General features: G+C 39.1%; 3 protein-coding genes across 3 annotated transcripts; 2 read left to right on the forward strand and 1 right to left on the reverse strand.

Moving 5' to 3' along the window:
• The first annotated feature begins 213 nt into the window (after positions 1-213).
• Positions 214-11,985, forward strand: BTNL2 (butyrophilin like 2). Its single transcript, XM_065913415.1, has 6 exons — positions 214-292; positions 2,142-2,489; positions 4,663-4,944; positions 6,765-6,785; positions 10,258-10,605; positions 11,699-11,985. The coding sequence occupies exons 1-6, from the start codon at positions 214-216 to the stop codon at positions 11,983-11,985; spliced, it is 1,365 nt and encodes a 454-aa protein (XP_065769487.1).
• Positions 11,986-17,568: 5,583 nt separating this feature from the next.
• LOC136151289 (butyrophilin subfamily 1 member A1-like) lies at positions 17,569-25,221 on the reverse strand. The gene is made up of 9 exons (XM_065912276.1): positions 25,143-25,221; positions 24,226-24,573; positions 21,998-22,279; positions 21,474-21,641; positions 21,094-21,114; positions 20,973-20,999; positions 19,910-19,936; positions 19,669-19,695; positions 17,569-18,221 (listed from the first exon to the last, which is right to left on the reverse strand). The coding sequence occupies exons 1-9, from the start codon at positions 25,219-25,221 to the stop codon at positions 17,569-17,571; spliced, it is 1,632 nt and encodes a 543-aa protein (XP_065768348.1).
• Positions 25,222-32,113: 6,892 nt separating this feature from the next.
• Positions 32,114-38,651, forward strand: LOC136151928 (butyrophilin-like protein 1). Its single transcript, XM_065913385.1, has 9 exons — positions 32,114-32,192; positions 32,857-33,207; positions 34,062-34,343; positions 34,485-34,685; positions 35,245-35,265; positions 35,356-35,382; positions 35,565-35,591; positions 37,426-37,452; positions 38,152-38,651. Exons 1-9 carry the CDS (start codon positions 32,114-32,116, stop codon positions 38,649-38,651), a joined length of 1,515 nt encoding a protein of 504 aa, XP_065769457.1.
• The last annotated feature ends 33,438 nt before the right edge of the window (positions 38,652-72,089 follow it).

The following is a 72,089-nucleotide window of genomic DNA, read 5'->3' on the forward strand; positions in this document are numbered from 1 at the left end:
AATAGCATAAAGTACAACAGTGTAAGTAAGAGGTTGGAAATGATCGATAAAAGCAGAGAAGGGGAGCCAAGCCCACTTCATCATTTGATTGTGGAAGATGTTGATGTTGCTCCCTGTTACGTCTCCATAACCACTGGAAACCACAGAAGTGCTTGTGTATTGCAGCCACATTTAGGTACAGTTGTATTTTCTCTTGTGTTTACCCCAGGGAGGATGGTGGAGCTTCCTGGATACAGTCTGTCTGGTGTGTTTGCCTCCTTCTTCTTCATACTTCTCAGCATGAAGCAATCAGGTAGGATGCTCTTCTTCCCTTTATCACATATTCCATTGCTCAGAGGTCCAGTCTGGGTGCTGACTCCCAAATTCAAAGGAGCTAGCATAATATTAAGAGTGAGGATCCAGGGGTCAAAGCACTTGTGTTCCACAAAGACCTCCTTCTCCTCCAGCTGTGTTATGTTTGGAAAGTTACTTGGATACCTTCTGCCTTAGTTTTCTCATCCTTAAGATAAGAATGACAACCTAACTGTATCTCATAGGCTCACATGGGCTTTAAGAGTAAATGAGGCTATACATGAAAAACACTTGAATCAGCACCTGGAACATGGTCAGTCACTCATTCTCCTGCTTCTATTCAGGATAGCTCTTTCACGGCAAGAAAAGGGGTTGCTTCTTACCATCAATTAAACAGTGTAAAAATACATGGAAATAAACTGGAAGGAGATTTCAAGAAATGAGCTTGGAAAGCTCATTAGCTAAATTTTCTTGGTTAAAATATTATATCTTGAAAAGGGATTGTGAAAATTCAAGGCCAGTGGGTAATGTCAGAACCCCCAGTAAAATGCAGGATGACAAGAGGGGAAAAAAGCATGGGCACAGGACATCGGAAATCACAGGGTCCAGACAGAGGCTGCCAGGAGCTACATGATGTGTTGAGGCTGCCCTCCTCTCTAGAGATGTACTTTCCCAAGCTGTAAAATTCACTCAGATGGCACAACTTCAGTTCTAGTGTTATGTTCAGATTTCATCAACACAAGATACCAGCAGATATCTGCCTATGTTCCATAGTGAGCACCATTAACTTGATGCTGAACAACAACTCAACAAGATGAAGTTCCTTCTTAGGAGGTTTGGATCTGCACAGAGAAAGTGCAACTGGCCCTGGAATATTTTAGGATGAGAAAATAAACATAATATACATGACATGAAATTAGGAAGCATAGGAACATATAGACTTATGAAACATCTGTTCAATTTGTAGATAACTGAGAGGTCAAACATGACTTAAAATTTTATTGGAAGGCCTGAACTCTTAATACTAATCACCACCCTTAATCTGCCAAAAATATCCTTGCAAAAGCTGCATTTTACATAGCCCTAGTAATTGGAATCTTGCCTGTTTCAGAGAAAAACAAACAAACAAACAAAAATCCAGTTCATTACTTAGGACAAGACAAGAACAATTCTGAAAAGCTGAAAAGTCTATTGAATAAATCTATTACCTAAAATTTAGGAAAAGTGATTACAATGTCAGTCACTAAAGTGAAATTGTTATCATTCAGTCGCTAAGTCGTGTCTGACTCTTTTCATCCCCATTAACTGCAACATGCCAGGCTTCCCTGTCCTCCACTATCTCCCTGAGTTTGCTCAAACTCATGTCCATTGAGTCAGTGATACCAACCAACTGTCTCATCCTCTGTGAAATTACTAACTATAAAATAAATCACAGTAAAATATAAAATAAGCCACTAATTAATACAGTTTTCAATTAGAAAATCAGTTTAAACTTTAACTTATTTGAGAATAAAAGCAGTGCAGAGATGGTAGTTGTTAATCTTAAAGATGAAGAAATTAAGATTGCAAATCAATTTCTTGAGAATAATGGATTTCTCTCCAAATCACACAGCTGGTAAGTGATAGATTCAGCACTTGTACTCAGGTTTTTGAACTACATGCTATTTTCAGTACACAAGATTATCTCTGTAGCCACCAAACATACATATAGTGCTGAGTTTCTTTAAAACATTGCAGATAGAACCTTCCCTCTTCCAGGGGCCTCCATTTTGATCGAGTAGACATCCCAAAGAAATCGTATTGCTCCTCCAGGTGGCATTTCCCGATTCCTCTGTGTCATTCTTTTGTAGATGACTTTAGAGTGATGGGTTCTGCCCATCCTATCCTGGCCATGGTGGGAGAAGATGCCCAGCTCACCTGTCAGCTCCTTCCTAAGAGGACCGCAATGGACATGGAGGTGAGGTGGTACCGCTCGGAGCCCAGCACTCCTGTGTTTTTGTATCGGGGTGGAGATGAGATAACGGAGATACAGATGGAAGAGTACAGAGGCCGGGTAGAGTGGATAGAAGACGGCATCACTGAGGGAAGCGTGGCTCTGAAGATTCACAGCCTCCGGCCATCCGATCACGGGCAATACTGGTGCAGTTTCAAAGACAACAACTACCTTGCAGAAACAAGCCTGCTGCTCCAAGTAGCCAGTGAGTATCTGGGGAAAGACATAGGCTCTCAGAAGGGGAAGTATATTAACCTGCATTAAGTTCATTTCCAGGTGAACAATTCTCTTTTAATCATGGAGGCAAGTGCTGATGTCCAGTCTGATTTATTTGGAGGCAAGTGGTTCTGCAGGCTTTAAAGTGAGCTCACTTATAAACAATTTCCCCAAGTTTAACTTACACAGTTTTGGCTATTCTTGAGGGTTATTTAAAATTGATGACACGTAGTCATTAGCAATTTTGCTGAGGCAAGAATTTATGCCATACGGGTTAGTGTGCAAAGGCAAGTCAGCTGCTGTGTGAGTGAGTCTAGTTGACAAGCCCTGCATCTCTGCTTTCTGCTACTGCTAAGTCACTTCAGTCGTGTCCGACTCTGTGCGACCCCATCCCTGGGATTCTCCAGGCAAGAACACTGGAGTGGGTTGCCATTTCCTTCTCCAATGCATAAAAGTGAAAAGTGAAAGTGAAGTCACTCAGCCATATCCGACTCTTCTCACCCATGGACTGCAGCCTACCAGGTTCCTCCGTCCATGGGATTTTCCAGGCAAGAGTACTGGAGTGGGGTGCCATTGCCTTCTCCTCTCTGTTCTCTACTCAGCCTCAAATACACAGTCACTGAGATGTGAACTCACTATTTGAGTAATGCCGCCTTCAGTTAAAAAGCTAATGATGAGACTGCAGAGGTTAAGAGAATTGTGCTTTTATGGAGATTATGGATACTAGTGTTCAGTGAATTTGGGGCTCACAGATGATTTGGGGACATACCCATTGTGAGTGGCAAGGACCTGCATGATGCTTTTGTGTTAGTAAAGCAGGAAGGGGTTGGAAGAAAGGTTGGAAGAAAGGATAGCTCTGTGGAAAAACAAATATCTGAAAGTAATCTATCGTATGGTCCCTGGCAGGAGTAACTACTTCACGTGCTAAAGAGAAAATTGCTCTTGTCATTTAGTCACTAAGTCATGTCTGACTCTTTGTGACCCCCATGGACTGTAGCCTGCCAGGTTCCTCTGTCCATGGGATTTCCCAGACAAGAATATTGGAGTGCGTTGCCATTTCCTTCTCCAGGGGATCTTCCCAACCTACGGACTGAACCCACATCTCCTGTATTGGCAGGCAGATTTACCTTTACCACTGAGCTGCCAGGGAAGCCCAGAAGAAAAAATTAGGCAAATCCATTTACCTTATCAGGAAAATTGTTCTGAGGAGAATTTAACCTCCCTAGCTGATGCAGCTCTCTTCTTTGCTCCCCTAGGAGGTTGATCTCCAACACCTTCTTTTTCTCAACACCTATGAGTGATTATTACTGTTATTAAGTTCAAGTTGATTCAAGATGGATGAAAACAATCCACAAACTTCTGAGATATGGAGTGGGGAGGGCCCGTACTAAGGCATTTCACTTTCAGGGACATCTGAAAAGAAGCCATGCATTTTCTAAGGCTCTGGGTGAAGAAAATCGGTCTCTGTTCTCAACAAGTGGTGGGGACAAAATTATCATCTATGGAAAACAGAATCCCCTTTGTTTGGGTTTGAGAGTTGTGTTGAATAGAGAAAGAATTTCGTGATTATATAAAACTAGGATTCTCAAAAACATTTTCCATGGAATGGAATACTTAGATACAGAAAGTCCTCATGCGACTTCGCATTTTGCATACCCCAGGTTATCTGTTTTCTCCCCCGGGTCACAACCACCAACAAAAGGAATGGGAAGAATATTCTCTCTGGAGAAGAGATCTCACTTTACAGTAAATATTCTGTTTAAATTGGAGTCAAGATATCATGCAACATGTCCAAGTGCCTGACACAATAATATTAAGATGAAAAAGGGAAAGTCTGTGGCACAAGGGGGTTCATGAGTAAATTGTAACAAATCTTAGTTTGCAGTGCTAGAGACAGAAGCAAAATGTCATTATGTAACTCTTATTTTCCTGTCTGAGTCTGAATGAAAATGCTGCTCATATGCTAGAATTTAAAGATCCACACTAGGGTATAAAGGGTATGTGAGCTCCAGTTTGAATGGGAGGAGGACTTTGGGCCACCTTTTGCTCCCCAGAGCCTTAAACTCCTGCTCTCTCCCGATGAGCAAGGTCACTGGACCCCCAGTTCTGTGATTTGTGCCTCCATGGGCTCCGGGACCCAGGGCTGTGTCTTTCTACCACAGGTCTGGGGTCTGACCCTTACATCCACATGGGCGGATCTGTGGAAAGTGGATTCCAGCTTGTATGCACTGCAAAGGGCTGGTTCCCGGAGCCTCAGGTTTCCTGGCAAGACATCAAGGGAGAAAAATTGCTGACTTTCTCTAATCATAACTTCCAAGATGAAGATGGCTTGTTCTATGTAGAAAGCACTCTTGTGGTCAGGGATGCCTCTACAGAGACTGTGTCCTGCTTCATCCACAACCCCTCACTCGCCGAGGAGAAGGGCTCAGATGTCTCCATCCCAGGTCAGTGCTCTACCTCTAGGACCAAGATGCTTCCATTAGTGGGGAAGGTTGAAGGGACTGTTTTGTAGCACATAATATTTTTTAATCAAGAAGAATATCTAATATTTAGTAATATGCATTGTGTGTGTGTGTTAGTTGCTCAGTCATGTCTGACTCTTTGTTACCCCATGGACTGCAGCCCGCCAAGCTCCTCTGTCCATGGAATTCTCCAGACCAGAATACTGGAGTGGGTTGCCATTTTCCTTCTCCAGCAGATCTTCCTAAACCAGAGTCTCCTTCATTGCAGGTGAATTCTTTACCATCTGAGCCACCAGGGAAGCACCAATATGCATTAAAAACTATAAAATATTTATGGCTGGAGATATACATAGCCTATATAGCTATATTGTTAATGGCATTCCATTTATTTTTGGATTCTGCCTTTTCTTTTTTATTAATTTTCTTTTCTCACAAATATGTGTTAAACTGTGAAGGAAACACAACTATTCATTCAACTGAAATGTTTTCTCGTGCTGTATTTTTGCCAGTTACATCTAGGAACTTATCACCTGAAGATAATCAGAGATGGAGACAACTATTTAGTAATGCATCTTTATTATAGCCTCATTTATAAATAGCAGCAAAAATAGCAGCCAGAAACCCAATATAACAGTGGAGTGTTAAGGGTCTTATGTTACTATACATTATAGCATTGATGAAAAACAGTATTTCAAATAATTTTAATGGTTGGAAATAACCCCAATGGACATTTAAATGATAAAGATTATATCTATCTATCTATAAATAGACATTTCCAATCATTTAAAGATTATTGGCTCTAAATAACTTAAAATTGCACTAAGACTTTTGGGACACCCTCTACATTTAGACATTTAAAGATGTAAGTACTTAGCTATTTATATAAATGGTTATAGGGAAAAAGTTAAATGCTATATGTTGCTGTTAAAAGGAGTCAAATTTATAAATACATATGTATATATAATTGCAAAGCATGTATTAATATACCTCTCAGTTTGTAATTTGGAGAAGGCAATGGCAACCCACTCCAGCACTCTTGTCTGGAACATCCCATGGACGGAGGAGCCTGGTAGGCTGCAATCCAAGGGGTCGCTGAGTCGAACACGACTGAGCGACTTCAATTTCACTTTTCACTTTCATGCATTGGAGAAGGAGATGGCAACCCACTCCAGTGTTCTTGCCTAGAGAATCCCAGGGACAGAGGAGCCCGGTGGGCTGCTGTCTATGGGATCGCACGGAGTCAGATACGACTGAAGTGACTTCGCAGCAGCAGCAGTTTGTAATTATGGGTGATAATTGTCTTTGTCCACATATCATAAAGGTATAAAAATATACTTTTCATATATGTGGAGAGGGAGTGTCTAGGGGAAGGCACAGGACAGCCATTGTGAGTTTCTAGTGTGAGTAAGCAGCGCCATCGTGGTAACTGGCCTTACCCACCAGCTGCACCCTGTTACCCTGCTATGGTTTCTGCACCTGCTCTTCATCCCAAGGGGCCTGCATTTATAAAAAGAATATTACTGTTTCAATAAAGTAGTTAAATACATTAAAGATAAGCAGAAACAAGCAGAATTATGGGGTGGTAGAATTGAGAACATTCTTGTGCAGAGAAAGGGAAAAATAGTTGGACCACCAGGTGATGGATGGAGAAAAATCATTATTTTTCTACATTTTATTTCTTTCTTAAGAATCACCTGTTTGAGAAAATGTAGACCTTACGTTTTGGGGGAGGGGAAGGAAATATTTTCTCTCCTTTCTCTTAGAACAAATTCCTTGATATGTTATTCTCATTCTTTTTCCAGAAAAACTCCAAACAGAGATGGGTAAGCAGAGATGGCTGGTGTGCACGAGTGTACACGAGCCTCTGCCCTCCCTCCACCCCTGAGGAAGGCGATGCTCCCTGGACAAAGCTCACACAGCGAAGGCGACACATCGTGACCCAGATGAGAAACTGGGGCATGATCTTCCCAGTCTCACCTTAGTACCGGAGGGACCAGCCAAGCTCAGCCTCAGGCAGGCACCTTTACACTGCATGACCTGCCACTTTCCGTGTCCGTGGGGACCCCCGTGAGCCCCAGACGGATGCCTAAAATGGGTGTAGATGGAAGCTTTGTCCCACCAGGTGGGCGGAAAGAGAGAGTGTAGGGGACGGCACGGGACAGCTGCTGTGAGTTTCTGGTGTGAGTAAGCAGCGCCGTCGTGATAACTGGAGGTCCTCACCCACCCGCAGCCTGTACCCTCTTGCCTTGCTATGGTTTCTGCACCTGCTCTTCACCCCAGTGGACCTGACCTCATCACTGTTGGGAGGAAGCTGTGACTTCCCTAGATGCAGCCTGGGACCCTGTGCTCAGGGTGGTCATTTTCCTCTTTTTCTTTACTTATTAGTCGGATTGCAGGTATTATTTTATGGTACCTAAGATAAGTGGTTTACACAATAACCAACTGATTTTTGAGCTTCTTTCAGTTTCTCATCTGTTACCTTTTATCTTCCCTGCTTTCCTCCTTCCTGTGACCTCTTCTCTGAGCCCATAAAAACCAGTCTGTTACCTACCTGCTCATTTTCTCCTTCCGTCCATACCCCGCTCTCCTTTAAGTCACCTGCTACAGGAATATGTGTGAAGGTGTGTGTGGGTGCCTGTGTGCACTTTAGGTGAGTTTAAGCACATTTTTCAGCGCATACAGGAGCTTTCAAGGAAAATTAAGGTGGAGAGCACACCCCAATTTCTGCCAGAGTCTAGTGTGATACTTTGGACATCTTTGGGCCATAAAGATAAAGAGAAAGGCCTTGGGACAGTCAAAGGTAACTCCATAAACTGAGCAGATAAGATAACTCTGTAGACTGTGCCCCGATAAGCCTTACCTTCCAAGTCAAATCCCTTCCCTCCTCGGGTGGACAGAAAACTTGGCTGGCAGAACTTGTCAGTAACAGCTCAGAAAATCAAGCCAGTGTTGGGCAGGCTGACCCACATCTCTGTCCCGTAGGAAGGTCCTCTCATTTCTCTGGGTTATTTGAATCAAAGTGACATGCTTCTTGGAGACCCAGCACACAAAGTAGAGTCTGACGTCCTATTGTTTCTAAGTGGTGCATGCCTTCTGGGACCAAAGGTAAATAAGATGAAAAGACCAGAACTGCCCTTGGCTCTGCCCTCAGGAGCCTTGAGGACAGGCTGGTAATAGAGAGGAGATCAGGGAGTTCAAAGCTGCCACTGTGTTGTTAGAGCTTGTAACTTAGAGCTCAGAGGCTGCTGGCAAACCAAGATGTCTATAGAAGTGCTGAAAATGAAATCCTAGTTCCTACTCTGGCAAATGTTATTGGTTATAAAAATAATAACTAATTTTTTGAAATGATAATCACATGCCCAGTATGATGCTAAATGATTTTCGGGAATTATTTTTCTTTTCTTCCAATAATTTAAAAGGTGAATAGATTTATCATCATTTTACAGTTGGCAAATAATCAATTTTAGCTCTTAATTACCAGTCTCTGGTAGGGCAATCTAGTTTGAGACTTGATATGTACCACAGCGCATGGATAGGAGAAAAAGAAGAAAACCTCATATAGATAACAGAGATGAGGAAATAGTCTGCTTTAATAGTCTAAGAAGCATGGATGGAGAAATAGCAGCAAACTAACTCCTAGGTATTTTTTTCCTGACTCCTACTTTTGTGTTTAGATTTTAACATGTACATATAAAGTAGAAATAATATGTTTTAGGTAAAATTGCAAAACAAAGCAAACAACATGCTGGAAATAACTGGGAGACAAATTGTATCAAGAATAGAACAGAATAATCTGAAAATTAGAATTATGTTTCTAGAGAAGTACCTAGAAGATTACCTATGAAATACATAATGAGGACATTTTGCCTTTGATCTTTGATTCTTCACCCAAACAAGTTACAAATTTATGTCTGGATTTCTTTTATAAATTATCATTTTGTTGTTTAGTTGCTAAGCAGTGTCCAACTCTTTGCAGCCCCATGGACCATGGCCCACCAGGCTCCTCTGTCCATGGGATCTTCCAGGCAAGAATACTGGGCAAAATTCTAGGCAAGAATAACATTATAAGATCATTATAACATTTTTCAAGATCACCCGAGAGCACTGACTATAGTGTGTTTAGAGCCTCACATATGTGGGACCTTGGGGCACTGAAATATGATGACTGGATCTGACTTATAAGTAAGTAAGGTCGCTCAGTCGTGTCCAACTCTTTGCGGCCCCATGGACTGTAGCCTACCAGGGTCATCTTTCCATGGGATTTTCCATGCAAGAGTACTGGAGTGGCTTGCCATTTCCTTCTCCAGGGGATCTTCCCGACCCAGGGAACGAACCTGGGTCTCCAGCATTGAAGACACATGCTTTACCATCTGAGCCACCAAGCTAGGGGGGGTTTCTTCATATTTCATTACTAAAAACTCACCCCATTTTCATTTCGTTGCCATTATCAAGGTCTATTATGGGATTGGCTCCAATAACCTCAGGTCTTGAATCTCTTGCCTCACTCACACTGCATTGCTATCATTGTAATCCTTTTTATATGGATTATTTTGTTTGAAAGTGAAAGTTGCTCAGTCATGTCTGACTCTTTGCAACCTCATGAACTATACAGTCCATGGAATTCTCTAGGTCAGAATACTGGAGTGGGTAGTCATTGCCTTCTCCAGTGGATCTTCCCAACCCAGGGATCAAACCCAGGTCTCACAAATTGCAGGTGAATTCTTTACCAGCTGAGCCACAAGGGATGTCCAAGAATACTGGAGTGGGTAGCCTATTCCTTCTCCAGGGGATCTTCCTAACCCAGGAATTGAACCAGGGTCTCCTGCACTGCAGGAGGATTCTTTACCAACTGAGCTATCAGGGAAGGTTTAACTCCAGGAAACCTTTTTATTTTGATAGTGACATATTTGTCTTGTAGTATAAGAAGCTGAGACATACACAGATTAAGAAGTAGTTTAAGGTCATGCAAATTTGAAATGATAAAATGTTAATTTGATTTTAATTGCAAAATTATTTTCTTATGGGTCTATAAACTGAATAAGATTATAGGAAAGGGATGCAGGTGTGGGTCTAATTAGTGATAATCTTCAGATGGAACCAATGGATGGTTCTGCCTTGCACAGGGGCAACATTTATCCTGATTCCACCAAATCTCTACCTCTAAAGGATAACTCTGAACCTCAGGTGCCCCTGGGATGCCCCTGGGTCCTGAACACTACTCTAGATATTCTTGCAGATGACACTCTTTGCTCCAGTTTGAATCTTCCATTGTGTTTTTTCTGCTGTATTTAACAGCTTCCTTAAAAGTGATTGGACCTTCCCAGCCCATCCTTGTCAGAGTGGGAGAAGACATACAATTAACCTGCTCCTTGGCTCCAAAGACTGATGCACAGAGGATGGAGGTGCGGTGGGTCCGATCCCACCGTCATCCTGCTGTTTACGTCTATTTGGATGGGGCCCATGTGGCTGCAGAGCAGATGGCAGAGTATCAGGGGAGGACTGCACTGCTGAGTGATGCTATGAGTGAGGGGAGGCTAACCCTGCAGATAAATGATGCCAGGATTTCAGATGATGGGAAGTACTGGTGCCTTTTTGAAAAAGACGGGGTCTACCAGGAGGCAGATTTGGATCTGAAGATTGTAGGTAAGTATTCTAGACAGATGTTCTGAATTCAATGTCTGCTCCTACTGCTTTTAACTTGCTGGATCCTGGAAAATTTCTCTGGCACCTGAAATTTTCTTAATGTCCCTTCACTCATCAAATGTACAGTAAATTCTCCCATGTGCAGGAGCTATCATAGATACATAATGTCCACAAACTCAAATGGACCAGACCTAATTCTTTGTGTGTAGAATTTGTATCCTTCCCAGGATCTCTGTAAAGTGGCCTTACCTCTAGTGAAATGTGAGATTCTTACTCCATAATGACACAGGACTCATTATTCCAGTGTGTTACTAAAATATTGGGAAAGATGTAGTTATTAGGAAACATGGTAATTTGAAGGTTAAACTGTTGGGTTGGCCAAAAAGTTCATTTGAGTTTTTCCATCATGTCTTAACAGAAAAACCCAGATGAACTTTTTGGCCAACCCAACAGATCCACCACATAAGAAAAAAAAATGTTGACAGTATTGGCAGGGATGGAGGAGGGACAAGATGACTCCCTGCATCATGATTTCCCTCTGTCTATATTTGTGGGTGAAAATTGATTTTTCTAAGGTTGGCAATTGCCATTGAGGACATTGCCTAACTCATAAATAATCTGTTTCTTCCATGAGTGGTGTATCCAAATTAATAAATATGTTTAGAAAACATCCATGGGAGCACATTTTAACAAGTTTAATGAACTTCATCATTTTCTGCCACTGGAAATATGTATTTATAATATTTTGTTCTTTGAGAATATTCTCATCCATTTTTCTGGCCATGTTGATTCATGACCTCATCAGAGTTAATTTTTGGGGTATAGAAGAATAAAAATTGGATTTGAAACTTACTGCATCCCTTAATCTGTCCCAGAATGATTTTAGGAGTACAAAACATAAAAATATGCAAACAAAAGAAAACAAAGGCTCCAGCTAGTCTTATTCCTAAGTGGCATATAAACTTCGCTTACCCCCGTAAGCTTCACCTTCTGCTCCAAGTCTCCAAACCCATCTCTCCCCTCACAGTGAAATCACTGACTATATAACCATTTGCAGAGACTCTCAGTTGCCTTCCTTGATCTTTATTCCCAGGTCTGGGTTCTTCACCTCAGATCTCCATGGAGGGACTGAAGGATGGAGAAGTAAAGCTTAAGTGCACTTCAGAAGGCTGGTTCCCACAGCCCCATGTGCAATGGAGGGACATGGAAGGAAACACGATACCATCCTTTTCCCAGGACCTGACTCAAGGCAGCCAGGGGCTATTCCAAGTGGAGGCAATTCTACTGGTCACAAACAGCTCTGTTGTGAATGTGACCTGCTCCATCAGTAGCCCCCTTCTAGGCGAGGAGAAAAACACAACTTTTTCTACTTCAGGTTAGTGAGTCCATGTGCTTCTCTCAGCTTTGTGAATTAAATATGAAGACCAACCCAGACTTACTCATTTTACTGCTTTTCTATTCTTTTTTCTTTTCTGATGAAGTCTGTTGCTATCTCTTGCAAAGCTGGTCTTCAAGACACCTAGGATTCTACTCTTTTGAGCTTCTCCCTGAAATCCCCCACTAAAGCCTTAAGGTTATATGGTTATATCATCAGCTACTAAATTCCAAGAATTGACTCTATCATCACTGTATCTACACTCTTTTCTTCCGATGCAAAAACACTGACATCACTTCCCCCTGCCCCTCATGATAGGTTTTCTTCCAGATTAGAAATTAATTTTCCATAGCACCATTTTCATGGCTGCAGATTCAGTAAATTTACCTTTTTGCCATTCTTGTTATTCCAGTGATTGTGGTGATGATAGAGTTGGAAAAGAGGAGGGGGAGAAATGTGTGTGTTTCTGAGAGGAGCTAACGGGAGAGCTAGCATGAACCTCTAGTCTCTCCTCGGCTTCTGCAGAGCAGGAAGCAGAAAACCAACTTTTTTTTTGATAGGACCAATTCTCATCCACCTCTGCAGCCTAAGAGCTGCTCAGATGAAAAGAACGATCCTGAAATTCTCCCAGTTTTATGATTTAATGTGATTCTGGGGCTTACATTTCAGAGTCCGGGATGATTTATTCACAGAAGAGACTGCTGATTTGGGGATTGCCTCTTCTTCTTGTTGGAGTTGTAGGCTTGATCTGGAGGAAGAGCGGCAGAAAAGGTGAGTTAGGAGAACAGAAACAGCGTGGAGCAGGCTTTGTGGTGGGAGCATTTTCAGCAGACACTGAAGCACAGAGGCATCCAGTGGATATTCAGTAATTAAGGAAACATGAGCGTCCATGGCTTACATGCATGTAATTGAGGATCAGTGTTGAATGAGATCAATTTACAGTAAAAATAGAAGCAAAAGGAGTGAAAGATAATAATTTAATCTCCCAGTGCACATTCCCAGGTGATCTAGTGGAGGGAGAGGAAGATAAAAAAGTGTCATTGATATCCTTGCTCTGAAACTGAGACATAACTGGATTCTGTCAGCATGAACTGAGGTCATTGAAATATGGTGATTGACTTATTGGTTTTCCTTGCTCTGAAGGAAGGGTTTCTCATATACTGGTGATTTTGTGAGCCCTAGAAAGTTCTTCCACTTTAAATTTCTTAAGTCATCGTGCCTTTTCCCCCTGTTTGGATGTTAATATTATTAAATTAATATTTTAAAATATTCTTACGTTGGTTATTATCAGACTGGATTTTCTTTGTTTGCAGTGAAGGACACATTGGGTTCAAAATCAGCTCATGCAGAACGAATCCTTTTTGAGGGAAACAAACTTGTGGCCCACAGACAGTCACGCAGCCAGATGTCCCGCAAAAATTTGACGACCTCCTTCGCAAGCTGGGACAGGAGGGGCTCGTCTTAGGAGGGTGGTACTGAGAGGTGGAGGTTAGGGATAGGACAGAATAGGCCTTGACTGTTGCCAAGGACAGCGTCCAGAAGAAGTCATCTCCATATTATCTGAGAATGAGTTGGGGCAATGGGTTGCTATGGATATGAGGACTGGGCCATTTCCTCTCCTGTAAGCCTCCACTGCCTGAAGATGTCTCTAGGGCAAGTTAGAAACTCCCTTGACTACACCTCTGGAGGCCTCTCCTTTTATAACTTGAACAAGTGCCCTATTTATGGTGCATGAGTGCTCAGTTGTAAATTTTAGTACTGTGCCACCTGGGAAGCCTTATCTATACTTTCCCCCAATTTTCTTATCTGAAATTCTGCACCCCTTGCTTTCTTTGGTCTCCTAGTGTGGATCCTTCTGACATCTTTCCTGCACCCAAAGGGGTCTCAGCAACACCTCCAATTGCCCTGGATTCTGGAAACCAGGGTTATATTCTAAGTCCCAGTTCTTTTCTCTTTTCACCAACTACTAGAAGGGGACTCACACACTCACTCATTTACCTAATCAAGAGGATTCAACCTTACTCTGGTGTCATGTCTGACCTGGAGACTTATCCTTTCTGTGAGCTGTCATAGCCCAAGCTCTCTAATATCCTGCCTGCTGATCACAATCTAATATCTGATAACAAAAGACCTTTAGAAAATCCAATGGAAAATGCAACTTGGCCTAGAGGAGGAAGTACAGGGAACAATCAAGTATTTGATTTGCTTCCCTAGAAAGGTAACAGTTATCCCAACAGGACTGAGAAAACAAAGAGATAGTTAAGATAAGGAAGAGAAAGTACAGCCAAATGTAAGGAGAAAAATCTGATCACTAAGATGTAACCTTGAAAATCCCATAAAGTGTGTAATTTCTGCATCACGCTTTTTCAGGAAGCTAATTGAGAGTGTGGAATGAGGGAATTTTTCAGAAACACTAGACCAAGAGGAAAATGTGTTACATGTCATATGTATATGAAAATGTCAATTTTAGTTTTAGAGTGCAAAAGCACACAATTTAAAATGAGTACTTATAAAAGAAACAGAAGCAATAAACAAGCAATAAAATTCAATGGAAATAAAAAATATTTTAAATCACAGTGAATCAAAGAAGAAAAGCCACACATAGGAGAAGAAGAATGTGAAAAAGTAAAGATTTGGAAAAAGTCTTAAAATCTTCTGAAGTGAGAATGAAGGACACCTGTAAACGACAGACTGCCGCTTTCTAAGAAGGCAGATGGCACGGTTTTCACTGTCCTTTGAAGACTATTCATCTGTGGCATTCTGGAATTTTCTCTTTTGGATCATGGTATTATTTTTTCTACATTTAAACTCATTTATGTTTGAAGTTATGTACTGAAATATTATAGTATGTAATATTATTCTTTCACAAATATTTTCACATTTATTTAGTTTTTAAATTTTTCCAACTGTCATAAAATACACATAAAATTCATCATTTTAATCATTTTAGAGTGTCTAATTCTTGTTGTTGTTTTAACTAAAAGAGAACCAAAAACCATAAACAGTTTCAGGGCTTTATTCAGACTCTGATTTTACAGTCTCTTGAAGAGAGAAATAGCAATGGCAGAATGCAAAACGGGAAAGATGCTATTACTAACATGGGAAAGATGCTATTACTAACATAAGAAAGATATGTAATTGCTGAAATGAAATTTGAAATGTCTCAAATCTGAATTCAATTAAAATTAGAAAGAATGTAATCAAATTGTATTTAATTTTCCTATCCATTAAAGTTTTGTTTAAGGAAAAGAATAAAGTGTCCAAGACATCGGTATTTTTTCCATTCACAATATGTGCAACCATCATTAGTATTCAGTTCCAGAATATTTTGATCCAAAAGGAAACTCCATCACCATTAAGCAGTCATACCCATTTCCACCTCCCTCCAGCCTCTGTCTACCTTGTTTCTATAAATTTGCCTATAAACAGAATCATAAAATACTGTGCATAGACTTTTTGTGTGTCTGTATTTTTTTTTTTACTTAGTGTAATGTTTTCAAAGTTAATCCATGTTGTCAAATATTCCAGTACTTCATTTCTCCTTTTTTTTTCACTAAAAGATTTTATTTTTTAAGAGTTATTTTCCCCAGGTTTACAGCAAAATTGAGTGGAAAATCCAGAGTATTCCCATATCCCTCCCCTCTCATCCTTTAGTATCCTCTATTATTAACAATTTGCATTGGTGTGGTGCACATATTACAACGTATGAACTGAAATTGATACAATACTTTCAATTAAAGTCTAGGATTTGTTTATGTGTGATATATACATACATACACACATGAACACACACACACACACACAGGCTTTCCCGGTAGCTCAGAGGTAAAAGAATCTACCTGCAAAGTAGGAGCCGCAGAGGATGAGGGTTCAATCTCTGGGAGGGGAAGATGCCCTGGAGGAGGGCATGGCAACCCACTCCAGTATTCTTGCTGGAGCATCCCATGGACACAGGAGCCTGGCGGGCTATAGTCCATAGGGTCGCAGAGTCAGACACGACTGAAGTGACTTAGCGTGCACGCGCACACACACACACACACACACGTATGTGTATGTGTATATATATGACAACAGTAAAATATCCCAACTGAACCCATTATCCTTCCTGTTCCATGCCACACTTTCAGTATTATTGTACTCATTCTGTTGCTACCCCCACATATCTTCATCCACCACGTCCATTTGATTATGCCTATTAATATATTCCCCACCTTTCCTTTGCCTCTGTCTTGCTTGTTATTTAAGCCCTTCTTTTTTTGTAAGTAAAGTTAATATTCTGGGCTCTGGATTTATTCTTCTTAGATTCAAATACTGACTGCCACTTAGTGGCTGTGTGTTAGGGAACTTTTGCTATGGAGGTGTACCTTCCAAGAGAGACTGTTCAAGGGACTTGCCACTTAAAGATCTGCTCTAAGGTTAGAAAAATTTAAGGGGTCTAAGTTGATCTCTTCTACTGTCAAAAAGAGAAGGTTCATTTGATGGGAAAAGCTCGTACTTTATATTCTTAGAGAAGTAAACTTTGTAATAAATGGCTGGAGAAGGCTTAGACTTATTAAAGGCAAAGGGAAAATCCTCACAAGTAGGAAGAACTGGGTCAGAAAGAAAAAAAAAAAAGCCAGTATTAACAATAACTTTTTCTTCATGAAGGCTGAGGCTGTTTCTTCATTCTTTTGACAATTTTTTTTCTCTGAAAATACAAATTGCAACATTGGTTTCTTTTTTATTCACATACAATTCTGAACTTGCTGATCAGTAAGAATTTGTTTAAAAGAGGGGAGAGGGGCTCCTCCTTCCCGGAAGGCTTGGTCTCCTGTTGAAATAGTTTTATAGCTATTTATCAGTCTTCTCCACACCTTGGCAAAGTCCAGCTTTAGAAGCTGATGGACACTAAAGCCTGAAAAAAGGACAAGCTGAGGCATTAACCTATAAAAAACTTAAGATTTATTTGTACATCTCCAAGAGTAGTATTCACCTGGTACCCTTCCCTTTAAACATCACTCCCAACTCCAGGCTTCCCAGGTGGCTCACTGGTGAAGAATCTGCCAGCCAATGCAGAAGATGCAGGAGACATTCAGTTTGATCCCTGGGTCAGAAAGGTCCCCTGGAGAAGGGAATGGCAACTCTAGTATTCTTGCCTGGGAAGTTCCATGGCAGAGGAGTCTGGTGGCCTCAGTCCCTGTGGTTGCAAAAGAGCTGGACGCGACTTAACAACTAAAGAGCAACAACAACCCTCCTCATATTTGATAGCAAAAACAGTGACAACAGAGACTTCCACTTTAAATGTAGCTTTAAACATCTTTACTTCAAAACACAATAAATACCAGAACTGAAGAAAGGCTCATGTGTTTACTTGGAGTTTCCTTGTGACAAATCATTGCTGTCCACATCGAGTACTTCTCCAAAGATAACACTAGAGGAAATTCCCCCAGACATTTTTAGCTGCCCATTTCTCTTTCTCCCTCTATCTCTCTTTGAAAGAGGCTGAATTTAAATCTAATGAGAATGACCTGCTCTTCGAGAAGGACAGTGTTCCTGGACAACATACCTGTAAGAAGCCTGAGCAGAGGCAGCGAGGTGCTGACACTCACTTATAATAGAGAGTTAGATTCTTGGGGGACGCTTGTATCACAGCTACTTAAATGAGTTAGAGAGGTCTTTGGAGAAGAATCAGGACAATTTTCAGGGTGATCTGAAGTTGAGCAGATGGTCAAAGATGTACCAGTGCCCCGAAGGCTAAAATAAGGAAAAAAGTTTCCACAGAAGGCGATGCCAGTAAAAGAATAGATGTGGGACCCATCGGCCATGTTATAAAAGGACAGGTTCTTCGCTTCCCAGTCCAGGAAAACTCCTATCCTGTGGAGCTGCTGCCTCAGTGACAGAGAGATTTTCTGGGAGGTGGGAACTATGACTTCTCCTTCCTTGTATATCAAAACCCAGAAATGCTTCTCTGGCCTTTCTACAAACCAGCCCTCTCTCTTCGCTGTCTCTGAGCAAATGCCCAGAGCCCATCGGGTTGCAGGTCCATCTTCTTTTCTCATATTTACTTCTACCTCCCAATATTGCCTCTCCATGGTGAGGGATTTCTCGCCCAGAACACTGAAGATGGCTTCAGACTCCCCTTGCTCTTCGTGTGTTGGGGTATCACCATCCTGGGGAACATTAGTTTTTAAAGAAATGCGTTGTTTGTTCTCAGATAAGACGAGGTTGGGATGAGCTGTTTCCGGATTCAGAGTGAAAGCCACTGCAGGTATGGAGGGGAAAATAAAGGTCATTCCACAGTGGAGACTGGTTGGCTTTAGGAAAGATGCAAATTACGGGGAAAGGAGAATGGAGGAAAAAAAGAGAAAAATGGAAGATTAGGTAAAACAATGTATGTTATATCCTATGTTCATTCACAGGAGACATGTGATGTGTAGGTCATAGAAGGCCAGGGATGGATAGGACCCTAGGTAACCATGTGTTCCAGACAGGCTGAGAACACTTAACTAAGAAGTCTGTCTCTGAAAATCCCCAGGGTCACGTATTTCAAGTTGAGGCTTCTCTAACCTCCTGCAAATGCCGATCGCTTTACTGCTTGCTCTTAATAATTAAGCCATTTCTTATTTCCAATCACAATGTGCTCACTTTCATTCACATTTCTTTGGGGTTAGTTTTCTGTGTGATTAGGTAATAACTAAGCCACCTATAGTTCTTATCTTACACTCTTATACTTTTAATGGTTTAAATCCCAGGCTCTGTGGTCAGAAAGATATGAATTTGATAATTGCTCTGCTTTTAGTAGTGGCAGTCTTGAAGTTACTTTGCTTCTCTTGGCCCCACTTTAATCTCATGAAGGTATACATAATTATGATGCCTCAGCATAGAACTACTGTGAGAAGACAATGAGATAATATGCAGAGAACTTAGTACTATATTTTGTCCATGATGAACACTTGGTAAATTTTAGCTTCTGATGGTTATAGTAACACTAATACCTGTAGTAATAGTAGCAATAGTGTTAACACTAGTAGTAATGAATCTACTTCTGGTCAAACAAAGCATCTTCAATAACTAAAATTTTTCTCATGAGAATGTGTATGTGAATGATTACAATATATTTTAATTTTTGGAAGATTAAATTAACTAGGCAATGTTTGTGGATACAGGGATATTCAGGGTGAATAGCAAGAAGTAGAAATAGAGAGTTGTGGCTTGGGAAAGACTGTAAGATGGTCAGGGCCCATTTTCTACTTGCACTGAGATGCAACAAGCCCTTCTCTATCTCAGACTGAGTACACAGCCGACATCCTTCTGACTGAACTACTCTCTTTCGCATGAATAGATCTACAGTAGCAGTTAAGTCTCAGACTAGATATAAATTCCTCAAGGGAATTCCTTTAATCCACCATTTTTTTCTTCATGGCAATCTCTTATTCATTCATCAGGCATCACAGTTTGTACATGCACTTTCCCATAAAGTCAGAGACCAAATCCACTTTATTTGCTTGGCACTAAATAAATAGTTGTATAATTTAATGCTGAATGAATGAATGATGTCAGAATGGTAAGAAATCTGGTAACATTTCTGTGTTAGATTGAAGTGAAAGCCATGAAATGAATAACCAGTTAAGTATTGTTAGGAGTTTATACAAAGTTTCTCAATTGTATAGAAGAGATTCAAAGAGACAAATAATAGTAAGGTAACTCACCTGCTTTGAACTGTTCCTTCCTCCAGTCTAAAAAGGAAAAAAAAATATCACATGGAAGAATATGCCAAGTACATGTCCTCTGAACTAGCGAGAAGCCTCTCCCTTTATCCCCTTGTGGTTTTTTGGACTCCTAGATTCAAAGTAAAATCTCCCGAGGATAGCTCCTATCTGAAAAATGCTCTGAAAATGCCTCACGAAATCCCGAAGTACCTGAAGCCCCAAGACAATATCAGTTACTCACCAGCATATAACTGAGCTTTTCTCCAGTCTGAAATAAAACAAAGACATTAGCTTCTCCCATTTACAGGGACATCACTTCAGAACGTGAAAACCTGAGGGTTTACCATAGTACAGTATATTTGTGTTTATGATCTCAATGACAATTCTGATGTACTTATCTTCTTTTACATCTCCAGTTTTATTTCTCACATTTTTCACATTCTACATCTATGATAAAATAAGCAGGTTCTTTTTTTTTTTTTTGGTTGGGGAGAAAGAAAAGGTAGGCTTAAGTTTTGAGAATATATTGGAAAACCTAAAATTTTGTGTGCTGCCTTGATACCCTTGAGCTTCGCAGGGTTCCAAATGCCTAACTGGGGGTTCTCCTGCTCCAGCTCAGATGGTGAAGAATCTGCCTGCAATACAGGAGACCCAGATTCGATCCCTGAATCAGAAAGATCCTCTGGAGAAGGAAATGGCAACTAACTCCAGCATTCTTGCCTGGGAAATCCCATAGACAGAGGAGCCTGGTTGGCTACAGTCCATGGGATCACAAAGAGTCAGACACAACTCAGCGACTAAACAACAAAGGACAACCTGCTCTCACTAGATAGGTCCTCTAGCCATCAGGAAAGTCTCCCCTCTCAGCTAATTTCTCTGTGGGCCAAAACAGCTGAACCCCACCTGATCTTCAACCTAATGAATTTTACCTCTTTGTCAGCCTGCACAATTAATCAAACAAGCCAATTACATACTTCCCCAGAAACAGGGTCACCTCATCCTGTTGTTACTACAAAACCTACCTCCCACAGAGCTTGTTCTATTCATTCTTCTCTCAAGTGCAACATCCACGTGCTCCGGCATGGCATGTGGTGTCTTTCTATCCCAGGATGTGAATATATATGTGAGGATATATGTGTTTAAAAAATGGCTGTTATTTGTCCAGTGTTGGATATCACGTGTTTGACCATTTTATACTGTTTAGGGTAGTCAGTCCCTCTCTCACTAACAAGGTAAATAGAATACAACCAGAAGAAAAGGACCGATGAGAGGGTTTCCCCAACTATAACAGCAGTATAACTCACCTTGTTGATATAATGCTTTCCTTTTGGCTGAAAAGGAATAATAGTCTGTGAGATACCAGACATACAGCATACAGTAAGAACTCTATCTCCTATTTTAGAGCAATGAAAATGGAAAACTTACCAAGCTCTCTCTCAAGTGATTCTAAAAAGGAAAAAAAAAAATGGGTTTAACAGAAAATATTTTCTAGACTATGTTACTTAGCCCAGATTCTAAATGCTACTTCCATATATCTAGAACAAAAAAAACCTTTGAGAATTATTATTATGACCATTAAAAAAATAAGCTCTATGCCTATACCAGTGATTTTTCCCTCTCCAGTGGACTCAATTATAATATATTTTTCCTCAGGAAGTTGTTGAGCTCCATGTTTTGTTGGAGGTCTTGGGGCTCTAACTCATTCTTACACAAATCTCTGCATTCCCCAAAAATGCCATCCACATGCATATGTTAACAAATCCATAAAGTCACATATCTCCACCAAGTCTGATGCCCAGTTTTACCTTTAACTTTACTTTCTTCCTCCTTTTCTCCCTTGATTTTTGATAGTTTCTTCTTTCCCCGTCGTTCCTTCAAGGTCAAATACACAATAGCACCAACCGAAATCCCAAGTATCACCAAAATCACAACAAATGCTGCCTTCCAAGGAGAGGGCCTAGGGAAGAAGGATTCTGACACAGGATCCCCAAAACCTGATTAAAAACATATGCCAAGCAAGCCTATCCCATCCCATGTGCTAAATATTCCTTCCTTGCATGTGTGAGTGTGTTTAGGCACTCAGTCATTTCTGACTCTTTGCAACCCTATGGTATGGAGCCCGCAGGCTCCTCTGTCCATGGGATTTCTCAGGTAAGAATACTAGAGTGGGTGGCCATTTCCTCCCTCCAGGGAATCTTCCCGATCCAGGGATCAAACCCACATCTCCTGTGTCTCCTGCTTTGCAGGTGATTTTTTACCCACTGAGCCATCAGGGAAGGTCGTATCCCTTTCTTACTCCTCTCTTATCTCCCAAGTGAGCAGCACGGACCTGGGATAAAAATGGTTTCCACTTGCTCTTGTCCAAAGAAGGGGTTCTTCATGGAACAGGACACTTGTGTTTTTGAGCTGTCTCTCACAATGAGGGATGCCTCAATCTGAAACAAGCCATCATCATCTTGTATCTCATCCTCAGAGACAGATGGGATCTTCTCTCCCTTCGCATCTTCCCATTGTACTTCAGGCTGGGGAAACCATCCCTTGCCTGTGCACTTCAACCTTATTCCTCCATCTTCTGGACCCACCAAGAAAACACGAGGATCAGAACCTAGACCTGGAGAGGAAAGTCATTCATCTGAGACTTGGAGAGTTTTTGTCCAGAAGTTCCTCATATTTCACAGCTACACCAGTGGAGAAAGATGGACAAAGTGCCATAGTTCTCAGGGGATGGAAGGGGGTTCTTTTCTTTTCTCATGAGATCAATGGTTATCTGAAGTTCAAAAGGTAAAAGAGCATTGAAGCTGATTTTGGGACTTATACCAATGTCTGTCATATCTCCTCTACACAAGCATATCTGCAATTGGCCATAGAAGGATAACAGGGAAGGAACAGAGTAAAATCTGTCGATGTTAAATTCTTTCAGAAAAAAATTACTGTATCTATATCACATGTCTATTTCATCTGCTGCTTAAGTTGAGACTTTTCATAGTTACTTCCTTAAATAATTTCCTTTTCCAAGTTTTCTTTCTTCCTCTGAGTAAAGCTTACATAAAAGATGAATGTAACATGGTAAAGTGAGTCCATGAAAGAGTTAAGACATTTTAACTTTTCCATTCTCACTCTTTTCTTTTCCTTCCACTCCTCCTCCTCTTCTTCAATTTTGCACAGGCTGGGTCTATTAGTAGATTCACATAACCAAGACCCATGTTAAAATATAATACTACCAGAATACTAGATGAATCCACCATGTCTTTGAGAATGATGACTGTTCTGACTTCTAAGACTATGTATTATTTGTCTTTATAAAACTTGATATCATAAAATATGGCTCCACCATGTCTGGCTCAGTCCTATTCAACAAACTGCTTCTAAAAGATTGGACTTGTCTTCATATCCAGAAGTCAAGAAACTAACATAGGAAAGGTACTGAAAAATGCTGTCACTTACATGAGGTTATTTCTGTAACTCTGAAAGCTTTGACCTCTTACTGGGAGGATATTAAAGTGAGATCACAGTAACATGGCTCAGGAGAGTTTGTCACTCTTTCCTTCAAGACCTAATGGATTAGACTTTTTCACTAAAGTTATACACAAAGAAGAAGATAAAATGAATGTATAGATATTTTGACAAATAGTATTAAATGAGTGTATTAATTTAAGGTAAACCTAACATATTCAAAGAATGAGAAAAACTTTACAATTAGAAAAACAATATGTTTGTCTTGGCAGAGAGTATAAAGCTTTAGAAATGGAAATACCAAAGAAATAGACAGATAAAATCATTATAACCAGATAGAAAATTTAGACTTACGCTAGTTATCTGTAGGAAGTTTATGAGAAGCAATGTACTGTACAGAGCAATTGGTATGGAGATAAGTGAATAGATACATTACAAAAAAGTATTTTGAACCTATCATGAAATTTTATACCAAAAATATGTTTCTACAGATGTGAGATCTAAAGGTAAAAAGCAAAATAAACAAACAAAAAAGAGATAGAAATGAACTACTACAACTACATTCAATGAACTACATAGGAAAATCTCAAACATAATGGTGAACAAAAACCAAAACAACCACAACCAAACAGACATAAAAGAGTCCATGTATATGAAATTAAAACACAAGCACACTAAGCAGCATCTCAATCTACTATGTCAAACCCTCATTTCCTCCAAACAGTGCATTCGGGACTGGACCACTAACACTTCCAGTTAAGCCTCTGTCCCTCACGGTAGCCAAGTGGGATTCTCATCTCTGGGAGTAATGGTACATTTTGCTAATTATGGTGCTTTACCTCAAAATATGTGAGGAGAGACATAGAGGGAAATAAATGTCCTATTTTTATGATAGATATTTATGGCAATAATTTGTTTTTAAAGTACATCACAATAAATGCATAAATAGATTAAGAGAATTTGAGGTTAAATTCAGTGCCTAGGATATTGACACCTCCAAGGATACTTACTTGTTGCCTCTTGTTCACCATCCTCCTCCCCAAATCAAATGTAGAACACTTACATTTCCCTTACAGTGATCTGTATTTTCTGATAATTACTCACCTATCACCTTTAGCTCCAAAACGGCTTCTTCAAAATCAGTTCCTTTTTTAAAAAAGCACTTGTACATTCCATTGTCTGAGACCCGGAGGCTGTGGATTCTCACAGCTACTCTTCCCTCAGTGATGTAGTCTTTCACCAACTCGGCTCTCCCTTTGAAATCTACTAGTTGTTCTCCCACCTGCTCCATTCCATTCTGATACACAAACACAGCCTCTGAGAACTGGTTGCGAAACCACCGGATCTCCATACTCTCCACATTCATGGCTGGGTACACACGGCAGGGCAGCACCGTGTCTGCACCCAGCATGGCCACGATGGGTTCCGAGGGGCCAGTCACTGAAAAGGAATCTGTGGAAGGAATGGAGTCACAAGTGAAAAGAATATGCAATACCCTGCCTGTGCCTTTTAGAGCACAGTGGTATCACAGGTCTTAGAGACCCATGGGCATTCTCTCTCTCATTAACACAGCAATAATTTGTCACACATATTCAGGCTGAAGATGGCAGTGAGCAAGACAAGGGAGATTTCCACCCTTGTGGAGCTCACAGTCAGCACAGTGACTTCATATTAAACAGATGATTTTTAAATTGCAATGGTAGTAAATTCAATGGAGGAAGATGAAGTAGTGCTGGAAAATCATGAAGCTAGAGTTTTGGCAGATCTCGGGCATCAGCAATGCATTCCTCCAGAAATTGAGATCCAAATGAATTATAAGACAACAGAAAAGAAATTCTACCTGGTCCTTACCTCTAAAATAATAGTGATTTATCTGCCCTTGTGTATGGGCAAATGCATTACTGTATCAAAGTAAAAGATTTGGAATTAACCTAGGTCTATAGGAGACACAGTGGAGTGGTTTAATGATTCTACTCAGAGGGTAAGAGAATCCAGGTATAGAAAATATAAAATATTCTCACCTGAGCCCCACATGGACATCTGGAAAAGCAGGATCAGAAAGAGGTCTCTGAGCAGAGAGAAGTCTGGGGAACACACCATCTTCTCCAGAGTACAGAACAGTATGACACTGAGGGGGTCCTGAAAATAGCTGGAGTAAAGATAAAAATGGGACCCACAAGGTAAAAAAGATTATAGCTACACGGTTCACAGGACTTCTAAGAAATGGTCTCCTGAAACCCTGGTGTCTTTCTCAGGGACCATCAGGGAAGCCTTTCACGTTCACAAAAGAGGGCCTTTTGTTTCCCCTTTTCCCAGAAAACAGTCTTTATTTCAACAGCCATGCTCTGATGTGATAAATCTGACCACAGTCTCTCTAAACCCCTCTGAAGAAGAACATTTTATCCAAGGGATGGAAAGACAGAGAAAAGGCAGTGAGCAGCCACTGAGAGAGATGGCTTGGGCATAAACATTGCTCTGGCCTCAACAGATTTTCTCACCATACATTCGTATATGAGGAAGGAGCAGATACAACTTGGCTTGTCCTCTGTCTACCCCCAGGGTCTTTGACCAGATTCTTTCACTTCCCTCCCTCTTGTCCATCATCAAGAAAATGTACCACTCACACAGACTGTTCGCATCTTCTAAGTTCTTCTTAGGGGGATGAAGGCATCCTGGAAGTTCTCACTGACGCTGCCACACGCACTAGGAATACATACTCTTTGTCGTTCCTCCAGGTTCCCCTCTGCGGGCTGCCTACAGATGTCTCCCGTGATACTTGCTCTAAGATGCCAAGGGAAGACCAGACGTTAGAAATCTTGGAGTCCTGAAGGAAGATTTAGGTTTTTTTTTAAAGGGTTTCAGAAAACTAGAAGAAAGATGGACGCTGCTCGGGAAACTCTCAGAGTGCAATTCTCCTCTATCTTGCCAACGCATTCAAAACTGAAAGCCAAATAAGATAAGAAAAGAGAACTTTGACCCGGCAGGAATAGTAAATCCATCTAATAATTACGCACTTCCAAGGAAAGGATCAAAATCCAGAGACTTCTTTTTCTCTGAGAGTGTATTTATCCAGGCTGCTGCTGCTGCTGCTAAGTCGCTTCAGTAGTTTATCCAGGCTAATAAAATATAAATATTAGAACTTGACTGGCTGAGTTAAAATCTTGGCAAGGTCACTTACAAGCTCATGGTTTTGATCAAGTTACATAAGCTCTCTGTGTGCCTCAGTTTTCTCATCTGAAAATGGGTTTAATAATAGTACCTACCCTGAGCTGTCATGAGGATTACATGAATTAGTATACATAAAGCACTTAGAAAAGTGTCAGTAAATTTTACATTCTGCTGTGTGGCTGCATAACTGATTTGTGTTTTGAAGATCCTTCAAATCCTACAAGTTCTAGAATAATTGCCTTTCTAGCCTAGAATGACAGACATTCTGAGTTAGAGTCTGAAAAAATTTTAAAAACTCTAAATTACATTTTTGCTATTCTGGATCTAAGATTGAACATCTCTGTATGGATTGTCAGAGACATAGTAACAAGATATAAACAAGTATAAACCAGACATGGGACTTCCCTGATAGTTCAGCTGATAAAAAACCCGCCTGCAATTCGGAGGACCGGGGTTTGATTCCTAGGTTGGGAAGATCCCCTGAGGAAGGGAAAGGTTACCCACTCTAGTATTCTGGCCTGGAGAATTCCATGGACTCTGTAGTCCATAGTTTTGCCAAGAGTTGGACACAACTGAGCGAATTTCACTTTCCCTTTCACAAACCAGACATAGTCTAACAAAGTTTTAAATATGGTAGTGTTAATTTTTAAATAAAAATAAAGTTCAGAGAGAAATCATTCAAAGAAACGAGACGATCCCTTCAAATATTGGCATTCATCATGAACACATAACTTCCAAGGACCGCATGGTGCTAACAGCCTACAGTAGAATTAAAAAATGCAAAATCAGTTTGGAACTCAAAAAAGTTTATAACCATAATTAATCAGAAATGAACAGAACATTTCCAGAACATATAAATGAAGCTAGAGAGGCTTTAAATAATATAACAACTATGCCACATCAAATCTTTAATTTATGACTTGGTGAGATTTAACAATTTCTCTCAGTTTTTGATTAATAGAAATCCACTCCAGACAATATGGATTAGTAGAATGACCCAGTATGACACTTACCTAACTCCTTCCTCCAGTGTGCTTAGAGTGCCAAGCCTCCCCCAGATCTGCCTATAAAGTTAATACCAAAATATCTGCTTCTTTCAAGTATTCTCTTTGAAACTTGGTTAAGTATCTAATCTCACTAGAGATTTGGATTTGCATTTTCTAAATAGGCAGGGGTTTGACATGAGTATGAATAATGTTATCATACTTTTGGAACACGATTAAAATTTATGAAGTCACCACCACAGGAAAACCATGCAGTCACCATGGAGGCAAATACTCTATTGGAAGAAGGTATCAGAAAAAGGAGATTAAGTCAGCCCATGATTCCTCCGTTTCTAGGTGACTAATGCCAGGACATGCATGCGTGCTCAGCCTTGAAGTCGTGTTTAACTTTTGTGACCCCCATGGACAGTAGCCCCCAAGCTCTTCTGTCTGTGGGATTTCCCAGGCAAGAATATCAGGGTTGCCATTGGGTTGCCATTCCTCCTCCAGGGGACTTTCCCCACCCAGGGGTCAAATCCAAGTGTCCTGAGTCTCCTGCACCGGCAGGAGGATACTTTACCACTGAGCCACCTAGCAAGCCCATACTGCCAGAAAACAATTGCTAAATCACCTATCTTTCACTTTACTCCCAGTCACATAACAAAGGGTGGGAGTAAACAACTATGGGATGTAGCCCAGAAGTATTTGTACCTTTTCCCTGCTCCAAGCCCTCGTCTTCAACCTGCAATCTTCACTTTTCATATAAGAGAAGTTTTATGAGGAAAAAAAAAAAGCTTCTGATTCCTTGCTTGTCCAGAATTTTCTTTTGCCCTTAAAGCTAGTTTTGTTGCTTAGAAAATTCTAGTTTCTACTCAGGAAAGTGATGAAACAAAATTTATATTTTAAAGCTGGACAAGGAAATTTAAGCACAAAATTCTCTCTGTCTCTCTGTCTGTCTGTTTGGGTCTCTTTCATCCCCCTGTAATATGTAATGTACTTCTGCATTGTACATTAACCAGACCTCCTCAAAGGCGGGAATGCTAGCTTGACTATAAAGATAATTTTTTTTTCTTTCTTCTAATACTAGCAATGTAACTTCTTAAAAGAACAGCATTCTTTCCTGACTCTGTAAGGAATCATAGAGACTTGCTACTTGCTTTGCATATGGTTACCTGGACTATCTCTGGTGAATTTTTCATGTAAGATGTCAGTATGTCATTTTGATGACAATCTTTTGTCTTAAAAATGTGTACAGTTGTACCTTCAACTTCTAACAGGTGGGAGAGTTCTCCAAGCTTCTGAATCTGTCTCCTGAACTATAATCCTCAGTTCACTTGAATGAAATTCTCCCTTTGTTTTCTTCACTTGATTGCTAATTGAAATTCTGTTGACAAAAATGAAGACTCCATTCAATTGTTTTCTAGTAATTACTATTGAATGACATGTATGTCTGATGGAATCTGATTTTTTTTTCTTTTGTACATAACAAATTTTTCTGCACCATGGAACTTAGAGGTTTTGTGTTTTGTTTAGTTGTTTGTGACTCTAAAACGTTACAAGAATTCATGTATAATCTTCTTCTGTAGTAGTCAGCTTTTTGTGAAGTACCCTTCCTTCTGATTCTTGCCCCTAATCTTTTCATCTTGGGAAACATTCTAGGTGAATGTTGAAGTTCTGGGTGGATTTGCTCAACCTATATTTCCTAATTTTTAAAATCTTTTTGATTTAAAGTACCACGTAGTAACTGCTTTTTTCAAACCCAATATTTCGATCTTCAGCAGTGTCTACTCTGAGAGCTGACACCTCCATTTGTTTTCTACTTTAAGACAATTTTTCATTCCCAAGAATGCTGATTGTTTCTCTAATCCTTCATCTCCTATGAATGAATCCTCCCTAGTATGCTTTCATATTTGCATTAAGATTTTTATATACACACATTATTCTTTAGTTATTTAAGTCAAAGAAATATGAAAATTAGAGACAACCAAAGTTATAGACAGAAACACCTTTATTTGCTCCACTCAGAAATACATATCCTATTATTATTTTGCTGTGATTTTTCTATTATTTGCAAACAAGCAAGATCATACTGTTCACATTGTTTTAAAAACTGCTCTTTAAAATTATTAACACCTTGTAGCTCTTTCCCTCTCTGTCCCTTTTCACCTTTCTCTCTCAAACACACAAATGCTGGTATACAATTCAGTGTAATTCCCTCTAAATATTCTTCACAGACTAATTGGCTTTACTTGAACAATTCTCTATTATTGGGAAAAACGCCTAAGTATGTATGTGACTTTTTAAAATTTATTTTTTCTAACGGTTGGAAATGTATATTAGTCTATCTACATTTTGAGATAGAATATATACACAAGGTGGAGAAGGCAATGACACCCCACTCCAGTACTCTTGCCTGGAATATCCCATGGATGGAGGAGCCTGGTGGGCTGCAGTCCATGAGGTCAATACGAGTCTGACACGTTTGAGTGACTTCACTTTCAATTTTCACTTTCATGCATTGGAGGAGGAAATGGCAACCCACTCCAGTGTTCTTGCCTGGAGAATCCCAGGGACGGCAGAGCTGGGTGGGCTGCCGTCTATGGGGTTGCAGAGAGTTGGACATGACTGAAGCGACTTAACAGCAGCAGCATATACACAAAGACGTATCATACATCTCAAAGTAAACAAAAGAGGCAAATAATGTTTTTATATAGTTTCTTTTCTCCTTCAGTTTTCCCTTCCCATTCTTTAGTGTTTCAGACCTAAACCATAAGGTAGGTGTCAGACCCCAAATAAGACAGGATAGTTTTATGGAGGAGCCCAGCCCAGAGTGGTGTGAAAGAATTTGATTGAAGGAGATGGGCCTGTATGAGGAAGGGAGATAACCCCAAAGAAAATCACAGAATATATGGTCCTATATTCAAACTGTGTAATATTATGTGACAAGAAAAACTTTTAAATGCACTGATACACACAATGCGGTTGAACCTCAAAAAAGCATTTTGTTTAGCCAAAGAAACCAAGCACAAAAGTGTGTATACTATATGACTCCACTTTGGTGAAGTTTAAGAGTAGGCAAGATTAAACTATCATGATTTATATTGGAATACTGTTTTTCGCCCCCTCCTTGGAAAGGACTGATGGACAATGGACATGAGGAAAATTTCAAGAGACAAAAATGTTCCATAGTTCAATGAAGTGGTAGTTACATGAGTGTAAGCATTTGTGCAACCTCACTGAAATGCATGCTCTAAATCCACGCATTCCATTGTATGCAAATTATATCTCAGTATATTTGATTTCTTAAAAATGTTAAATCTACCTCACTATCTGCAGAGAATATTTATTTAGGATTTCGGTATTCATTTGTCCAGACTTACATATTAATATTTATGCAATTGCTTCTTTTGTCCCAGATTATCTGTAAACCTTGTGTGACATGAAAAAAACATGAATTCAACTTGGAAAGAGTGTGAAATGGGAAGAAAACTCTGTGTGAGCATTTTGTATCTGACACTCTATCACTGTGTTTTTACATCTATTCTATGTTGGGGAACCCTAAGGTTTTTTGGAAACACAGCCCTAATATTCTCAGAGCACAGAGTCCTCCACTCCTGATGTCTTATTGTCCCCCATGCAGCTCTGCACATGGCTTCAGTGTCAGCTATGGTGCGGTAGGAGGAAGTGTGCTGCTGTAGGGTTTATCCTCTAAATCATCTAACTTTGTGAATCAAGCATTTGGATGACCAACTGACTTGGATATTATACAGGAAGATGATTCTGTCTCCCCAGCTAATGTGATTTCTGTCTTTTGCAGGTGCGAGCAGGGAGACATACTGAACACTGTTGACCAAATCAACTTTAGAGTTTCTATCATTCTATAGCTCAGTCCGGTTCAAAGTCCTCTGGGATGAACTATTACTTCCACTTTCAAAGTTAGTAGCAGTGCTGGAGGCAGGCTGGGACTTTCTCATTAAACCCATTTCTGAAGAGGCATTCAAATGCCCATTCTTCTTGGCAGCCTTATTTGTCCTCCTTACTAAGAATATTTTCCTAATTGAGGAATGGATTAGAAACCTGCCATTTTCATTGCCTGCAGCCACACCCTTGGATGCTGACCACGAGAACAACCAGGTGCAAACTGTGTCTGGAGCCAGATTGTGTAGGTGTGCTAAGGAGACCAGGAACTTGGTCCAGAAACCCCCCCTTGGCTCAACCTGGATGGTGAGAAAAACACGTGTGGGGATGTGCAGGTGTGTCTGTGGGACATGTGGGTCCTGAAAAAGAAGGGCTTGAGTTCTGGGCTCATGTGGGGAGAAAACTCCCTTCCCTTTCAGGAATTAAGCCACAAGAGTACTTGTGGGCAAAATAAATTAATATATGAATGAATGAATGAACGAGTGAATGGAGGGGAGAAATAGTTTGACTGAGGAAAGTGGATAAATTTTGTGTCTGATGTCATTTCTCAACGTTGAACTCAAGGTTTTCAATTTCAAGAGAGCCCTGGCGAGGTGGTGAATCCATAGATAGGCAAGCAAGCCCACAGGACACAAAACGGTTTACCGTTTCCTACACCTGCTGGGGAAACGGTTTTCAGAAAAACAAAAGAGGGAAGGAAAAAAAAAAAAAACATATGGGAACGGTTGGGAGTTGGTGGTGTTTGTCTCAAGGTCTGTAAGGGAAAACAGCCAAAGTCCTGTGTATAAAAGTAACTCTTTGCACACAGGATTTTTTTTTCTTTTCTGAGAACTTTCACTTGGCTGGCTTCTCACCACCTTCTCAACATCCTCAGAGTGAATGTTTTGTGCTTCCAGCGTGCTCCATGTTCTGCTCTGAAGAAGATGGCAGGTTTTCCTGGCCTCTTTCCTGCTAGTGTTCTACCTGCTCTCCTTCTCTGGGTATCCATGTGGGGCTCCCCAGGTCAGTGTTTTCTCTCATGCCTTTCATTTGTTGGTTTGTTTTCAGTGGCTCTTCTTAAACAGTAGGTCCACCAGTCCCAACTCTGCACCCTCTCAAAGGCAGTTATACTTGGGAAAATTATAGCTCTGTCTGCTGCCAACAGAAGGCTTGACGAGTCAGGTGAAGGGTGGGAGTGATCTCCTTCACATCAACATCCTTTGAGCAGACCTCATAAAAACCACAGCTATAATATTTATCTAAATGTTTATTGAGTGTGAGTGATCTTAGTGATCTGTTTAAATTTGATGTAACTCTTTCTTACAATATACTTTGTAATGTTTATACTGCCAAGAAAACCCAAATTTGAAAACAAAGAATTTGGACTCAGGATCCCTGAGCTGGTTATGATCTGGGACAAGACGTTTATTCATTCTGGGACATGCATCCATCTTTCATAAAGTAAAAGGGGCCCCTCAAGATGAAATTTTCAGACTGCAGGTTTGATGATAACCAGCCATGAGGTCTCAATAACGACATTTTCTGATACTGTCTCTTTAATTGGAGATCAAAAAATAACACAAATAAGAAAAATACATTTGGGTTTCACATTAAAAAATGCAGGTGGGTCTACCATCTCATCTCCTCCCCTACCACGTCCCCCAATCTGTCTCTGATTTTCACGCAGTGTCCGGGTTTTCTGTGATGGGACCAGCTCAGCCCATTAAGGTCCCACTAGGAGCAGATGCCACTCTGCCCTGCCAGTTGTCCCCTGAGCAGAGTGCAGCCCACATGCAGATCCGGTGGTACCGAACCCAGCTCTCCCCGGCGGTGCTCGTGTACCAGAATGGGCAGGAACAAGACGGGGAGCAAATGCTGGAGTACCGTGGTAGGACAGAGTTGGCGGAGGACTCCATCGGCAGAGGGGCTGTGGCCCTGCTGATCCAACACGTCCGTGCGTCTGATGATGGCCAGTATTGGTGTCATTTTAATGATGGTCACATCTCCCAGGAAGCCATTGTGGAACTGCACGTGATAGGTATGTTAACTTAGCACAAAGTGCATGTATCATGGTATAAAGCAAAGGGAAAGTTGAGAACGTTTGGATTCCTAGCCTGGTGTTTCTCAGGATCTTCCACATGTCGCCTTACAGAATGTCAGCTTTCTAAATTGTACAATGAGGATAAAACCACATGCTTGGCTTTTAAACAGCAAAGGAGGCAATCTTTCTGTAGATATTTTGATATCCAAAAAGATCCCAAAATTTTATTAACTTGTATTAATTCAGATAGATACTGGCACCTTCAAATATTTTTTTTTACCCAGTCAGAAGAGAAAGACAACTTTTTCTTTGATTGTCACCGTGCTTTTTTCTTCTTGGAATGACCCCAAAGCTCTCTCAGTCCTAGTACAGTGCAAAAGCATTAAGTTGATTTCAGAATCAACTTAATATTGATTTCAGAATCAGAGGTAAGCCTTATGCTGACTGTGAGCAGTTTTGAACTCTGAGTTTCAGTTTACTTATCAGCCTGCTGCTGCTGCTAAGTCACTTCAGTTGTGTTCGACTCTGTGCAACCCCACAGATGGCAGCCCACTAGGCTTCTCTGTCCCTGGGATTCTCTAGGCAAGAATACTGGAGTGGGTTGCCATTTCCTTCTCCAATGCATGAAAGTGAAAGTGAAGTCGCTCAGTGGTGTCCGACTCTTAGCGACACCACGGACTGCAGCCTACCAGGCCCCTCCGTCCATGGAATTTTCCAGGCAAGAGTACTGGAGTGGGGTGCCATTGCCTTCTCCTACTTAACAGCCTAGTGAAGGACAATTAGACCTTCAGCCTCAGGGACTCCTGAGCACCAAGGACTACAGGCCTCAGGGACATGTCTTCTTTCCTCAGGCTTGGGCTCTGCCCCTCACGTTCGCATGATGGGGCCCGAGGATAACGGGATCCAAGTTCTGTGCTCCTCAGAAGGCTGGTTCCCCAAACCCAGGGTGCAGTGGAACGACATGGCAGGAGGGAAGCTACTATCCCTCTCTGAATCTCAGAGTCAAGATGGAGATGGGCTGTTCCATGTGGAGGCATCTCTTGTGGTCAAGGACAGCTCTCTGGGCAATGTGACCTGCTCCATCCAGAACCCCGTTTCTGGCCAGGAGAAAGCGTCGGCCATCTTCCTTCCAGGTCAGTCAGGCACAAACCCCGAGGCAGAGCCGGGTGTGTTCCAGGCAGGGAGGAGTGAAGGAGGGCCGAAGGGAGCCTGGGAGAGAGGGCGGGGCTTCCTCCAGGTCGGTCTCTCACTGTGTCTCCACATGCCTGTGTCAGAGCCCTTCTTCCCCAGAACGTCTCCATGGAAGACAGCCCTGGCTGGGACACTCCCGGTGCTGGTGCTTCTCCTCATCGGGATCAGCTACACTGGCTGGAGACAACATAAAGCCAAAAACAGAGAAGTAAAGGAAAAGGAGAAAGCATCTCAGGAAAGAGCCAAGGTGGCGAAAGAAAAGGAAGAGGCACATTCAGCCAAAAGTAAATCGGGCAGCAAGTCAAATCAGAGGTTCCTGGAAAAGCTGCAGATACTGTGTGTGCAGGGTAGATGGGGAAATAAAAAATTGTTGAAGAATCCTGAGGAAAACACAGGGTGCCAAGAATTCCACAGAACTGGGAGTCCTATGCAAAGGAGAAAACCACATGGAAGTTAGGAGATCTGTGGGCAGTGGTATTAAGCCTCCAATCCACACCATGCCTTTTCAAGCTTCTGTACCCCAACCTGTTTCTCTTTGCAGAAATATCTTCCTTTATCTTCTCTTCCTTTTTTTATCCTTCAAGAATAAACTCCAGAAACACCTAAGAAATCAAACTCCCAGTAAGCATGGACTTCCCTTCCTGTGTGACCCCAGGATTCTTCCCAAATAACTTTTCTTAGAGCTTGCCCTTTTACATTTGACAAAGATATTCATTAATCTTTCTCACCTGCTTCACTATGGGATCCTGAAGAGAAGGTCAAATTGAGTTCATTTAGCTACTCACTGGGCTCAGGAGCAAGTAAAACTCAATTTGATGGATTTTTTATCTCTTTCTCTTTCAGGGGAGCTTGAGGAAGATCTCGGTGAGTCTTACTTCTTCTCATGCCCTGTGTAGAATTTGTACCTCTTTCCACACCTGTTCTGGGTCTCTCATTGAATGTTGTTTCTTTCAGAACAGCGAAAGGCATTATACAATAAAGGTAAGCAACTCAGTCATGTCAACTGATGTCCTGATGTTCAACAAGTTCTCAATTCCCTATTCTCAGAGAAAAGACTAAAGGATTCATGATGATTAGTGGAAGAGAAATTATGGAAAGGAAGAGAAATTTGAGGTTGCAGATTAATGTCTCATCTTGTCTTTCCTGTATTTGTTCTGTTTTAGACTGGAAGAAGGCCTTGATATATCCTGGTACGTAAACCTCTGGCCCTTGTCTTGCCAAATGCCTCTGGTATTCTGAGCATAATAAGCAGACTCATAAATATAAACACACGTACACACACTTGAAAGTTGTGAAATTTTTATTTGGTATCACTCTGTAGTATTTTGTATTTGGAGACTCAAATAACCAATTGTCTTCCAGAGCTGATAATGAAGGAGAAATAACTGCTGACTAAACAGTTCCACTACATGACTAGGGTAGGACACAACATGAATGTGACTTGTTAGCCTTTCCACTATGGAGAAGGGAAAGATGGAACTCAGAGTGACTTTGAGGAGATTTGGGAAGAATAAGGAATATATTATGTCAGCATTTTTACTCTGCAAATAAATTTTAAAAGATCAGAAAATATATTTTATATTCAGAAAAGTATATTAACTATGATTTTACTTATTTTACCTATTTGAAATTAAGTAAAATTCAATATAGAGGGAGAAGGTTTATGTATGAAAAAGTTGAAAAACAGTTTTTCAAAATATCTTAATATCTTCTGCATAAATATGTTTATCTGGAGGTAGGGGGAATTGGCTATTTTTATACCTTCTGAAATCTGTGTCTAAGTATTCTAAAGCATTTAAATGAGCCCTTATTACTTTGACCCCAGATTGTAATCAGATAGCTTATATTTTTCTCCAGAGACAGATTCCTAGTGGGAAAAAGAATTGCATCTGCTTCTGTCTGTGGCCACTTCTCTTATAACAGGGCTTGTGATTTTATTTGAAGACGGTGTTCTCATTGAGTCTTGAGACAATAGGCAGATAAGGACCCATCCATAATTCTTGGCTGGAGCAGCTCTGTGGTCTCTCACTAAGCTGCCCTCCCATCAGAAATGTAGCACTTGGATGCATGGAATCTATAAATATATGATTCAAGGAGGACATCAGAGATCATGTATTCCAGTCTCTTCATCTAAAGAGATAAAGACACTGAGGTCAAGAAATATAAAATAGCCCGACTTTCCAGTTGTAATCGACAGATTTGGAATTAAAAGTATCAAGTTGTCCTTAGTACTTTACTCACTCCTTTAGAAACACAGGAACATTTTTCAGTATCTCATAAAAGAAAACTCTTAACAGAACTGCTTAATCAGCTTTAATCCTTGGAAGGAGTTCCTCTGACCTTCTCTTATCAGAGCAGTCATCAGCCTGTGTGTAGTTGCCTGGTTCCTAATTTCCTTCCCCCAGTGGACTTTAAGTTCCACAAGGTCAGAGATAATAACTTGTGCCACCAACATCTAGCATGCCTGGCATACAAAACTTGCATAGATATATATTCAAGGATTAACCTAGTGTGTTTTTGAGATTCAACACCATATTTCACAGACACACACAAACAGAAACCCATGAGTTATAAAACTACAGAAGGTCATAAACTTAAACTCTAAGGAGATCATAGGCCAGAAAAGCTGTAAATAGATAGAGGGGTTTAGAGGAGGAATAGAATAGAATTAAATTAAAAATATATTTTATAGTTCTCATCACCAATGAGGAGGCCCACAGAAGTCTGGAGAGCACAGTAGAGTGGCATGTAGGGTATCAGACCCTACTCCTGGGGTCTCCAAACCTGGCTTAGGCTGGAGAACAGCCCCAACTTCAGGCTGAATTATGTGATAGTTTCCAATCTGAGAGCACAGAAAGCATGCTACCTGTCCTGTACTTTCTGGACACTACCAGAGTTTGAGGAGTTTAGAGGAGTAAGGGAATGTCACCACGAGAAGGTGATGGGTCAGGAAAATCATCATATCTCCTTTTCATCCCCTGGGAATACTTCTGCCTGGTTTCAATTCATGTTGCTCTTTTTCAGACTGGAGGAAGGAACAGTTTGAACATGGTAAGTGGTTCTTTATTTATCTTTTTGACCCCCTTCTAACCTGCCCTCTGAGATCCCCCTGCTTATCCTTCTAACATCCTCTCCTAGTTGAAAAGACAGGCACTACTCTTCTGGTAAAGAGCAGGAGGACGTGATAAGCATTCAGTGTTAGCCTGAACTGACAACTGCTGCTAGGATTAGCTACTCTGATTGTGCTTCCCCTTTCAAATACTGGAGCTTCCCTGTCTGTGGGGTCCACTTGGTTCTGAAACAGAAATTAACATAGCCCCCCAGCTGAGGAGACCCCACACTAAGTAAAAAGGGCTCAAAATAGCAATTCAGGTGTTCTTTGTAGAGAGGTCAGATCAGATGGAGCCTGTGACTAACTGAGGAAAATAGCTCTAATTTGCAGAGAACATGGCAGGAACACTGTTCTTCAGTAAACATTCAAAGATCCCTGCACACTCTGGCACTCTGTCAAAACACTGATGGTGGCAAAGATAAGACAAGTAGCATAGAATGGGTAGCAAGAACAAGTAGCAAGAGAACACATCAAACCCCCCTCCCACCCAGCTCCACCTCCCCCAACACACACACCTGCAGAGGTGTTCTTTTCACCACTCCTTACACATTTGCTCTGTTTTGTTAAAGCTTCCCCTGTACAACAGCTTTCTGAAATATGCAATCTTGGCTTTATCCTTTCCTTTTTATTTCTTCCAGTTCCTGTGAGTGTCAATCATGAAAATGTTCATCAGAACAATTCTGACTTCACAAAGGAAACTCAGGCAGTATTATGTAATAAGCAAGGAGGTGGCAATCTTCTCAAACTTGATCAGAAAGGATTCACTAAGGGGAGATATTACTGGGAGGTGGACCTTGAGGACACTGATGAATGGACTCTAGGCATTTATGACGAGCCCACAGAGAAGAGTGAGTTACCCAACGATCTACGGGAGATGAAGTTCAACGTCTTAGAGAAGAAGGGATGTGAATACAGGGCTCTCACTTGTTCTTGCCAAGGCATTTCCAAAGAAGAGTCTCTCCTGATTGAAAAGTGCCCACAAAAGATTGTAATTTTCTTGGATTATGAGGATAGTAACATTTCTTTCTATAACATGATTGATGGAACCCACATCTTCTCCTTCAACCAGGCCCACATCTCTGGGTCAGTCTATCCTTACTTCAAACTGAAATCCATGGAGTTCTCCCCATCTGCATGATACTGAGTGACTTGGAATAAAAACCTGTAAATTGTGAAGATAGTAGCCCATTTTTTGTAAACCCAAGGATTCCAGTCCTGACGGGTGTCCTCAGGACCACCGATTATGAGGCCTCTTGACTTAAGTCTCCATGAATCTGCATGACCAAAGTTTCCAGCCACATCAAGCAGTGTTTCTCGAAATCTTTTTCCCATCTTGTAGTTTGTTGTAAATGTTTCTTGCATTATGTATTATATATCACAGACATACTTTTCTGAATAAACTACTGGAAATGATGACGTGAGTACAAAGACATATGAGTGGTAATTTTATTATTAAATATCATATACCTAACATTTTCTATCAATTCATTCTAAATTTTGCATTTTTAGAATGAATTGATAGAAAATGTTAGGTATATGATAATTATTTGTAATACTTTATTTCTATATTTGTTTCATGAAGAATTAGTAAGAAACAGTTTACAAATATGCACTGATCTATGGATCACACTTTTGGGGCTTCCCAGGTGGCACTAATGGTAAAGAACCCACCTGCAATGGAGGAGACTCAGGAGACAGGTTTGACCCCTAAGTCAGGAAGATCCCTGGAGGAGGGCATGGCAGCCCTCTCCAGTATTCTTACCCGGAGAATCCCATGGACAGAGGAGTCTGGCAGGCTACCATCTATGGGGTCACAAAGAGCCGGACATGAATGAAGTGACTTAGCATACATGAACACATGGATCACACTTTAGTAGCACTGCTCAAACAAAAACTAGATGCACAACAGTACTGAATAAAAATGACAGAAGAGTTTTATTTTCAAATATTGAAGGAGAAAAGTTAAACAATAATTTGATGAGAAGCTAAACTATATCTTAAATGCAAGGATAATTTGATAAAGAAAAAATAAATATCAATCACAATCCAGTTCTAACAAATGTGATGATGTCAAGATGATGGAGGTCTGGGGAAATCAGAATCAAATGAGAGCACAATGAGGTATAAACAGTGAAGGGAAAGTAAACATCAACAGGCAAAAGAATGAAGCTGCCCTCTATCTCACATCATATGTGGAACATTAACTCAAAGTGGGTTAAAGATCTAAATGTAAGCATAGGTGTAAATCTTGGTTTAGGCACTTGGTTTAGATTTCTTAGTTATGACACCAAAAGCACAACCAAACAAAGAAAAACATAAATTTGACTTTGTTAAAAGTTTTGTGCACCCAAAGACACTATCAAAAAAGTGAAGAGGCAACTCATAGAAAGAAAATATTTACAAATTATTCATCAGAGTTTAGTGTGAAGAATATATAAAGAATTCTTAATACTAAATAATAAAAAGAAAAGCAATTCAAGTTTTTAAATGAACAAATGATTTGAACAGACATTTCTCTGAAGAAGATGTGCAAATGGTCAATAAACACCTGAAAAAAATGTGCAACACAATTAGTTATTTGGGAAACATAAACCACAATGTGGGCTTCTCTGGTGGCTCAGCTGGTAAAGAATTCGCCTGCAATGCAGGAGACCTGGGCTGAATCCCTGGGTTGGAAAGGTCCCCTGGAGAAGGGAAGAGCTACCCACTCCAGCATTCTGGCCTGGAGAACTCCATGGACTATAGAATCCACGGGGTTACAAAGAGTCAGGCACAAGTGAGAGACTTTTGCTTCTCACTTTCTTCAAAACCACAATTTAATATCACATTATCCCCTCTAAGACAGATATTCTATGTCCTCCCTACATGCCCTCCTCGCCAAGTGGAAAATAGCAAGTGTTGGAAAGAATGTGGAGAAATGTAAAAGGATGCAGCCACTGTGGAAAATAGTTTAGAAGTTTCTCAGTAAGTTAAATGTAGAATTACCATTGTTGTTGTTCAGTTGCCCAGTCCTGTTGGACTCTTTGTGACTCCATGGACTATAGCAGACCAGGCCTCCCGGTCCTTCACCATCTCCTGGAGTTTGCCCAAGTTCATATTCATTGCATCAGTGATGCTATCCAGCCATCTCATCTTTTGATGCCCTCTTCTCCTTCTCTCTCGATTTCTCCCAGCACCAGGGACTTTTCCAATGAGTCATCTTTTCCCATCAGATTATCAAAATACTGAAGCTTCAGCTTCAGCATCAGTCCTTCCAGTGAATATTCAGGGTTGTTCTCCTTTAAGATTGACTGGTTTGATCTCCTTGCTGTCGAAGGGACTTTCAGGAGTCTTCTCCAGCACCACCGTTCAATTCTTTGGCATTCTGCCTTCTTTATGGCCCAGCTCTCACAACCATACATGACCACTGGGAAGACCATAGCCTTGACTATACAGACCTTTGTCAGCAGAGTAGTGTCTCTGCTTTTCAATACACTTTCTAGGTTCATCGTCGCTTTCCTGCCAAGAAGCAATAGTCTTCTGATTTCATGACTGCAGTCACCATTCATAGTGATTTTCGAGCCCAAGAAGAGGAAATTTGTCACTACTTCCACTTTTCCCCCTTCCATTTGCCATGCCGTAATGGGGCTAGATGCCAGTCATGTCTGACTCTTTGTGACCCCATGGACACCAGGCTCCTCTGTCTGTGGGATTTTCTAGGCAAGAGTACTAGAGTGGGTTGCCATTTCCTTCTCCAGGGAATCTTCCTGACCTAGGGATCGAACCCAGGTCTTCTGCATTGTAGACAGACGCTTTACCATCTGAGCCGCCAGGGAAGTCCTCCTAGCTTCCCTCCTAGCTCAGTCGGAAAAGAATCTGCCTGCAATGCAGGAAACATGGGTTCGATTCCTGGATCAGGAAGATTACCTGGAGAAGGAAATGGCAACCCACTCCAGTATTCTTCCCTGGAGAATCCCATGGACAGAGAAACCTTGCAGGCTACAGTCCATGGGGTCACAAGAGTTGGACATGACTGAGTGACTTTCACTACTACTTCACAATGGGGCTAGATGCCATGATCTTAGTTTTTTTTTAATATTTAATCTTAAGCCAGCTCTTTCACTTTCCTCCTTCACCCTCATCAAGAGGCTCTTTAGTTCCTCTTCAGTTTCTGCCGTTAGAGTGATGTCATCTGCATATCTGAGGTTGTTGATGTTTCTCCCATCTATCTTGATTCTGGCTTGTAACTCATCCAACCCGCCATTTCTCATAATGTGCTCAGAATATTGGTTTAACAAGCAAGGTGACAGCTGAAGGCCCTGTCATACTCATTTCTTGATCTTGAACCAATCAGTTGTTCCATACAGGGTTATAAAAATTGCTTCTTGACCTGCATACAGGGTTCTCAGGAGACAAGTAAGATGGTCTGGTATTCCCATCTCTTTAAGAGCTTTCCACAGTTTGTAATGATCCACACAGTCAAAGGTTTAGCATAGTCGATGAAACAGAGATAGATGTTTTTCTGAAATTCCCTTGCTTTCTCTATAATACGGTGAATGTTGGCAGTTTGATCTCTAGTTCCTCTTCCTTTTCTGAACCCACCTTGGACATCTGGAAGTTCTCGGTTCCCTTAATGCTGAAGCCTAGCATGCAAGATTTTAAACATGACCTTACTAGCATGTGAGATGAGTGCAATAGTCTGGTGGTTAGCACATTCTTTGGTAGTACCCTTCTTGGGAATTGGGATGAGGATTGATCTTTTTCAGTACTGTGGCCACTGCTGGATCTTCCAGATTTGCTGGCATAATAAATGCAGAACCTTGATGACACCCTCCTTTAGGGATGTGAATAATTCTGCTGGAATTTCATTGCATCCACTAGCTTTATTAGCAGCAGTGCTGCTTAAAACCTACTGGACTTCACACGTCTGGCTCCGGGTGACTAACTACACCATCGTAGTAATGCAGATCATTAAGATCTTTTTTTATACAGTTCTTCCTTATAATCTTTCCATCTCTTCTTGATCTCTTCAGCATCTAGTAGGACTTTACCATTTTTATCTTTTATTGTGCCCATCTTTGGGTGGAATGCTCCCTTGATGTTTCCAGTTTTCCTGAAGAGATCTCTAGTCTTTCCCTTTTTGTTGTTTTCTTCTTCTTCTTCTTTTTTTTTTTTTTTTTGTTTTCTTCTCTTATTAAGCACTGTTCATTGAAGAAGGACTTATGGTCTCTCCTAGCTATTCTTTGAAACTGTGTTTAATTGGTTGTACCTTTCCTTCTCTCCCTTGCTTTTCACTTCTTTTCCTTCTTCTGCTTTTTGTAAAGCTTCCTCAGATAATCACTTTGGCTTCTTGTTTCTCTTTTTTGGGGGGGATGATTTTATTCACTGCCTTCTGTACAGTATTACAGACCTCTGTCCATAGTTCTCCTGGCACATTGTTAACTAGCTCTAGTTCCTTGAATCTCTTCATTACCTCTACTGCGAATTCATATGGGATTTAAGTCATACCTGGCTGGCATAGTGTTTTTCCCAGTTTTCTTTAGTTTAAGCCTGAATTTTGCTATGTGAAGCTGATGATCTGAGCCACAGTCAGCTCCAGGTCTTGTTTTTACTGACTGTATACAGCTTCTCCCTCTTTGGCTACAAAGAATGTAATCAATTTGATTTTGGTATTGACCATTTGGTAATGTCCATGTGTAAAGTTATCTCTCGTGTTGTTGAAAAAGGGTATTTGCTATGACTAGTGCATTCTCTTGGCAGAATTCAATTAGTCTTTGCCCTGCTTCATTTTGTTCTCCAAGGCCAAATTTGTCTGGTACTCTCAGTATATCTTGACTTCCTACTTTTGCATTCTAATCCCTGATGATGAATAGAACATCCTTTCTAGGTGTTAGTTCTAGGAGGTCTTCTAGGTCTACAGGGAACTGATCAACTTCTTTAGCATCAGTGGAAGGGCCACCGACTTGGATGTCTGTGATGTTGAATGGCTTGCCTTGGAAAAAAACCGAGAGCATTCTGTCATTTTTGAGGTGCACCCAGGTACTGCATTTCGGACTCTTTTGAGAGCTACTCCATTTCTTCTATGGGATTCTTACCACGTTAGTAGATATAATGGTCATCTGAATTAAATTTGCCCATTCTCGTCCACTTTAGTTTGCTGATTCCTAGGATGTTGATGTTTATTCTTACCATCTCCTACTTGACCATGTCCAATTTTCCTTGATTTATGGACCTAACATTCCAGATGCTTATGACTGTATAATTCCACCCTAAGAGAAATTAAAGTATATATTCACACACAAAAAATGTATACACAAATGTTTGCAGCAGGATTTTTCATAATGGCCAAAAAAGTGAACACAACCCAAATGTCTATCACTGGTTGAATGGATAAACAAAATGTGATAAAGCCACACAATGGCATATTTTTCCACCACAAAAGGAATATGGACCCATGTAAGGATTAGAAAGATACAAAGGCTCCATAGCAGAATCTAGGTTTACACTAGTAGGCAGAGTTCAGAAGTTCACTGAATTTGAGAAGAATAAAGGCTAGTACTAAATTTGGACTGCAGAAGGGAAAATGGAAAGGAACACAGAATCATTGCCTGCTCTGTAACAACCCTGGCTTAAGTTTAATTGGTTTTCATAGATTGTTAAGGGAACATAAAATATCTTCTTTTTCCAGTACTAGGCAGTCTCACTGGGCTTTATTTGCACAAAGGAAATAAAAAAGCCACTTATCAATTGAACTTTGTGTGTATATGTGATCATTTGTGTGTGCATTCAAGTGAGGAAATGGACACCTGTCAACAGAATACTGCTTTATCAGCCTCCAAGGACAAAAGTCCATAGTCTCCTTTCCTGCTTCTGAGACAGTTCCGTTTTCTACCCAGCTACAGCACTTGGGAGCAAAAGACCTGGTTCATGTGACTGAAGCTCTCCATCCCAAGGATATAGCCCTGAGTAGTACAGTCCCTTTCTTCTCTACTGGTATAGGGAGCACAAAGACATTTCAAGCTCTGGCAATCCAGATCAGAAAAAAGCTGGGAATTTCCTGTGGACCAACAGATGTGAATCAAACTCCCTTTTGAGCTGGTGACTCAGACAATGAGTTGGTTTGTAAAACTCTTTACAAGTGGAGAAGGTGAGTTTGATTTTTGTCACTGTTACTGTTGGTGTTTATATGTGCTTGTGTTCATGAATTTAAATGCCTAGTGTCTCTGTAAAGGTATTTGAGACAAAGACAGAGTAGAACACAGGATACAAGTCCTGGTGGTTGGAGCTGTTACTCTTAGGTCTGGTTAACCTGTTTTCTCATTCCCTAATTAGCCATCTCTAAGTAGTTCTTACCTCACTCATCTATTCTCATTATATATTGATTATTCTTCCACCTCATTCTTCTACCTCACTTCTTTCAGCACACTTTAACTTATGGATACTATCACTCTTCCCATACTTCTCCTCTTCATGTCTGTGATGCTTCTGGTAATAAGCTTTCTGAATATTCTGAAACTTCTCTCACAGTGCAAACTCCTTGAGTAATTTCACTTTAATATATTCATTTGTATATTCCCAAAGTAGTGAAAAATCACCTTGCAAAATTGAAGACTAATACTCTCATACTGAGCACCTTGCATAATAATGAAATCAAACCTTTAAGATAATATATTGATGGGTAATTGTAAGTGGATATTAATATGCATGATTAAAACATTTTAATGTGCACTATTTGGAGGTTCTAAGAATGGAGCAGAAATCCAATCTCTAGTGATTATGGCTCTAATTCATATTAAGTAATGAAAAAGCATATGCAATGAGACTTTGAACAAATGATGAACTTTTTCTGTCTTGAAGGATAAACAATGATTTGACTAAGCTTACAGGTCATCAATGTCTATCCATGCACAATTGCTGATTAAGGAAAAGTCTGCCCCTAAAAGAAAAATTATGTCTTGCCGTTAGTGGGGTACCATTCAAGTTACCCTAAAATATAAAAGATTTGTATAATTTTTCTACCTCCAGAGATATGATTATCACTGTGAACTACTTAAAGCCTCCTCCGAGAATAAACACATTGCCCTCAGTTACTCTGGTCCATGATAACACACTTAGCATCTACCAAGGAAAGAAGATCCATCATAGCCCCACAAAGTCCTGCATCAATTTACCCAAGCTCTCCCCAGTATCAATTCAGTGTCTCCTTTCTGGAGAGAGATGGAGGTTACCTGAACTCTGGAGGAGGCTCAAGCTTGGCATGTATGTAAAGTGTCCTTAAATGGAAGCAGCATTGTTTGATCAGTGAGTCCACCATAAACATATCTGTAGTGGATTTTTCAGATTTTCATCTTGGAATAATTTACCCAATCTTAGTCTGGCCATTTGTATTTCAATCCAGATAGCTGTGACATCTAATCTTTTCATGTGTAAGAAACAACATGAAAATGGTAAGTCAGAGTCATCTTGTGATTTAAAGGGAACAGCCTTCCCCTTCTTAAAATAATTTGCCTTTGAGTTGAGAACAGAGATGAGCATATTTTGAGCTTCTCAATGCAGATGTTATCTCCAAGCAAGAGATGTCAATGTACTTTTCTATGGTCACATTTTTAGCTACAGTTTTTTGCTTAGTGCTGGGAAACTGAATTTGAAGAAAATTAAATAAAAAGGAGTCTGGTAAGGGTATAATATACAGAATTGTGAAGGGTCTGAACATTTGGAATAAGATGAAAATTTAAAGGGACTAATGACATTTAGCTTTGAATGGAGAAAATTTTGGTGAAGGTAAAAACTGTTTTCAAATATTGAAAACCCTAATATTCAGCAAGTCAGAATAAGTCTTGAAAATATTAAAATGGCCATCTTAGATCAAATGGTGAATAACTTCTTAAAGAACAATTTTTTTGTTTCATTGTTTTTCACTATTCTTTGGCCGAAATTTGTTTATCTTCACTCTAGTCTTTATTATTTTCTTCTGCTAGCTTTGGGTTTAATCTTTTGTTTTTTTTTAATAGCACCTTAAACAACTGAGCACACACACAGCTATAAATTTCCCTGCTTTCACTGTATCTCATAAATTGGATATGTTGTATCTTTGCTTTCATTGGTCTCAAGACAATTGCAAAAATTTTTTGTTATTCCTTCTTTGACCCATTGGTATTTAAGAGTGTGTTGCTTAATTTCCACATAATAGTGAATTTCCTAGTTTTTTTGTTATTGGTTTCTACCTTCATTCTATTGTAATCAGCAAAGATACTTTGTATTGACGTCATTATTTTAAAATTCATTAAGGCTTTTTTTTTTTAAGCTCAGCACATGATTTATCTAGAGAATGTGCTGTGTTCATTAGAAAAAAATGCATATTATGCTGTTTTACAGTAGAATTTATTTTTTAAATTTTTTAATTTTTTTAAATTTTTAAATTTTTTTTCATTTATTTTTATTAGTTGGAGGCTAATTACTTTACAATATTGTAGTGGGTTTTGTCATACATTGACATGAATCAGCCATGGATTTACATGTATTCCCCATCCCCATCCCCCCCCCCCACCTCCCTCTCTACCCAATCCCTCTGAGTCTTCCCAGTGCACGAGGCCCGAATTTAATATATCAGTTCAGTCGCTCAGTTGTGTCCAGAATCTTTGTGACCATATGAACCGCAGCACGTCAGGCCTCCCTGTCCATCACCATCTCCCGGAGTCCACAGATCTGTTAAATCTGATTGGTTTAATGCTCTTCAACCCTCTGTTTCTTCATCAATCTTCTACTTAGTTATTCAATCCATTATTGAAAATAGAGTACTGAAGTCTCCAACTAATACTGAAAATTCCTCCATTCTGTCAATGTTTGCTTTTTATATTCTAGGCATCTGTTATTTGGTGCACACATGCTTATATTTGTTATATCTTCTTGGTGATTTGCTCTTTATCAATATACAACGTCCTTCTTTGACTATTTTGACAATTTTTGCTTTAAAGTATGTTCTCACCGATAGTAGTATAATTCTGTCTTGGTTAATATTTGAATGGAATATTTTCTTCCATCATTTCAGTTTCAACCTGTGTGTATTTGTATCTAAAATTAGTCACTTTTAGACAGAGTATAACTGTATATTTTTCAAGTCTATACATCCAATCTATGTCCTTTGATTGAGGAGTTTAGTCTATTTACATTTGAAATGGTGATTAAGAAAGACTTTTTTTACCTTTTTGCTCCTTGATTTCTGTTTCTAGGATTTTTGTCTTTCATCACTACTTTCCTCTGAATTAGTTGTCCTTTTATTGTGACACATTGAGATTACTTAATCACTTCCTTTTGTATATATTTTATGGATATTTTATTTGTGCAGACCATGGAGTAGCATCTAATATCCAAAAGTTTGAACAATATATTTTGAATTGACAGCAACTTAACTTCAGTTGGGTCAAAAATACTCTACTTTTATGCAACTTTATCTCCTCTCTTTTGTAATTGATGTCAAAAATGATATCTTTCTATATTGTGTACTCATTAACATGGATTTATAATTATTTTGAACATTTGCCTTGTGTAACTATTATAATCTTGTGTAACTATTATAAAATGGAGTTACAGACAAAAATTACAAATAATACTAGATGGCATATTTTCCCTTATGCTAATTTTTACTGGGCTGTATATATATATATATATATATATATATATATATATACATACATACATACATATGGCTATGAAATACTTTTAGTATCTTTTCATTGTTAAATATATTAATAATTTTCCCAACCTTAGAGAAGATAAACAATCATAATACTTATAATTTATTCTTTTGTATTTTATTGACACAATTATCAAATTGGCAAATTTTATTCCTTTTAAATATTTGTAGATGGGCTATGTCTTAATGGAAGTTTAAATATAATATGGCTCTAGATTTTCTGAAAATTTTATATGATGAACACCTATAACTATTGTCTTGAGATATTTCCAAAAGGAAACCGAATATTATCATAAATTTTAGCATTCTCCTTTTCTAAAGACATTTTAAAATTATATTCTTAAAAAAATTATATTCTTGTTTTCATAGGGAATATAATTTAATAATATATTTTTGCAATGTACATTAGAGGTTTTATATAATTACTGCTACATGTACAGTTTTAGACAGATGGGTACCTTTACTGTGCACCTCCTTATCACTTTTTGTGTCATACCTGCGTCATGTGTGTGTGCATTTTAGCCTGAAAGGACTCAATGAAAGATGAATGATGGACATCATTTAATGCAGTGGAAGTCTTGTTGTTTCTTTTCTTATTTTTCTTCACCTATCTTAACTCTTCTTTCGCCAACATGTGGGATAATATTAGCAAAGAACAGAAACAAAACCTAAAACACTTTGGAGTGTTGAAATGTCCTTTAGAACTTTAATGAACCAATTCTCACAAATATGAGTCAATATGTTGTTGTTCTTTAGTCAATAAGTTGTGTTTGGCTCTTTTGGGACCACACGGACTGTAGACCAACAGGCTTCTCTGTCCTTGAGATGTCCCAGGCAAGAACTGGAGTTGGTTGCCATTTTCTTCTCCAAGGAATCTTCTTGACTCAGGGATCAAACCTGGGTTTCCTGCTTGGCAGGCAGATTCTTTTTTTCCCCCACGAGGGAAGCCCTGAGTCAATATACACCAAGAAGTAAATTATAAAAGGGTTTTGAATTTTGTCCTTCTCTGTTCCTGACAAAATGAATTCATTTGGAAAGAACTGATTCTTCCTTTCTTTTATCTTTTAAAGAACAGTGAATACCAAAAAGGCAAGTACCAAAAATGTATTCCACTGGGGACCTTGTTATTATTTCATCTGTTTCTTATACCCTTGCCTTCAACAAGCAAGGGTCATCTTCCTCAACTCACATAAACACATATTTTCATCTGATTTTTGTCTTGTTAGCTTATCTTTCTAACTGAGTTTGCTCATTTCATTTGCCATTTAGTTTTCCCAATCATTATTTTTTTGATTGGTCTTCTTGTCACAATCAAGAGAACAGCCATTTTTTTTTTCATAAATTTTATCAAGGTGTCTTTGAAATGTCAACATATTCAAGGTTTATAACATGTAAGATTACTCCAAGAAAAATTTTGTTCAATTGATTTAAGCTTCCTTAACTGTAACTTAGTGCTTTCCCTCCCTTTGCCCCACAAGATGTAATGAATATCAGCTTTGTTCAGGATGGGTTAAAACAGAAGCTCAGATTCAATAAAATTCCATAGTAACCGGTGGACAAAATCTTTGAGCATAGAAGTACCCCAAAACTAATTATATATTAGGCATTTATAGAGCAGTGATTCTGTTTTCTCTAATACAATGTTTGAGGTGACCTTACACAATGTAGCTATGACAATATGAGAAATGACTGTATTTAACAGCTGTCTACGACCAAATAAAATAAAACAAACCAAATAATAAGTGAGTTCTGAGTTCCTGTGTGTTTCTTTGTGTGAGTGAATGTGAATAGTCTTCTGCATCCTGATAGTGTAAATTTTAAATATAAATATTTCATTAAGTTTCAATTTCATATCTTGGGCCTGTCATGAAATTGACATTGATCTCTGCATTTGTATCTTTCAGAAGATCCTCAGAAAAAAGTTGGTAAGTTCTCTGATATACTTTACTCCTGAAGCCCTTTAATACAACTGGTTTCTGGATGTCTCTATGATTCCCTTCCTTTGAAAATATCTATAAGCCATTGATTGGCCCCCCTCTGCTACTGGATATCTGTATTTCACATCAAAACTTTTTATATTGGACTTATCCCTATTTAAGTTCTACTCATTTCCATCTCCCTACCTTCCATATATTCCCATTCTTCTATTTTCATTTTATGTTGTTTGTTCTATATAGACCTGGCTCCTTCTATCTTGTGGTGGCACTATTTTGGTGAAACAAGCCTCTACATTTATTTGTTTTAAAAAATAATTTACATCTCCTTAATTTTGAAGGATATATCACTAAATTTAGAATTCTAGCTTTTCTTTTCTCTCCCTTTTTCCTTTTCAGACTTTCAAGTTGTGGTTTGATAGTCTTCTGGTTTGCATATCTAATGACAAAGAACTATAAGAAATCCATTCTTATTTATTTTTGGTAAAATGTCTTTTTCTCAGACTGTTTTCCAGATTTTAAAAAATGTGCCTTGATGAGGAGCTCTTTTTGTTTACCCAATTGGAACCAGCTGTGACTTTCTAGTTTTATAAAATTTGGAGACATTTAGACAATTATTTTTACCTCACACTCCCTGCTCTTTACCATCCTTCTAGGATCTAAAACCCTTGTGTGTCAGTTCAGTTGATGCTATTTACCGCTATGCTTTAGTTTGGTTATATTTTACTTCTGTCTTAATTTTTAGGTGTTTACTTCTGTGATGTCTAATATGTGCAATATTGAATTAAGTTTCTAACATTGTATTTTTTATTCTAAAGCATTCTACTTGTTTCCTTTTTATACTTTGTGCTTCTCTCATAATGTTTTGTGTTTTTTAAATTAGTGAATATATTAATAATAAAGACAAAGTTATGGTATTTAAACCATTATTTAATTCCCTCATCTGTTATTCCAGGTCTTTTCCTTTTGTGTTCTTCTCTCCTAACTATGGTTTGTATTTTTCTCCTCCATCTAGCTGGTAATTTTCTGTAGGATGTTAGATATTTTAAACCTAATTCATTGACTTCTGGAGACTGTGTTTTGTTTTGTTGAGTATTGAATTTCTCTACTCAAGAATTGGCTTGAATCTTTAAAGGTTTGTTTTCAGTTCAGTTCAGTCACTCAGTTATGTCTGACTCTTTGCAACCCCATGGACTATAGCCATCCAGGCTCCTCTGTCCATGGAATTATCCTTGCATGATACTGGAGTGGGTTGCCATGTCCTTCTCCAGGATATCTTCCCAACCCAGTGATCGAACCAATGTCTCCTGCATGGGCAGGCAGATTCTTCACCAGTGACCTGTCTGGAAAGCAGATCTGTCCCCAACATGTGTATATATCTGAATTTCATTGTAAAAAAGAATGGCCCAAACAAAGTAAGATGATTGCTATTTTGCATCCCCAAAGAATTTCTACCCTATCTCCTCTTAGGGTTTTATTTTCTAATTGGGCTTTCCTGGTGGCTAAGTTGGCAAAGAATCCGCCCACAATGCTGGAGACCTGGGTTGCCTGACTGGGTTGGGAAGATTCCCTGAAGAAGGGAATGGCTACCCACTCCAGTATTCTGGCCTGGAGAATTCCATGGACTATTCCATGGGGTCACAAATAGTCGGATGCAACTGAACGACTTTCACTTTCTTGCATTTTTAGTTCCTTTAGCAGAAAGGGGTGGAGGGATGTAAGAGACAACCCAGCCTTTGATTGGTGAGATGTCCTTTGGAAATTTATGGCTCCAGTTTTCACAAATGTACATCAAGTTGCACCACACAGTACACTATGAAAGGAGTCGCAATTTTGGTTCTCCTTTTTTAACATTATGCTTTTATATGGAATCAGTTGCTTATTTCTTCCTTTTACTTCTCAGAGGAAGGTAACCAAGAAAAAGACAAGTACCAATAATGTATTGCACTGTGTACATTGTCATTCTCTCATCTATTTCTTATGCTCTTGCCTTCAACTCTTAAAGATCATCTCCCTTAGATGCAAACAGAGACATACTTTTACATGATTTTATATAGTACCTCATTTTTCCAACTTAAGCTATCCATCTTCATCTGCTATTCAATTTACAGCATTGTTGCCTCTCGTATTTCTAGTCATTGCCTTCAAGGAGAGAAAGACTTTCCACTAACAGAATTTCATTACTAAGATACATGCCGAGTTTGGATATTTAAACTTCTGACTTGCCAGTTTTCTCCAAGATAGTCTCAGTTGATGTAGATCCCTCTTCACTGACATGTAACATCGCCTTTCTATTCCTTTGTTGCTGTTTCATTGCTAAGTTGTGTTATACTCTTTGCAACCATTTGGACTGTAGCCCACCAGACTTTTCTGTCCATGGGATTTCCCAGGCACGAATATTGCAGTGGGTTGCCATTTCATTCTCCAGAGCATCTTTCCAAACCAGGGATTAAACCTGGGTCTCCTACAGTATGGGCTTCCCTGGTGGCTCAGCTGGTAAAAAATCCACCTGCAATGCAGGAGACCTGGGTCTGATCCCTGGGCTAGGAAGGTCCCTAGAGAAGGGAATGGCTACCCACTCCAGTATTCTGAACTGGTCAATTCCATGGACTGTATAGTTCATGAAGTCACAAAGAGTCAGACACAACTGAGTGACTTTCACTCACTCACTCTTACAGTATAACAGGTGGATACTTTACCACTGAGCTACCAGGGAAGCCCCAACTCATTATGAATCAGAAAATAAATTTGTCCTTCTCTCCTCCTGGCAAAATGCATTCATTTGGAATGGATTGTTTCTTCCTTTATTCTTTTTAAAGAAGAGTAAACAAGGCAAAGGCAAGTATCAATAATGTATTTCACTGGGGACCTTGTTATTATTTCTTCTGTTTCCTGTACCTATGCCTTCAACAAGCAAGGATCATCTTCCTGAACTAACACACAAACACATTTTTTTTCCCACACGTTTTTATTTTTTGTCCAGTTAGCTTATCTTTCCAAATGAACTTAGCCACTTCGTTTGCCATTCAGCTTTCTCAATAATTATTTCTTTGATTGGTCTTCTTGTTGCAATCAAAAGAACAGGTAGTTTTTTTCTCATAAATTCTATCAAGACATCTTTGAAATTTAAACATATTTAAGATTTATGACATGTCAGATTTCTCCAAGAAAAGCTCAGGTTACTGTATTTAAACCTCCTTTACAGCCATTTAGTACTTTCCCTCCTTTTTCTCCATGTGATATAGTGAAGATCAGCTTTCTTTAGGCTGTGTTAAAACAGAAGCTCAAATTCAATAAAATTCTGTAGTAACTGGTGGACAAAATATTTGAGCATAGAAGCACCCAGAAACCTTACTCTGTATTAGACATATATAGAGAAGTGATTCTATTTCTCTAATATAGTGTTTGAGGTGACTTTACACAATGTAGCACCACATTATGAGAAATGACTGTATATTTATCAGCAGTCAAAGACCAGATAAAAGAAAGCACCAAATAATAAGTGAGTTCTGATTCCCTGTTTGTTTCTCTGTGTGGGTGAATGTGAGTAGTCTGCATCCTGACAGCATAAATTTTAAATATAAATATCTTAGCAAGTTTGAATTCATATCTTGTGTCTATCTCATGAAATCGACATTGGTCTTTGCATTTATGTTTTTCAGAGTCTCTTCAGAAAAAAGTTGGTAAGTTCTCAGATATCCTTTACTCCTGAAGCCCTTTCATAGAACTGGTTTCTGGATGTCTTTATGATTCTCTTCCTTTAAAAAAATCTGTAAGCCATTTATTAGCCCCCTCTGCTCCTGGATATCTGATTTTCTCATCTAAATATTTTGATGTTGGACTTCTCCCTATTTAAATTTTGCTCATTTCTGTTTCCCTACCTTCCATACATTCCTATTCTTCCATTTTCATTTTATGTCATTCATTCGTTATAAACACTGGCTTCCTCTGTATTGTAGTGGTATTATTCTGGTGACATAAGCTTCTACATTTGTTTGTTTTAAGAAATAATTTATACCTCCTTAATTTTGAAGGACATATCACTAGCTTTAAGTTCTAGTTTTTCTTTTTTACCTTTTATGCTTTTCAGACTTTCAAGTTGGGATTTGACAGTCTCCTGGTTTGTATATTTAATGACAAAGAACTGTAAGAAATTCATTCTTATTTTTTTTCATCCCCCAAGTTTTTTATTTTATTTTATTTTTTTTTGTGGGTTTTGTCATACATTGACTTGAATCAGCCATGGAGTTACATGTATTCCCCATCCTGATTTCCTCTCCCACCTCCCTCTCCACCCGATTCCTCTGGGTCTTCCCAGTGCATCAGGCCTGAGCGCTTGTCTCATGCATCCCACCTGGGCTGGTAATCTGTTTCACTATAGATAATATACATGCTGTTCTCTCGAAACATCCCACCCTCGCCTTCTCCCACAGGGTCCAAAAGTCTGTTCTGTACATCTGTGTCTCTTTTTCTGTTTTGCATATAGGGTTATCATTACCATCTTTCTAAATTCCATATATATGTGTTAGTATGCTGTAATGATCTTTATCTTTCTGGCTTACTTCACTCTGTATAATGGGCTCCAGTTTCATCCATCTCATTAGAACTGATTCAAATGAATTCTTTTTAACGGCTGAGTAATATTCCATGGTGTGTATGTACCACAGCTTCCTTATCCATTCGTCTGGTGATGGGCATCTAGGTTGCTTCCATGTCCTGGTTATTATAAACAGTGCTGCGATGAACATTGGGGTGCACATGTCTCTTTCAGATCTGGTTTCCTCAGTGTGTATGCCCAGGAGTGGTATTGCTGGGTCATATGGCAGTTCTATTTCCAGCTTTTTAAGAAATCTCCACACTGTTTTCCATAGTGGCTATACTAGTTTGCATTCCCACCAACAGTGTAAGAGGGTTCCCTTTTCTCCACACCCTCTCCAGCATTTATTGCTTGTAAACTTTTGGATAGCAGCCATCCTGACTGGTGTGTAATGGTACCTCATTGTAGTTTTGATTTGCAAGAAATTCATTCTTATATGTTTTGTTTTGCTAAAATGTCTTTTTCTCTTACTGTTTTCCAGATTTTAAAAAAATATGCCTTTGTGGGGAATACTTTTTATTCACTCATCTTGGGGCCAGCTGTGACTTTCTAGTTTTATAAAATTGGGAGAAATTTAGACAATTATTTCTTCTTCACTCTCCCTGCTCATTACAATGCTTCTAGGATCTAAAATACATGTGTTTAAATTCAATTGATTCTATTTTTCCTTTTTCCTCTGCACTTTAGCTTGGTTATAATTATCATCTCAATTTTTGATATTTTTTCTTCTGCAGCATCTAATATATAGCAATATTAATAAATTAAAATTTCAAATACTGTATTTTTTATTCTTAAGAGTTCTACTTGTTTTCTTTTTGTACTTTGTATTCTTTTTCTCATAATCTTTTATGTTTTTTAAATTAATGAATATATTTGTAATACAAAAATGCAGTCTTTAAACCATGTTTTAATTCCCTGATCTCTGCCATTCAAGTCTTGTCTTTTCTTTTTTTTGTGCTTTTCTTTTCTTTTTCATTAGTTGGAGGCTAATTACTTTACAATATTGTAGTGGTTTTTGTCATACATTAACATGAATAAGCCATGGATTTACATGTATTCCCCATCCCGATCCCCCCTCCCACCTCCCTCTCCACCCGATTCCTCTGGGTCTTCCCAGTGCACCAGGCCTGAGCACTTGTCTCATGCATCCCACCTGGGCTGGTGATCTGTTTCACCATAGATAATATACATGTTTTGATGCTATTCCCTCGAAACATCCCACCCTCGCCTTCTCCCACAGGGTCCCAAAGTCTGTTCTGTACATCTGTGTCTCTTTTTCTGTTTTGCATATAGGGTTATCATTACCATCTTTCTAAATTCCATATATATGCGTTAATATACTGCATTGGTCTTTATCTTTCTGACTTACCTCACTCTGTATGATGGGCTCCAGTTTCATCCATCTCATTAGAACTGATTCAAATGAATTCTTTTTAACGGCTGCGTAATATTCCATGGTGTATATCTACCACAGCTTCCTTATCCATTTGTCTTCTGATGGGCATCTAGGTTACTTCCTTGTCTTGGCTATTATAAATAGTGCTGCAATGAACATTGAGGTGCACGTGTCTCTTTCAGATCTGGTTTCCTCAGTTTGTATGCCCAGAAGTGGTATTGCTGGGTCATATGGCAGTTCTATTTCCAGTTTTTTAAGGAATATACACACTGTTCTCCACAGCGACTGTACTAGTTTGCATTCCCACCAACAGTGTAAGAGAGTTCTGTTTTCTCCACGCCCTGTCCAGCATTTATTACTTGTAGACTTTTGGATAGCAGCCATTCTGACTGGCGTGTAATGGTACCTCATTGTGGTTTTGAATTGCATTTCTCTGATAATGAGTGATGTTGAGCATCTTTTCATGTGCTTGTTAGCCATCTGTATGTCTTCTTTGGAGAAATGTCTATTTAGTTCTTTGGCCCATTTTTTGATTGGATCATTTATTTTGCTGGAATTGAGCTGCAGGAGTTGCTTGTATATTTTTTGAGATTAATCCTTTGTCTGTTGCTTCGTTTGCTATTATTTTCTCCCATTCTGAAGGCTGTCTTTTCACCTTGCTTATAGTTTCCTTTGTTGTGCAAAAGCTTTTAAGTTTCATTAGGTCCCATTTGTTTATTTTTGCTTTTATTTCCAATATTCTGGGAGGTTGGTCATAGAGGATCCTGCTGTGATTTATGTCAGAGAGTGTTTTGCCTATGTTCTCCTCTAGGAGTTTTATAGTTTCTGGTCTTACATTTACTTCTTTAATCCATTTTGAGTTTGTTTTTGTGTATGGCATTAGAAAGTGTTCTAGTTTCATTCTTTTACAAGTGGTTGAACAGTTTTCTCAGCACCACTTGTTAAAGAGATTGCCTTTTCTTCATTGTATATTCTTGCTTCCTTTGTCAAAGATAAGGTGTCCATAGGTTCGTGGATTTATCTCTGGTCTTTCTATTCTGTTCCCTTGATCTATATTTCTGTCTTTGTGCCAGTACCACACTGTCTGGATGACTGTGACTTTGTAGTAGAGACTGAAGTCGGGCAGGTTGATTCCTCCAGTTCCATTCTTCTTTCTCAAGATTGCTTTGGCTATTCGAGGTTTTTTTTGTATTTCCATAGAAATTGTGAAATTATTTGTTCAAGTTCTCTGAAAAGTACCATTGGCAGCTTGATAGGATTGCATTGAATCTATAGATTGCTTTGGGTAGTATACTCATTTTCACTGTGTTAATCCTTCTGATTCATGAGCACGATATATTTCTCCATCTATTAGTGTCCTCTTTGATTTCTTTCATCAGTGTTTTATAGTTTTCTATGAATCGGTCTTTTGTTTCCTTAGGTAGATTTATTCCTAAGTATTTTATTCTTTTTGTTGCAATGGTGAATGGAATTGTTTCCTTAATTTCTCTTTCTGTTTTCTCATTGTTAGTGTATAGGAATGCAAGGGATTTCTGTGTGTCAATTTTATATCCTGAAACTTCGTTCATTGATTAGCTCTAGTAATTTTCTGGTGGCGTCTTTAGGGTTTTCTATGTAGAGGATCATGTCATCTGCAAACAATGAGAGTTTTACTTCTTTTCCAATCTGGATTCCTTTTATTTCGTTTTCTGCTCTGTAGTCAAAGCTTCCAAAACCATATTGAATAATAGTGGTGAGAGTGGGCACCCTTGTCTTGTTCCTGACTTTAGGGGAAATGCTTTTAATTATTCACCATTGAGGATTATGTTTGCTGAGGGTTTGTCATATATAACTTTTATTATGTTGAGGTATGGTCCTTGTATTCCTGCTTTCTGAAGGGTTTTTTTCTTTTAATCATAAATGGATGCTGAATTTGTCAAAGGCTTTCTCTGCATCTATTGAGATAATCATATGGTTTTTATTTTTCAATTTGTTAATGTGGTGTATTACATTGATTGATTTGTGGATATTGAAGAATCCTTGCATCACTGGGATAAAGCCCACTTGATCATGATGTATGATCTTTTTAATATGTTGTTGGATTCTGTTTGCTAGAATTTTGTTAAGGATTTTTGCATCTATGTTCATAAGTGATATTGGCCTATAGTTTTCTTTTTTTGGTGACATCTTTGTCAGGTTTTGGTATTAAGGTGATGGTGGCCTCAGAGAATGAGTTTGGAAGTTTACCTTCTTCAATTTTCTGAAGAGTTTGAATAGGATACGTGTTAGTTCTTCTCTAAATGTTTGGTAGAATTCAACTGTGAAGCTGTCTGGTCCTGGGCTTTTGTTTGTTGAAAGATTTCTGATTACAGTTTCAATTTCCATGCTTGTGATGGGTCTGTTAAGATTTTCTATTTCTTCCTGGTTCAGTTCTGGAAAGTTGTAGTTTTCTGAGAATTTGTCCATTTCTTCCAAGTTGTCCATTTTATTTGCATATAGATGCTGGTAGTAGTCTCTTATGATCCTTTGTATTTCTGTGTTGTCTGTTGTGATTTCTCCATTTTCATTTCTAATTTTGTTGATTTGGTTTTTCTCCCTTTGTTTCTTGATGAGTCTGGCTAGTGGTTTGTCAATTTTATTTACCATTTCAAAGAACCAGCTTTTAGCTTTGTTAATTTTTGCTATGGTCTGTTTTGCTTCTTTTGCATTTATTTCTGCCCTAATTTTAAAGATTTCTTTCCTTCTACTAACCCTGGGGTTCATAATTTCTTCCTTTTCAAGTTGCTTTAGGTGTAGAGTTAGGTTATTTATTTGACTTTTTTCTTGTTTCTTGAGGTATGCCTGTAATGCTATGAACCTTCCCCTTAGCACTGGTTTTACAGTGTCCCATATGTTTTGGGTCATTGTGTTTACATTTTCATTCATTTCTATGCATATTTTGATTTCTTTTTTGATTTCTTCTGTGATTTGTTGGTTGTTCAGCAGCATGTTGTTCAGGCTCCATATGTTGGAATTTTTAATAGTTTTTCTCCTGTAATTGAGATCTAATCTTAATGCACTGTGGTCAGAAAAGATGACTGGAATAAGGATATTTACCAAGGATAGATTTATGACCCAGGATGTAATCTATCCTGGAAAAGATTCTGTGTGCACTTGAGAAAAAGGTGAAATTCATTGTTTTTGGGTGAAACATCCTATAGATATCAATTAGGTCTAATTGTCTATTCTACCATTTAAAGTTTGTGTTTCCTTGTTAATTTTCTATTTAGTTGGTCTATCCATAGGTGTGAGTGGGGTATTAAAGTCTCCCACTGTTATTGTGTTATTGTTAATTTCCCCTTTCATACTTGTTAGCATCTGTCTTACATATTGCAGTGCTCCTATATTGGGTGCATATATATTTATGACTGTTATATCTTCTTCTTGGATTGATCCTTTGATCATTATGTAGTGTCCAACTTTATCTCTTTTCACAGCCTTTTATTTAAAGTCTTTTTTTATCTGATATGAGTAATCTTACTCCTGCTTTCTTTTGGTCTCTATTTGCATGGAATATATTTTTCCAGCCCTTCACTTTCAGTTTGTATGTGTCCCTTGTTTTGAGGTGGATCTCTTGTAGACAACATATATAGGAGTCTTGTTTTTGTATCCATTCAGCCAGTCTTTGTCTTTTGGTTGGGGCATTCAACCCATTTAGATTTAAGGTAGTTATTGATAAGTATGATACTGTTGCCATTTTCTTTATTGTTTTGGGTTTGAGTTTATACATCCTTTCTGTGTTTCCTGTCTAGAGAAGATCCTAGAAGATCCTAGCATTTGTTGGAGAGCTGGTTTCATGGTGCTGAATTCTCTCAGCTTTTGCTTGTCTGTAAAGCTTTTGATTTCTCCTTCATATTTGAATGTGATCCTTGCTCGGTACAGTAATCTGGGTTATAGGTTATTTTCTTTCATCACTTTAAGTATGTTCTGCCATTCCCTTCTGACCTGAAGAGTTTCTGTTGAAAGATCAGCTGTTATCCTTATGGGAATCCCTTTCTGTGTTATTTGTTGTTTTTCCCTTGCTGCTTTTAGTATTTATTCTTTGTGTTTGATCTTTGTTAATTTGAATAATATGTGTCTTGGTGTGTTTCGCCTTGGGTTTCTCCTGTTTGGGACTCTCTGGGTTTCTTGAACTTGGGTGATTATTTCCTTCCCCATTTTAGAGAAGTTTTCAACTATAATCTTCTCAAGTAGTTTCTCATGGTCTTTCTTTTTGTCCTCTTCTTCTGGGACTCCTATGATTCGAATGTTGGGGTGTTTCACACTGTCGTAGAGGCCTCTGAGGTTGTCTTCATTTCTTTTAATTCTTTTTTTTCCCTCCTCTCTGTTTCACTTATTTCTACCATTCTATCTTCTACCTCACTTATCCTATCATTTGCCTCCGTTATTCTACTGTTGGTTCCCTGCAGAGTGTTTTTGATCTCATTTATTGCATTATTCATTATATATTGACTCTTTTTTTTTTTTTTTTAATTTCTTCCAGGTCTTTGTTAAAACTTTCTTGCATCTTCTCTATCCTTGTCTATTTATCTGTAGCTCCAATTTGCTTTCAAGATTTTGGATCATTTTCCTCTATCATTATTTGGAATTCTTTATCAGGTAGATTCCCTATCTCTTTCTCTTTTGTTTGGTTTGGTGGGCATTTATTCTGTTCCTTTACCTGCTGGGTATTTCTCTGCCTTTTCCTCTTGTCTATATTGCTGTGTTTTGGGTGGCCTGCCTGTATTCTGTCAATTGGTCTTTCCTCTTTATTGTGAAGGTTCCTTGCTGTGGGTGGGATTGGATAGGTGGCTTGTCAAGGTTTTCTGGTTAGGGAAGCTTGTGTCGGTGTTCTGGTGGGTGGAGCTGGATTTCTTCTCTCTGGAGTGCAATGAAGTGTCCAGCAATAAGTTTTGAGATGTCAGTGGGTTTGGTGTGGCTTTGGTCAACCTATACATTGAGGCTAAGGGTTATGTTCCTGTCTTGCTGGAGAATTTGCATGGTATGTTTTGCTCTGGAACTTGTTGGCCCTTGGGTGGTGCTAGGTGTCAGTGTAGGTATGGAGGCATTTGATGAGCTCGTATCTTTTAAGGTTCCCTGGATTTAGGAATTCTCTGGTATTCTCAGAATTTGGACTTAAGCTTCCTGCCTCTGGTTTTCAGTCTTATTCTTACAGTAACCTCAAGACTTCTCCATCTATACAGCATCAATGATAAAACATCTAGGCTAATGATGGAAAGTTTCTCCACAGTGAGGGACACCCAAAGAGGTACACAGTTACATGGAAGAGAGAAGAGGGAAGAGGGAGATAGAGAAGGAGCAGAGGAGCAGAGGGGTTATCAAAAGGGGAGAGAGCAAGCTAGCCAGTAATCACTTCCCTATGTGCTCTGGACCCCTCAGAGCACAGTCTGGACCCCTCGGAGGTGTTTACGGAGTTATACAGAGAGGAGAAGAGGGAGGAAGGAGACAGAGATGGCCAGGAGGATAAAAAGGGGAATCAAAAGGAGAGAGACAGATCCAGCCAGTATCAGTTCCCTAAGTGTTCTCCACAGCCTGGAACATACAAAGAGATTCACCAAGTTGGGTAGAGAAGAAAAGGGGGTGGGGGGAGATAGAGTCAGGCTGGTGGAGAAAAAGGAGAGTCAAAAGAGGGAGAGAGCAATCAGGCCAGTGATCCTGCTCCCAAGTAAAAGTGGGTACTGAAGATTGGGTTCTTAAAGGTACAAAGTTGATAATAAATACCAAAAAGCAAAGATTAAAAATCTTGAGTAGAGGTTAAATTCCCAAAAATACATTATTTAAAAAAAATTGAAAAAAAGTGCTAAAAACAGAAAAAGACAAACAAAAATAAGTCACAGAAATTATAAAATATGTATATATGAAGCTTGTTTTAAAAATAGGGTCTTTTTTTTTTGCAGGATAATAGTAGGTTATAAAAATGAAAATTAAAGGAGTAATGGGGACTTAAAAATAAAAAAATACAATAAAAATAAAACAAAGTAAAAAATAATTTAAAAAATTTTTAAATTTTTTTTTTAATTTAAAAAATTATAGTAGTAAAATATATATCTCAGACTTTCTCTGGAGCTGTTGTGGACAGTGTGGGGTCAGTTCATCTTCAGATAGTTCCTTGGTCCGTCTTGTACTTCTCAAGGTCTATAGGCCCCTTCCTATGTAGTCATTGCTAACTCCAGGGTTTTAGTCTATTGCACCGGTCACTTTCAAAGCTGTTCACTCTGTTTATTTTAGCTCTGTTTGCTGGTCTCTTCAGTGTCTAATTTCCGCCCTGCCACAAGGGGCGCGGTGGTGTTCTCTCTCTCTCTCTCTCTCTCTCTCTCTCTCTCTCTTTAATTTTTTTCAGGCTCGCTTGTTCAGTCGTACTTTGGGGAGGGAGGAACACTGCGAACAAATATCACTGGCGTGTGCTCACAGTGATTCAGCCACACTGGGTTTGCCCCCGCTCACCGCGTGTGTGCTTTCTCAGTCTACACTGCTCAGACTCTAGGTTGCTCTGCCAGGAACTGTCTCATGCAGGCTCTGGTTTACATGCACTTCCGAGGTCTAAGCCGCCCAGGTTCAGGTTCTCAGGTACTACACAAAGGTGCAGACTTGGTTGGGCCTGTGTTTTGCGCCCGTCCCAGGCCCGAGCAGCTCAGGTGACCAGGTGCTTGGCAAACATAGTCGCCTCCAGTTGGCGGCTGCGGCTTACCCTGTCCCCCATCCCAGCCTCTCGGTTTTCTGGGTGTACAAGGAGCGCGCCTTCTTAGGTGTGCCGTGTGTCTCTTCTGCGAGGCTGGTCTCTGGTTGCGACCCTCCTAGTGGATGTTGATCGTCCAGAGTCCCAAGAAGCTTGATTAAAAAAGAAGTCTGCTTGCAGTTTGGAATAGGGTGCCTCTCTGGGGCCGAATGCCCCCTTCTGGCTCTGGCTGCCCTCGCCGGCCTGTCTCCGGCGGGAGATGGGCTGGTCCGCAGCCCGCTCGCTCTGCTCAGTCCTTTGTTCTGTGAGCGTGCCTGGCAGTGTCTTAGGTTAGGGCTTTTACTGTGATTGCAGGATAGCTATCCCACAGTCTGGGCTGCTATCTGAAGCTAGATCCCTCAGATTGCCCTCAGAGCATTCAGGCCCGGACCTTACCCTAAGCAGTGCAGCCCTCTCCTCCCTGTCCCTCCCCTGCTTGCGAGTGGGATATATGCAAGAGCAGCGGGCTGCTGCTCTGCTGGGATTTGCTGTTAGGCACATAACCTGTGTGTTTCAATTATTTATTTATTTTTCCTTCAGGTTATTTTGCCCTCTGAGATTCCAAGGCTCACCACACAGAGAGAGTTTCCTGGTGTTTGGAAACTTCCCTCTTTTTTAAGACTCCTTTCCTGGGATGGATCTCTGTCCCTACCTCTTTTGTCTCTCTTTTTATCTTTTATATTTTGTCCTACCTCCTTTCGAAGACCATGGGCTGCCTTTCTGGGTGCCTGATGTCCTCTGCCAGCAATCAGAAGTTGTTCTGTGGAATTTGCTCGGCGTTCAAATGTTCTTTCAATGAATTTGTGGGCGAGAAACTGGTCTCCCTGTCCTATTCCTCTGCCATCTTAGGATCGCCTCATGATCCATGATATTTAAAATGATGTTTCCTTTTTCCTTTTCAGATGACTTTCAAAAACAAATAAGTAAGTTCCTCTCAGTTCAGTTCAGTTGCACAGTTGTGTCTTTTGACTCTTTGCAACTCCATGGACTGCAGCACACCAGGCTTGCCTGTCCATCACCAATTTCTGGAGCTTGTTCAAATTCATATCCATTGAGTCAGTGATACCATCCAACCATCTCATCTTCTGTTGTCCCCTTCTCCTCCTGCCTTCAATCTTTCCCAGCATCAGGGTCTTTCTGGATGAGTCAGTTCTTTGCATCGGGTGTCCAGAGTATCAGAGCTCCAGCTCAGCATCAGTCTTTCCAATGAACATTAGGACTGATTTCCTTTAGGACTGACTGGTTTGATCTCCTTCCAGTCCAAGGGACTCTCAAGAAACTTCTCCAGCATCACAGTGGTGCTCAGCTTTCTTTATGGTCCAACTCTCACATCCATCCATGGCTACTGGAAAAACCAGAGCTTTGACTAGATAGGTCTTTGTCGGCAAAGTAACGGCTCTGGTGTTTAATATGTTGTCTAGGTTGGTGATAGCTTTTCTTCGAAGGAGCAAGCGTCTTTTAATTTCATGGTTGCAGTCACCATCTGCAATGATTTGGGGGCCCAAGGAAATAAAGTCTGTCACTGTTTCCATTGTTTCCCTATCTATTTGCCATGAAGTGATGGGACTGGATGCCATGATCTTAGTTTTTTGAATGTTGAGTTTTAAGCCAACTTTTTCACTCTCCTCTTTCAGTTTCATCAAGGGGCTCTTCTTTTTTCACAGTTTGAATATTTACTGTCTTTTTAACCCTAAACCATCTGTTGGATTGCCTTTATCCTCGATGTCTACTCTAACTTCCCTATTTACCTCTTTAGGAACTTCACTGATTTTAAATTCTCTCCACTTTTATTACCTTGCAACTGATTCTTTCCCAAAGCTTCCTTTTCATTTCCTTGTTCCTTCCCTATAAAAATGTCCCCATACTATCATTTGTTGTTTTGCCAGTTTCATTATAAATTTTGTGAGATAAGGGTGGAAACATGGTTTACAGTCTATATTTATTATCCAGAGCACTTCCATTGACTTGGAAAGTCTGCTGTTTTTAAAGTTCAAGGGGTCATTGATATGCCATTTATACCTCCCAAATTTTATGATGTAAGATAAGATTATGAATTTGCTGAGTGAAGTTTCTCCACCTCTTGTACTTTCAAAGACTGTAAATTCAGGTGTTAATTCATAGGTCCAGTGTGAGCTTTAGGATCACACTTCCAATGCCCTTTGACCATTCACTAGAGTCTTTTCTCAGGTGCACAGATATTTTCCATACCATTCACTGGGATTATTTTTTCTCATACAATTATAATTTCACTTTTTCTTGCATTTTATTGACATAATTTTTAACTTGTCAGACTACAATAAGTTTCAATGTTTGTATTATAGGAGGACTTAGCCTATTGAGCAACGATCATTTATAATTTTTAAAATTATAATTTATAATTTTTTCTCCATTTTGAAATTTTATGTGAATGACATGAGAGGCTAGAATCTGAAGAAACTCCAAAATATTTGTTTAAAGAAACATTAATATAACCATTGGGCTTCCCTAGTAGTTCAGCTAGTAAAGAATCCACCTGCAATTTGTGAGACGTGGGTCTGATCCCTAGAGAAGGGAAAGGCTACCCACTCCAGTATTCTGTCCTGCAGAATTCCATGGACTACAGTCCATGGGGTCACAAAGAGTCCCACATGACTGAGCGACTTTCACTTTCACTTTCAATATAACCATTAAAAATTTAACATCCTTCCTTTTATAATGATATCTTTCATTATATTTTTTGGTTACAGATTGAATGAAAGTAGGGAATGCACTGCTTTTATGTATGAATCATCCCTCATATGAGTACTGCTACTGATGAAGTTTTAGCTAGATGGGTGCTTTTGTTGTAGGCTTCCCCGTGACTTCTTAAGTATCTGCCTCTAATCTGTGTGCATGCTTGCATTGTTTGCTGGAAAAGAATAGTACAGTGAAAGAAGGTCCAATGAAATATACATGATTGATATTTTTATCCTGGAAGAAATCCTTTTATGCCTCTTTTATCACCATCTTCTATCTCTGTACTTTTGAATCAAGTGGCAAGATGTCTTCTGGAAAACTGCTCCCAGTTCTAAAATACTTGACCCATTGAAACTTGGAGTAAGCTACAGAAGCAGTTTATGTTTCCGTGATCTTCCAATTAGAATGTAGCCAAATGTTTGTGGATTCTTTTTCCCCTACTGTACTTAGAGAATCATTGAAAGCTTGACATTCTCCTCGAATAACATTTTTTTCATGTATTTTTTTTTTTTTTTTACAAGGGAGTGGAGTACAGGAGTTATTTTAATGTATTTAGTTGACTTCATGTAACATCTGGTACACATACAGCTTGGGGCAAGTGCATGCTTATATTTTTAGCATCTTTAGTACTTTACTTTTCTTACATACACCATGAGAGCTGTGGGATTTTTTCCTTCTAATACCACCCATGCTTTGTTGAAGAGGTAGTACAGTTGCTATTTATGGTGTTTTGTTTTGTTTTTCTGTATTATAGTGACTTTACAGTGCTTTGTTAGTTTCTGCTCTACAGAACAGGGGATCAGTTATGAATATATATACATCCACTCTTTTTTAGATTTCCTTCCCAGGTCACCAGGAGCATTGAGTAGAGTTCCCTGTGCCATACAGTAGTTATAGTTATTATATATTATAGTTCTCATTAGTTATATATTTTAAACATAGTAATGTATAAGTTTGTTCTCTAAATCTCTGACTCTATTTCTGCTTTGCAAATATGCTCATCTGTACTATTTTTGTGTATTCCACATGCAAATGATATTATATGATATTTGTTTTTCTCATTCTGACTAACTTCACTCTGTATGACAATCTCTAGGTCAATCCACAACAAACATAGATCAATGAGAAAGGACAGAAAGTCCAAAGATAAACCCAGGCACATGGGAGCTTAGTTTTCTGACAAGGGATCCAACTTGTGCCCCCTGCTCTGAAAGCACAGAGTCTGAACTACTGAACTGTCAGGGAAATCTCCCTAAAACATCTTAAATAGCACTCTTATGTTTGAATTGTGTTTGCATTTGACCCTGAAAAAAACAGGCAATATAGTCCCCATATGGGTCCTGCTTATGGCAAAGGAAGACCTGACCTAGCTTCTCCCATGCTATCATTTCCAGTTTTGTTTCTTTGGCATCAAATAGGTAAATGGAAGTGGAAAAACTGGTTCCTCTGACTTCTGAGAAGACTATCAAGCCTTCATTGAAAATGGTGCCAATTCTCAAAAATTTTGGTCATGTTGAGCCACACTGTGAAGAATGGAAGTTATTCAAATGTTTGTCCTTTTCCTTTCCTGTCATTGAGCCTTCATTTTGAATGAATTTTGAGTTCTTTCCCTTAATATTTTAATAATAAGTGTGAAGAGAAAAATCCCAAGTCCCACTGATGTATTTCCCGAAAGTTTCACCTTTTTCTTGTACCATTGTCTTCATTTAGGCATTCATTGATAGAAACATACATAAAACAATTTGCAAATAAAGGTGATGCGAACAGAGACACCCCAAAATCTAATTCTATATTTTCTGCTAGGAGAAAATGCTTATGATTCTTGATTCAGTGTTTATGATGAACTTAACAGCTACAATAAAACTGAGAGCTGACTATATATTTTCAGTAGCTGTCAAGAAACTTATTAAACATATTGAATAATAAGAGTCTAAATAAAGCCAAATGGTAGGTAAAAATTTTGAAAGTGTAACTACCTGAACTAATATTTCTAAACATCTTTCTTTATTTAGAAAATTGACTGTGTTTGCCCCTTTTAAAAAAAATAATGGAATGTTCTATGTTTGAAAGACAGCAACTTTCAGCCAGTATTGTTGAGTCTGTTTTGTGTTCATTATGTGCAAACCTGCATGTATTCATATATATACAGATACAGTTAACATCAGTTTCAGGTTCTTCAAAACATTTTATTTTGCTTCATGTTTGTTTTCCATATTCATGTGATGCTTTCCGTTTTATTTCCAGGTGATCTTCTGAAAAAACTTGCTAAGTTTGTAACAACTCTTCATTCAAGTAACTCTTTCAATGACTGCTTGCACACTGTATTGAACATTCCCTGTCCTTTTATTATTATACCGTCCATTGGCTCACTTTTCAAGTGGATGTCCATTCACTTCTGTCCAGTTTTTGGATATGAACCCCTTATTTCATTTCCTTTGTTTATTCCCTATGTTCCATCATTGCTCATTGCATCTTTTCTACATTTCCTTCATATCACATTGGCTTTGTCTGTCTTCCAGCGACTTTCCAAATGGTATTATGATTTTTCTGAGATGAAGGGACTGAACATGTTAGCACATGGTCACCGTCCTCTCTTTGTTTTCTGAGAAATGTCAATTAATTTAGGATGTTTACAAGTACATAAGTTGAAAGGGGCGATTACTCTACTGTTAATACTTCCCACTGTTTAAGAGAAAGAGGATTCTCAGTTTAATAATGAAGTTTCTCCCTCCATTGTCCTGTCAAAAATCTTATAAAATCTGATGCCATCCACTGGATAGTGTGAGATTGAGTCTCGCTTTTTTACTGTTCTTGAACAAATTACTCAAATATTCCAGATGTACGACTATTTTACAATATTTTCTTGTCTTTTTCCCATTTATGTGTATTATTTTTTTTTTTTTTTAAATATTATTTTATTAGTTGGAGGCCAATCACTTTACAACATTTCAGTGGGTTTTGTCATACATTGACATGAATCAGCCATAGAGTTACACGTATTCCCCATCCCGATCCCCCCTCCCACCTCCCTCCCCACCCGACTCCTCAGGGTCCTCCCAGTGCACCAGGCCCGAGCACCTGACTCATATATCCCACCTGGGCTGGTGGTCCGTTTCACCATAGATAGTATACATGCTGTTCTTTCAAAACATCCCACCCTCACGTTCTCCCCCATAGTTCAAAAGTCTGTTCTGTACTTCTGTGTCTCTTTTTCTGTTTTGCATATAGGGTTATCAGCACTGTTTATAATAGCCAGGACATGGAAGCAACCCAGATGCCCATCAACAGATGAATGGATAAGGAAGCTGTGGTACATATACACCATGGAATATTACTCAGCCGTTAAAAAGAATTCATTTGAATCAGTTCTAATGAGATGGATGAAACTGGAGCCCATTATACAGAGTGAAGTAAGCCAGAAAGATAAAGAACATTACAGTATACTAACACATATATACGGAATTTAGATAGATGGTGGCGATAACCCTATATGCATTTATGTGTATTATTTATACTTTGAAATTTTTATCATTGCTATTATTATTTCTGCCAACTGTAATGTCTATTCAATAATTAAACAAGGTGTTGTATATTAAGACAAAATCATGTATATTTCAAAATTCAAAACTAGGTATGTAAATGAAATGGAACTATTGTACTAGAATAATTTCAAAAAAAATTTTTTTTTTACAAATCACTTCAAATTTCAAACTTTAACATCCTCCTTTCCCCCTTGATATTTTTCAATTACATCTTAGTTTACATATTGGATAAAACTTGGGGACATATCCCTTAAAGGCATTTGGCAGGCTTCAAATGAATACAGCCACAGATCAAATTTCTGACAGAGGGGTACTTTAACTACTTACACTTACATCATATTTACAGTACCATTTCATCAATGTGAGTCTGTGTGTCTTTTGTTATGAAAAAGGTGGAAAGCCCCATTCAAGACCAAATATTGATTCAGTTTATCCCAGAAGAATTTCCACTTTACCTTGATTTACTTTGTATGGTAATTCCTTTGCAGAAAAGGGTGAGAGAACTTAAAACATCTTTACCTCTCATGAGTTACATGGTCTTTGAAATGTTAGATTCAAATTCGTAGAAAAGTGGCTTCATTTATATTGAGTGAATAAATAATGGAATGGAATCAAATTACTATCTTTTCTTCATCACATTGTGCCTTCATTTGGTTTGCATGGTTATTTCTTTCTTTTATTTTTTAGATAGAGGTGAACAGGATAAATTTAACTCCCACTAACATTTCACACTTTGTACCTTGTCATGTTTCATCTCTTTCTTTGACTTTGGTCTTCAGCTCTCACTGATCATCTTCCTCCACTGCAATGTACATACGGTATAGCTTTACATCATTTTTTATCTCATTTTATGACTACTTTAATTGAAGTCTGCCCTCTTCATGGGTTATTCAATGCTCTATTACTTTTCCTTTGATTTGTCCCATCTGTGCAATTTGCACAGACATTTCCTATTTGTAAAATGTATTCAAGTACAAAATTATCCTCAAAGTTTTGCAATTTTAAATTTCTATTCTGAAAGTTTTATCCAAGATTTTCATTCATTTGCTTTAGAAATCAATTTACTGCCACTTAGTGTTTCATTAACCACTCTTTCATTTTGCTTTGTAAAAGTAAGTTTCATTGAGGAACGAGTTAAAATCAAAGTCTCATAAAATACAGTTATTCATTAAGCAGTTGAGAGAATTGTGAAATGAGGCACCTATGAACCTGACACTGATATCCTACAAGAGCAGTAGTTCAGGATTCTGTAATTCAGTGTTGGTGTTTACATATGGCAAAGCTACCACTCTAGGACAGTTGAGTATATGTATTTAACACAGATCTCTTATTAAAGATAAAAATCTGAGTAACAAAAGAGTAAATACTGTCAAACGGAATCATAAAAATTTTATCAAGTAATTACCAAAAACTGTATTTCTTAAGTCTTCTCAATTCAGAAAATGTATCTCTTCTCCCCTTCTTCATTTGTTGAATACTATTCCTATCTTAAAGGGGAATTTTCAAACACTGTGACCTGTGTGTGTTGGTATAAGTTTGTCTGGTATAAGTGTTTATCTACATCCTGATAATTTATTATTTTTTTTCATTTATTTTTATTAGTTGGAGGCTAATTACTTTACAATATTGTAGTGGTTTTTGTCATACATTGACATGAATCAGCCATGGATTTACATGTGTTCACCACCCTGAACCCCCCTCCAACTTCCCTCCTCATCCCATCCCTCTGGGTCATCCCAGTGCAACAGCCCTGAGTACTTGTCTCATGCATCCAACCTGGACTGGCGATCTGTTTCATACTTGATAATATACATGTTTTGATGCTGTTCTCTCACACAATCCCACCCTCACCTCCTCCCATAGAGTCCAAAAGTCTGTTCTATACATCTGTGTCTCTTTTTCTGTCTTGCATATAGGGTTATCGTTACCATCTTTCTAAATTCCATATATATGTGTTAGTATACTGTATTGGTGTTTATCTTTCTGGCTTACTTCACTCTGTATAATGGGCTCCAGCTTCATCCATCTCATTAGAACTGATTCAAATGTATTCTTTTTAATGGCTGAGTAATATTCCATGGTGTATATGTACCACGGCTTTCTTATCCATTCGTCTGCTGATGGGTATCTAGGTTGCTTCCATGTCCTGGCTATTATAAATAGTGCTGCAATGAACATTGGGGTACACGTGTCTTTTTCAGATCTGGTTTCCTCGGTGTGTATGTCCAGCAGTGGGATTGTTGGGTCATATGGCAGTTCTATTTCCAGTTTTTAAGGAATCTCCACACTGTTCTCCATAGCGGCTGTACTAGTTTGCATTCCCAGCAACAGTGTAAGAGGGTTCCCTTTTCTCCACACCGTCTCCAGCATTTATTGCTTGTAGACTTTTGAATGACAGCCATCCTGACTGGTGTGTAATGGTACCTCATTGTGGTTTTGATTTGCATTTCTCTGATAATGAGTGATGTTGAGCATCTTTTCATGTGTTTGTTAGCCATCTGTGTGTCTTCCTTGGAGTAATGTCTGTTTAGTTCTTTGGCCCATTTTTTGATTGGGTCATTTATTTTTCTGGAATTGAGCTTCAGGAGTTGCTTGTATATTTTTGAGATTAATCCTTTGTTTCTTCATTTGCTATTATTTTCTCCCATTCCGAAGGCTGTCTTTTCACCTTGCTTATAGTTTCCGTCAATGTGCAAAAACTTTTAAGTTTGTTTATTTGTTTATTTTTGCTTTTCCTCCCAATATTCTGGGAGGTGGGTCTTAGAAGATCTTGCTGTGATTTATGTTGGAGAGTGTGTTGCCTATGTTCTCCTCTAGGAGTTTTATAGTTTCTGATGTTACATTTATATCTTTAATCCATTTTGAGTTTATTTTTGTGTATGGTATTAGAAAGTTCATGTTTTCAAAGTTCAAGGAGTCATTGTTATTCCATCGATACTTCCCCAAACTTCATGATGTAAGACAAGACTCCATATTCACTGAGTGAA

The sequence above is a fragment of the Muntiacus reevesi genome, chromosome 20 (genome assembly GCF_963930625.1).
Source record: "Muntiacus reevesi chromosome 20, mMunRee1.1, whole genome shotgun sequence".
Lineage (NCBI taxonomy): Eukaryota > Metazoa > Chordata > Mammalia > Artiodactyla > Cervidae > Muntiacus > Muntiacus reevesi.

Excerpts from the sequence above, each read along its gene's own strand:
- BTNL2 (XM_065913415.1), top strand. The coding sequence starts at position 214 with ATGGTGGAGCTTCCTGGATACAGTCTGTCTGGTGTGTTTGCCTCCTTC. Across the intron at positions 293-2,141 it reads TCTCAGCATGAAGCAATCAG|ATGACTTTAGAGTGATGGGT; the intron begins GTAGGATGCTCT and ends ATTCTTTTGTAG. Across the intron at positions 6,786-10,257 it reads AAAACTCCAAACAGAGATGG|CTTCCTTAAAAGTGATTGGA; the intron begins GTAAGCAGAGAT and ends TGTATTTAACAG.
- LOC136151289 (XM_065912276.1), bottom strand. The coding sequence starts at position 25,221 with ATGGTGTGTTCCCCAGACTTCTCTCTGCTCAGAGACCTCTTTCTGATC. Across the intron at positions 21,642-21,997 it reads GGAAACCATTTTTATCCCAG|AATCCTTCTTCCCTAGGCCC; the intron begins GTCCGTGCTGCT and ends ATCCTGTGTCAG. Across the intron at positions 21,000-21,093 it reads ATCACTTGAGAGAGAGCTTG|CCAAAAGGAAAGCATTATAT; the intron begins GTAAGTTTTCCA and ends ATTCCTTTTCAG.
- LOC136151928 (XM_065913385.1), top strand. The coding sequence starts at position 32,114 with ATGGCAGGTTTTCCTGGCCTCTTTCCTGCTAGTGTTCTACCTGCTCTC. Across the intron at positions 33,208-34,061 it reads TGTGGAACTGCACGTGATAG|GCTTGGGCTCTGCCCCTCAC; the intron begins GTATGTTAACTT and ends TTCTTTCCTCAG. Across the intron at positions 35,592-37,425 it reads GAAGGCCTTGATATATCCTG|ACTGGAGGAAGGAACAGTTT; the intron begins GTACGTAAACCT and ends GCTCTTTTTCAG.